The sequence below is a fragment of the Ziziphus jujuba genome, chromosome 2 (genome assembly GCF_031755915.1).
Source record: "Ziziphus jujuba cultivar Dongzao chromosome 2, ASM3175591v1".
NCBI lineage: Eukaryota > Viridiplantae > Streptophyta > Magnoliopsida > Rosales > Rhamnaceae > Ziziphus > Ziziphus jujuba.
In genome coordinates this window covers 10,242,450-10,300,850 of record NC_083380.1, presented here as the reverse complement: position 1 = coordinate 10,300,850, position 58,401 = coordinate 10,242,450, and the positions used below count along the sequence as shown (strand labels likewise).

Here is a 58,401-nt window from a genome sequence, read left to right as displayed (position 1 = left end):
ATGCATGTGGGATCCTTGGTTTGTGTCTACCATTGTCTCTTTCTTCTTCAAATGCTACTTCTCGACTCCAAAAAATTAACTCCCTTCAACATCACCGATTAGTCTTATCATCAGACAGTTCCTACAAGATCATGAAAGTTGATCATGATATCAACTTCTTGACCAGACCCAAAATAAATGTAACTCGTAGACCAGTACGTATGGTTGACCAAGATTCTTATTTGAAATTACTACCCATGTAGCTTTTCGAGCTCATTTATTGTGCTCCTATGGGACCCACCCTTTGTTAGGGGGCAGTTGTACTCCGGCGAGCACTAGTAGATTTTTTCCAGTTTTTGTTAGCAAGTCAAAAGGTTCAAGCTTTTTATTTTTATTTTTATTTTTTTATGTTTTTGGTCTTTGGACCAAAGAGGTTTAGATTGCAAAAAAGAAAGAAAGAATAGTATAATTTCTGTGTTACAACTTGAAAATTTCAATATGGGCATGTAACACTAATCTTTATACAGATGCAGTTATTACAAAATACATTCACTCCTTATGAAGTATATTTCTAATCTGCCTCTTCCTTTTTCTTGGTAGCACGACAGAAAAGCTTATAGATTATTTTTATTTATTTATTTATTTATTTTCTTTTGTGGACATCAAAAAAGTTTATTGATTGATTTGCAAATGTTTCCACAACTTTAGTCATTGTCTCTGTTTTTTTTTTTTCTTTTTTTTGCCTTCTAATAAATAATGTCCATAAAAAAATAGGAAATCACATAAAACTAATAAAACCTCGTATTTGTACTTGTTTGAAACCTTGTCTAGGATGGTAAGCAAGACAAACTTGTCCATTTTTTATATGGGCTTAATGTAAATATGATTGCCGACAACCTCATATGGAAATATGTTTATATATATATATATATATTAGAACAAATGATAAATATTGACAATCTCAGGATTTATCTTCATGTTCGTGTCAATCCTATAAACAATTGTCTTTTTCACAACGATCATCACCTCTTTTGAAAAATCATGGCATTGCTACATGAAGTCCTATTTTATAATAATAATAACAGGAATAAGGAATTATATGCATTTGGCTCTATTTTATTTGAATTTAACAGCCTTTTACCAATATTGCTTGTAATGTTGGTGTTGTTCATTCAATAATCAACAAAGAAAACCATGTGGCATCTTTGTTTTTTCATTCTTTGCAATTCCCTGGCCTAAAATTAAAGTTCTTTTGTTTCGTTTCGTGTTTTTTTTTTTTTTTTTAAATGGTTGCAACAGTAAGATGTTTATTTTTTATCGTCTACATTCCAAAATGATTAAATTAATAAAAATAGTATTAATTTCATATTAGCCTTATATATGTATATATATATATGTTTTACTTTTTCCTTTCAAAAATGCACCTTTACATCTAGGTTTTTAACAAGGGCTAAACCGAAAAAATGAAAAAGGTAAATAAATAAAATGTGAGGGGTTGTTAATGTAATGAAATTCTCTAAAGTAGAGATCAGGCTATTTACGCAAAATAATATTAAAAAAAAAAAAAAAAAAACATAGGGGTCATAAAATATTTAATTGCCCAACCGAAATATTATACATCTTTCCACCTTTCAATTTTCATGTGTCTCTATAACTTAAAAAGATTTCAGTATTATTACGTTACATTATTGCATCGCAATTGGAAATTATTGCAGGTGCATCCTCTCTTTCCTGGATATTTCTAATTCCCATTCAATCTTATGCTTTTCTTTGCTCCTAATCAATCGTCACTGCGTCAGAAAAAGCTTTTGAAAGTCTGATCCACTTCCGTATAATACTTCTCTGTCAATGGTCAAAAATTCTCGCAAAAGGAGTCGTGTTTCGATAATTTGCAAAATGTTTCTGAGCCTTCAACAAACTAAGCAATTGCTTAATCCTGGCCGCAATATATAATCCTAATAATAAAAATATAAGTAAATTAATTATTAAATGTATTTCGCTATTTTTTTTTTTTCCGGAAGCTCACCAAACTTTGTTTGTATTTGTAAACTTAGCCCAATATAATCAAATCACTAAAAAATTATCTTCTAATTCTTCATTTAATAAAATATTAATGAAATATTCTTTTTTTCAATTTAAAGTATATTATAATCTTTTAAAAAATAATACTAATAATAAAACTTCTTATATGGCACGTCCAATCAAAAATTATCTTTATAGGATCCGGATTAAGAGGATGATTTCAGTGATTAACATTTTTATTTATATTATGAAGGTATGAGATTTAGGATAATTTCATAAAAATATATATATATATATATATATAGGATCCGATTGTTATCCCAAATCATGTTTCATTGCCTATCACACAATAAATGGTCACCGCGTGGATTATTTTAGACTGTGCCACGTAGATTTCTTGATCGAAAAACATGGTATACAAAAAATCCATCCTCCTGACTTCCCTATTTGAGGCGGTTGGAGGGATTAAAGGATTTTATACTTACATTGCGTATGAACTTCAAAAATTTTATTCTAAAATAAAATTTTGTCCAGAATAATATGCTTTTATAAGTCCACTAATATAATATAAATATATATATATATATATATATATTTATAATTTTGTTCGGAGTTGGAAAACATCAACAGCTGAAAATGTTAGAGAGGAGTGAAATCTCTTGCTTATTGCAACCCTTTTCCTTCTGCATCATCATCTTTACCATTTTTCTCATATTCCTCATATACAAATGGTACTCCACCTACATGGTAACCTCCAATAACAAAAGCTCACCACCTTCTCCACCAAAGCTCCCCATCATCGGAAATCTTCACCAACTCGGTCTCTGTCCTCATCGTTCACTGCAAACCTTAGCTCGACGCCATGGCCCTCTCATGTTGCTTCACTTTGGCAGCGTTCCCGTCCTCGTCGTGTCGTCCGCCGAACGTGCTAAACAGATAATGAAAACCCATGATCTAACCTTCTCAAACAGACCCAAATTAACAGCCTTCGACAAGCTTCTCTACAATTTCAAAGATATATCAATGGCACCGTACGGTGAGTACTGGAGGCAGGTGAGAAGCATCAGCGTCTTGCATCTTCTTAGCAACAAAAGGGTTCAGTCTTATCTAGCTGTGAGAGAGGAGGAAACCAAATCTATGGTGGAGAATATCGAAAATTGTTGCTTATCCTCTTCTTCAGTGAATTTAAGCCTGGTTTTGATGAAACTTACTAATGATGTGGTGTGTAGGGTGGCTTTGGGGAAGAAATATAATGATGGTGAAGATGGGAAGAAGTTCAAGAAGCTTTTGGGGGATTTTGTGGAGTTGTTAGGGACTTTCTATGTTGGTGATTATATTCCCCAGCTTTCTTGGTTGAGCTTTGTTAATGGTGTGGATGCGAAAATGAAGAAAGTGGCTAAAGAGTTTGATGAGTTTTTAGAAAAAGTTATTGATGAGCATGTGGATGATTATCAAAACAGAGTAAATGGTGGTCATGATTGTGTTGGAAATGAGGACTATAAAGATTTCACTGATATTCTGGTTCACGCTCAAATGGAAAACTTGCTTGGAGTTGCAATTGATAGAGTTTCCATAAAGGCTATTATTTTGGTAAAGTTACTCTCACAATTAAGTGTACATGTATATATTTTCTATAATTAAATTTTATGATATTGGGGGAAAAAAATGTAGCATTTCTTAATTTTCCAGCCTTCTCTGTTTTATGTTCTGATTTTTTAAACCGCACTAATATATATATATTTATATATAAAAAAAAAGATATATAAGTTCATTTATTAAGTTAATTAAAATTAATTATACTCATTTGTTTGTTTGCTTCTTAGGATATGTTTGCTGCTGGATCAGATACAACATCCACAGCCTTAGAGTGGGCACTGACAGAGCTACTAAGACATCCAAAAATCATGCACAAACTCCAAACTGAGATCAGATCAATTGCAGGTTCCAAAACCTTCATCGCAGAGGATGATTTGGAAGCAATGGTTTATTTGAAAGCAGTCATCAAAGAGACTCTTCGTTTACATCCTCCAATTCCATTACTAGTTCCCAGAGCGTCAAGAGCAAAAGTGGAGATCGATGGCTATGAAATCCTACCAGGTTATCAGGTCTATATCAATGCCTGGGCTATTGGAAGAGACCCAATTTCATGGGAAAGACCGGAAGAGTTCGACCCAGATAGGTTCTTGAGAAGTGATGTGGATTATAAAGGCCATGATTTCCAGTTGATTCCTTTTGGAGCTGGAAGGAGAGGTTGTCCTGGAATTTTATTTGCCATGGCTGAAAATGAGATTGCTCTCGCAAATCTCGTTCACAGATTTGATTGGGGATTACCGGGCGGTGCTAGTGTAGAGAATTTGGATATCGCCGAAACTACCGGTCTAACCATACATAGAAAGTTTCCTCTCGTTGCTGTTCCATCTCTGTATAATCCATTGTGCTAATTAATAATTAAGGAGCTATACCCTTTTTCGATATGTTAGGATTATACTAAATAACTAAGCTATTTTAATTTTAAATCTAGCTAGCTTAACCAGTCGTCCTAGATTTTCAATGTGTACTCAAATCCAAATATTGATCAATTTGTCTGTATGTCTTTCTTTCCTAGCTAGGCTGGGCTCAGGATTTATATTCATGTTTTTGTTAATCCTATAAACAATTGTCCTAGTTGTTAAATTGTATATGTTTTCCCCTCAGGATAGTAGAGTTGCTTTTTTATCGGATAATAATTCTGAATTTGAATCTCTTAATTTATATTAAGAGAAATTAATATGGAAATGCTACACTTTTATTGAATGGAAAACCATTTAAATATACAAACGTAACAAGGAGAGAATACAAACTTGAAAAACAAGAAACCTAAATACATCGTGACAAATTCTCTAGGCACATTTAGAGCATAAAATTGGAAAGCATAATTCCTTGACCGATAGATATATTACGTATATAGCCGATACTATGCCTTATTATGCCCCCTCAAAATAGGAAGTCGGTCTCAAACATCTATCTTGGACCGCAAAAGTTGAAGTTAAGCTCGAGGAAATGGCTTAGTGAGAAGGTTGGCAATTAAGCTAATCTGCACTAGACACATGGGAAATAAGAAGAGTGCCAGCTGCATATACGCAGTCATGGACAAATTTAAAATGATCACGAGACACAGAGATAGGTTATCCCAACGTTATCTAGATGATTGGTTCAGTTTGGTATAATTTTTCTGAATGGTTTGGCTCGATTTGCAAAAATTGGGTAAACAACTAATTGATTCCAACCGATCGATATGATTTTAAAATTAATGATAAAAAATTTACATTATAATATCATCAATTTGATATGATATTAACGTGATATATATTATGTATCTGTATATGTGTGTGTGATGGTAATTCAAGATAAGCTTAGCTACAGTAATGTGTGGTGAATCACTTTTATTTTTATGCATTGGAACTGTCTTATACACATATATGTGTGCGTGTGTGTGTGTGTGATGGTAATTCAAGATCAGCTTAGCTACTGTACTGTATGGTGAATAAGCTTTGTAAGGATCTACGGTAGTGGGATTCGAATATAAATTTTTAAAATTTTGAGCTTTGATATCATGATAAATTACTATTGATTTTAAAAATTTAATATAGTAGAATGTTTATTTTGTATATCAAACTTTTTATATCTAACAACCATTTAGTGCAATAAAAAACGATTGTGAAAATATTAACTTCTATATTTTATTTTTATGGTGCTTCTATTCCTCACAGGATGAATTATTGGATGAGTTCTTGAAGGGATATAAATATTTTGTAAGTCAAGATATTAAGCCATATCTTTGGTGGGTGAGTTGGCTTATAATATATTTAATTTCATTTTATTTCCTTTTTATGGTTGAATATATAACTCAAAATTTAAAATCTAAATATGATATGTTGACTATTTTTCTTTTAATTAATCTTCTTTTCATGCATATAAAAATGATACATTATATATATATATATATATATATATACAGAGTCCGGTTATCATCCGGACCAAAAGAAAAAACGATGATTTTTAATAAAACCATCATCTTTTTTCTCACACAGAAAATTAAAAACTATCGTCTTTTCTTTTGATTCGTATGCAGATGGTTCGGATGATAGAATCATCCTATAAACACACACACACACACACATATATTCGTACAATGTTTCTATTTACGAGAATATAGTTTTGCATCTCATATATGCACTAGTAATAGAGCAAATGCTAAAAGTTATCACATACAAAATTAATATTTCAATATTAAAGAATTAATTAAATTAGCATACTTAGCATTTAATATGGCACATGATGCCAACATGTTTGGAACATATCGTTATTATAAGTATATAGTATGATTATTCCGTGAGACATGTTATAAAAATGAAACGGATATGCTCTCATGCTTTGTTTTTAATTAATTGGCTATCGGAGAAGATCAATTATATATATATATATATAGATATATGTTCCTCTTTTTTCTTTTTTCTTTTTTTCTTTTTTCCTTTTTCTTTTTTTTTTTCTTGCTTTCCCTTTTAAGTCTTTGATTTTTCTACATATATATAGTTGTTTTCTTTTCTTTTTCGTGTCTTTTTTTTTTTTTTTTTGGGTTCAATTGGTACGTAGAATCTTTTTTGTGATATAGATTTTTATTTGATTGGATCCCACAGTGACTAATTCATGTTTTATAAAAGTTTTTCTTTTCATTTTATTTTTTTATCATTGTTTTTGTAAGAGTTGGAAGAATTTTAGAAATAGTATTTGTACTATTTGTCACAGTAATGATTACCTTACTAAATGGGATCAATGCTAACACTATTAGAATTCACTGGTTGCCTTTGATAATGTAATGATTTTAAATTCTAAAAAGCTAATTTAGAAAAATATGCCTTTTTAGATAGCCACTTAAATTATCAAATGGTATATAAGTTTTACTATCAATTGTCAAACTGTAGGTGATAAATAATATTTTTCTATTAAAAAGTAGCTTAGTATTTTATTTAGAATTTTAACATATTTACTATAAGAGCATCTTTAATAAGAATAGAAATATCATTTAGGTGACATAGATGTTAATAAACAGTATTCTAAAAAACACAATCAGTACATTTATTTTCTTCCTAAGAAAATAAAATGACTTCGATAAGGTAAATTTTTTATGAGTGGCAGACTTCATAAAAGCAGATTTTCACTTTAACAAGGTCTCTCTTTCTTTTTCTTTCTTTTTTTCTTTTTTTTTTTTTTTCACTGAAACATTAGCTTGACAAACTCAGTTAACAGTTGCATTTGGAGGTACTATTTAGATGTCGGTCAACTTTTATGATATGTCTATATGATTAAGCTTTCATTATAGATGTGTCCTTATGATGCTTAAAAGCAAACTAATAAAATTTATTTTGTTGGGGGAATTATATACAGTCTACTGGATAAAAAGAAAACTGCCCAACGTGAGTTCGAAATATTTCGAGCCCATATCTGGAATACAGACAATAGTTGGGCTTGTATAAGAGAGACAGTTTGTAAAAATCACAATACGATATGGGCTTATCTAATTTGTTATGTTTTTATTGGATTGCTCGCATATTCTTTAATAAAACTGTCATATTGGGATTATTTGGGATTATTTTCAAATATCTCTGTCTACCCTCGTTAGCCATAAATACACTTAGCCATCAAATGTTTGCAATTTCATTAAGAAACGGACATATGAATAAGTAATGATTTTACTTATTTGATCGATGAATTTTCCATCTTACCCTTGATCTTAGTATTAAACATAGAAAATGACTTAATTATCTTTAATTAATAATCAAAACATCTAAAAGAAAAAACAAAGAATAGTATAACGTAACCCAAAAAATAAAAAAATAAAAAAATGTGTATATATAAACTATTAGTCAATAGTAGATTTTCCATCAACACCATGAAGTCTGATTGATCAGATGTTTAATTATGGTTGTGTTGTTTCATGTATTCTCTATGGGTGACTTCTTGTTGATTTTTATGTTAAACTAAATAAATTAACAATGCACCAGGGACTAACCGTGGCAGGGTATTGTTCTACCAAATTAGATCGGTGCTTGTTGGGAAGGTCCCTTTCACCAAATGTTAATGCAAATTATCCTTTATTGACTTTCTTTTCTTCGTTTGCCCGTCTTAAGGCCATTCTGTACATGTCTTCTATACAACTTACGAAAGCAGTAACTTTGTATTTTTATTTATTCATTTATTTTATTTGCAATTAAGCTCCAAATTCATGTGTTATCAATTAAGCCAGACAGTTTTTAAGGAGTGCTTCTAGTAATAGTCTCCTCAATTTTGTTTATTTTTTTTATTTTTTGGGCCAAAAGTGTGAGCTCTTTTGGTAATTTTTAGGCTACAAATAAAAAGTTATCTATATATCATTGCACATTATCCGTATTTGCTTTAGCCAATGATATTTATCATTATTTTATTGACCGAAGAATTAATACAAAGTAAATATGGATAAGGATAAGTGAACCAAAACCAACAGGTCAAAAAGACAATTAAATGTTATTTGTCACGTTTGTTGATTGAATAGAGTTGACCAACATCTTGGTGCATAATTGAAGTTGAATTCCTTTTCCCTATTACTTATTTACCTTTACAAAGTCTCTTTGCGACTAAATTTATTTTGTTCTAATACAAATTTGAATAAGATTAAAATTCTAATGCTCTCATATGACAAGTATGGAATATGTACGAACCCCATTAATCTTACTATATACCTATTACACAACCTTACTGTGATAATACACAATCTTACTAGAAACCATATATATTTGAGCCATTACTCAACCTCAGTAGAAATCTTTGAATCTTGAAGCATGGAGTATCAAAAACAATCTGCAGCCACAATATCAAAACACCTTCTTGAAATCAATCTAATCTCGCCTCAACAATAGAAATTTCCAAGAAAAGAAAAAGATGAGCAGCCAAATGCAGATGTTCGTGGTTGCATGGATTGACCCAGATCATGAGAAGTTGAAGTCAAGGATCAATACAATGGGAAGGGATCAGAATCCGATATGAAATGAATAATTCATATTCATGGTGAATGATGAACTGCTAAACATGACTAATTGCTTAGTGTAGAAATACTATTTGTTCCAAAAGATTAAGCTGATGAAATGTGAACTTTCATTTCATTTATATTTTTTACTAACATTCCCTTTTAAATGTAGACCCTCCCTCTCAAATGCAGGCCGGTCTCTTTTGGGCTTCTCTTTGGATTTTTACATTTGTTTTTTTTAATTTTGGATGGAGTTGTTGAGTTTTGAACTCAGGATCTCTTGGATCTCTGGTTTTTATACCCTATAGAAATATCACTTATTCCAAAAACTTAAGCTGATGAAATGTGGATTTTCATTTCATTTAGATTTTTCTCTAACACTTAGTAATGGAAAATTATTGTGTTAAAAAGTTTAAAATGTACATGAAGGATAAGTTGATCGGGGTACGGCAAGTATTCTGCTCATCAACTTGTATTCTAATAGCAATGACTATTACAAAGGCAGCATGAGAGGCATGTACTCATGTTCATTTTCCATTTTGGTGATTTTCAGGGGATTCTCAACATTAGATGCATGTGGATGGTTCACGAAGAAGATATCTCATACTTTTGACCACCAAAAGCTAATAAACTCTTGTCAGTGGTTTTGGCAAAGATCATCAAGCTAGAGGAGTTCTAAATATATATATATATATATATATATGCAACATGAAGATTGCTTAGTCAAAAAGAAAAGAAAAAAAAAAGTTATTCTTTAAAAGTTCATGGATTATTTGCTTCAAGGGTGATAATAGCAAGATTATTTGTTGGAGCTCAGTATTAAAAAATTGAAAAAAAAAAAAATCTTTGTAATCTGTTGGAGAATATCGGTGAGAAAAAAACAAAGGGTGATTGTATTCAAATTTTATCTTTCATAAAGGAAAATTTTTCTCTCTTCCTACAGTGGATGTACATTGAATTTATATCCCTCGAGCCGCTTAAACCTTGGTGTTATTCTTCTTCTTTTATCTCTTACTTCTGTTTTTTGTGTGTGCTTGTTTTGTGTACAATGTTCTTGTTTAGCTGCTGCAATTTAATAGTTGAGTAAATTTAACAAATGGGCTTGCTTTGTTTCCTCTGTTTTGCAATTCGTTTTCTTCTTTTTTTTTTTAAAAAAATATACTTACATTTTTTTTTGTTTTTCTATTTCATGGGTTTATTAATTTGTTAATTTAGTTATATAAAGAATAATAAATATATTGGATCCTTTATCTCTTCCATTTATTTGCTATTCTATTTTCCACCGTTCAGTTTTTGTTAGCAACTCGTGTCCACAAGTTTCATAGGGCACTGCCTGATGGTGAATAGGCGTTGGCCTTTGCCATCCGCAAATATGTTCCACTTCTTGTTGCTGCAAATCCAAGGTTCTCGTTTAGTTTATTTATTTCTCGTTTTTTTTTTTTTTTTTTTTTTTTTTTTTTTGGGGGGGGCACAGAACGAAAATTCCCAATTAAATTAATAAATAAATTTGTGTAAGTTTTCCGCCTTTCTTGTATATCTAATATCTATTTACAACAATTGTAAATTTCCATACGAGCACGTAACACTTTCCTTTACAAAATGCATTCACTCTTTGGTTATGAACATTTCTGATATTCTTATTATCTCCTAGCCTGCTTTTCTTTGTTTTTTTTTTTTTTTTTTTTTTTGCGTGCACGTCGAGAAAAGCTTACTGATTTGGCTGCAATTTTTTTTTTTAAGAGAATATTTCATCTAGATTCTTTTAAGTTTGTATTAATTTCAATTTAATCTTTTAGATTTTGAAAATTACAATTTGGAACCCTTATAGAAAATATAGATGAAATTATTTTAAAAAATGTGAATGAAATAAGAGAGAAGAAAAATGAAAACTGTTTGAAATCTAAAAAGAGGTAAGTGACATTTTTAAACACTAAAGGAATAAATTTAAATGAACGAAAACTTGAGGATGTCTATATAGAATATTTCCTTTTTCTTATTCACCTGAAAAAAAAAAAACAAAAAAAAAAAAATAGTTAACAGGCTCCAAATCTTGTAATTTTATCTGTTCTTTTCTTTCTAAATCTTTCTATTTCTGTGTAGCATTTGTCATTCATAATATATATACTATTTAGAAGAGTTCAAAATTTTCAATTTTCTTCATGTGAACCAATAATTTAATCAGTAGAATTTTGTACTATTTGCCTTTATTGGCCATCCCAAACATGTTGATAATGACCTTTATTAGAAAGCAATAAAACCAAAAAAAAAAAAAAGAAAAAATCTTATTCACTCTATCTTGACCAGGCAAGATATTCAGCCAAGAATATTTATACATGCGTACTGATCTTAAAAGGAAAGGAAAGCAACGGTAAAATAATTCTAATTCCTATATGATTTCTCTTCATATGAATATAAATAAAGAGCATTCCTTTGGGTGCGGTGTCAGAGTGTGTTTTCATATGTGGTTCAAACGGTTAGCTAGAATTTTGAAACTTTGATTTCTTCCTTGTGCTGTTGATTAGTGCCCTGGCATAAGTTATAATGATCATTGACTTCATCAGCTGAAAGATCAACAAAAATTAGCTAATTATTAATGTCCATAAAAAATAGGGGATCACATAAAATTGATAAAAGCTCGTAGGCGATTTGAAACCATAGGATGGAATGAGGACAAACCTTTTTTTTTTTTTTTTTTTCTTGTTTTGGTAAATGGAATGAGGACAAAAATGATTTTGAATTAGGTTTTGGCAAACATCAACAAGAAAAGAAAAAGAAGAAGTGATTCTTTCAATTTTCAAAGTTCACGGATTTTTGGCTTCTAAGGTGATAAGAAAATGATTATTTGTTGGAGCTCAGTTAAAACTAGTCGAGAAAATATGACAAATGAGCTTGCTCTGTTTACTCTATTTTGCAATTTTTTGTTTTTTACTATATACTAAAGTTTTGTTGCTTTTCTATTTCCAAAGGAAGATGAGCTTGTTAGGATCTATTTGGCTATCTATTTTTAAAATAGTTTTTTATTTTAAAAAATAAAAAATTATTTTTAAAATAAAAGATTATATGTTTAGCCATCAATTTTCAAAAACAGTTATAGAAAAAAAAAATTAAAAAATAATAAAATAATATTTTTATCTGTTTTAAAAATAATAAAATACATATTATTTTAATTTGTTTTCTTCATCATTTTTCTTTAGTCTATATTTTTCTATCTTATAGAGAAAAAATATTACTTTAATTTTTTGAAATATCTTAGAGAGAGAAAGATAAAATATTATGTCTTGATAAATGTATCCAATTAGATTTTTATCTTACTCTTTTTCTCAGTTATTTTTGGACAAATATTTTTTCTATCAATTATTTATTTTGCTATTTTGTTCTTTTTTCTTATTTTCTGTTTTTTTGTTATCAAATATTCTCTCTCTCTCTCTCTCTCTTTCTCTCTCTTTCCTATTTTGTTATTTTTCTTAATTTTTTATTTTTCCTTTATTCCATTATATTTTTTTTATTTTTCATTTCTATCAGTTTTTTTTAATTTTTTAATTTTTACTTTTTTTTTCATTGTTTTTCTATTTTTCTATAAGTTATTCTCTTGTTTTTTTTCTTCTTTATCTCTATTTTTTATTTTTTCTTATCTCTCATTGTATTTATTTTTTTTTCTTTTTATTATTTATTTTGTTTTTATATTTTCAAACATATTTAACAAAATATATTTTTTATTTTTTAATTTTAAAAATTATTTTCAAATATTAATGGTCAAATATTTATTATTTTCATTAAATAGTAAAAAATAATTTTTTATTTTCTATTTTGATAACAATATTTTAAAAATAAAAAATAAAAAATATGACCACCTTAAATTGTTAATTTATTTATTCAAGGAATCTGATATACATATTGGATCCTTGGTTTTTGTCTTCCAATAATTTGCTATTATTTTTCCACCATTCACTAGTTGTCAGCAAATCTTGTCCACAAGTTTTTTGGGCACCACCTGACGTTGAAAAGACACTGGCCTTTACCATCCATATAAATGCTCATCTTGTTGCAAATCCGAAGTTTAATGGGCACTACCTGATGGTGAAAAGGCACTGACCTTTACCATCCACAAAAATGTTCTACCTCTGGTTGTTGCAAATCTAAAGTTACTACTTTAGCTTGATTTTTTCTTCCTTTTTTTTTTTTTTGGGAGGGAGGGGGGGGGGGGGGGGGGGGGGAGGGGAACACGTCAAAAATGTTTATTGATTGGTTTGCAAAATGTTTTTTTTTTTTTTAATTCACCAGACAAAAAATTAACAGGTTCCAAATCTTGTAATTTTATCTGTTCTTTTTTTCCTCCCTCTATAGCATTTGTCATTGAATATATATAGTATTTAGAAGGGTTCAAATTTTTCAATTTTAATCCTTTTGAAATTTGACTCAAATTTTCATGTGAACCAGTAATTTAATTAGTAGAATTTTGTACTATTTGCCTTTATTGGCCACCCCAAGAGTTTTGAGATCAACAACCAAAATAAGCAAATAAATTATGTCCATAATAAATAGGGAATCACATAAAATTGATAAAAGCTTGTATTCGATTTGAGGCCATAGGATGGAATGAGGACAAATTTTATTTTTCTGGAATGAGGACAAACATGATTTAGAATTATTGAGCGCTTGATCTTTTCTGGGCTCCACTCAAACAAAAAAAAACAAATCTTTTCTGGGCTTAGAAATTATATGCATGTTTTGTGTCATTCCTATAAACATTTATCTTTTTTACCATTATTATCTCACCGCATTGCTTTATGAAGTCCTAGTTTCTGCTTTATATATTTGTATCCCCTAGGATAGTTCAGTTATTATTATTATTATTATCGTCGTGGTCATCATCATCATCATGAAAAAATGCATCTCTGATATGATAGGGAGCCAATTAACTGAAAATAAAATAAAATGTGAGTGGTTGTAATGAGATTTTCTAAACGGAGACGCATTTATGCAGAAAAAAATGCAAAATAGACGAGCTATATGAATTTAAATCCCCAAAATAGTAAAATGTCCCAACCTTTCATGTATATCTAAATTTATATATAGAGAGAGAGTTGATGCAGAGACTATCAGTGCGCATGTCTTCGAATGCACCATCAACCACCGTTTTTTTTCTCTGCTGCGTTGGCACTGTTTTTGAGGAAGATAAAAAATAAAGGCAAAACATTTTTTTTATGTTAAATTAATATACCATTTATGTTGATTTTGAAGAAGGTACATATTTTTTTTATCTCCTCGCTTGACAGTTGAGATATTTGTTACTCTCGGCCCTTTTTAAGTTACATATCATGTTAAAAGAGTAAAAAGCGCACTCGAAATAAGCAAGCAATAAACACACTAAAAAATAAAAAAAAATAAAAAAACACATATTACAAACTGAAAAATAAAAAAATTTAAACAGATTAAAATATAGAATAAAAGAAGAAGAAAAAGAATCTGAAAATGCTATATGACTGCGGTGAGCTGCTGGCCGACAAGTGGGTGAGAAAAAGAGAAGTTGAAAGTGGGTGAGAGGAAAGAAAGGAAGAGAAACTGGAGCTGGTTTTGATTTAGGAATTTAGAAAAAAAAAAAAAAACAGAAGAAAAATACTGGACGGAGAGAAGGAGAAAACGTGTTTTTTTTTTCTTTCAAAAAAGGTGGCAACGCACCGTTTAATTGAAATAGTAGAATGATGGGCGGGAGAGAGAGAGAAATTGCTTTTTTTGTTTATTTATTTATTTTTTCTTGAAAATGGACCATGTTTTTAATTTGTGAAGCCCACGTTATTGTGCATATTCAGCAAATATTTTGTCCTTTTTTCTTTTTTCTTTTTTTTTTCCAAAAACGGAGCCAATGCACCTAACAGAGGAAAAAAAAAAACAGTTGATGGTGCACTCTAAGACATGTGCTGGTCCTTTTTGCAGCAACTCTCTCTTTCTCTCTCTCTCTCTCTCTCTCTCTATATATATATATATATATAACACATGTATCATAGTTGCAAATCATTACAGATGCATTTCATACTTCCTGAATAACTCTAACCTTAATCTCACGTATGCTTTATCTTTCTCCTTTGTCAAGACGTCAAAAGATTTTTGAAGCTGATCCCATTACGGATACTATTAAAAAGTAAAAAATAATGCTCGCAAAAATCTTGTTTCAATTGGCAAATTGCTTTAGATCACTATAGCATATGAGTAAACAAATATCAACAGAGCAGACTTATACTAAATGAAGCCTACCTTGACCCAAATTAATTTCTTTTAACACACCAACCACTTTTAAAAAGTAAAATAAATTGGAAAATTGTTGATCATTTTCCCTATTACATATAAGTTAAAGCGAAATATTCTATGAATTATATATAATTAAACATCTATTAGGCAACAAAATATGTCCAACATCATCTAAAAAATATTCATATATATATATATATATATATCTACTAGAGGCTACTTATTAAATTATAAAGTTTTATAAAGCAAATATTATTGTTCCATTCTATGTGAAGTTAAATTTAAATTTAAATGTTAAGTATCATATAATTTAATAGTTAAATATCCACTGCGTAACCATCTCTAAATTAATTTCTCAAATAAGCATCCCTTCCTCATTTAATTAAACAAAGGATTTCCTGATAAGAGTCCAGCAGCTTCTTCTCTCTCTCTTTATATATATTAAGCTTATACCGAGTTGGAAAACCTTAGCTGGTGAAGATTTTAGAGATGAATGAAATCTCCAGCTTGTGGCAACCCTTTTCCTTCATCATCCTCATCATCTCTACAATTTTTCTCATCCTCATATACAAATGGTACTCCAACTCCATGTTAACCGCCATTAACAATAGATCACCACCTTCTCCACCAAAGCTCCCAATCATAGGAAACCTCCACCAACTTGGTCTCTATCCTCACCGCTCACTTCAAACCTTAGCTCGACGCCATGGCCCTCTCATGCTGCTTCACTTGGGCAGCGTTCCAGTCCTCATCGTCTCATCCGCCGAACTCGCTAAACAGATTATGAAAACCCATGACATAACCTTCTCAGACAGACCCAAATTGACAGCCTTCGATAAGCTTCTCTACAATTGCAAAGATCTAGCATCGGCACCGTACGGTGAGTACTGGAGGCAGGCGAAAAGCATCGGCGTTTTACATCTTCTTAGCAGCAAAAGGGTTCAGTCTTTTCGAGTTGTGAGAGAAGAGGAAACCAAATCCATGGTGGAGAATATCGAAAAGTTTTGCTTATCTACTTCATCTGTGAAATTAAGCCAGATTTTCACGAAGCTTACGAACGATGTGGTTTGTAGGGTGGCTTTGGGGAGGAAATACGATGATGGTGAAGATGGGAAGAAGTTCAAGAAGCTTTTGGGGGATTCTGTGGAGTTATTAGGGAGTTTTTTTATTGGTGATTATATTCCTTTGCTTTCTTGGTTGAGCTTTGTCAGTGGTTTGGATGGGAAATTGAAGAAAGTGGCGAAAGAGTTCGATGAGTTTTTGGAAAAAGTGGTTGAAGAGCATGCTTATGTTGGAAATGAGGACAATAAAGATTTCATAGATATTCTGCTTCATGTTCAGAAAGAAAACTTGCCTGGATTTTCTTTAGATAGAGTTTGCATAAAGGCTCTCGTCTTGGTAAGGTTACTCAATTCTCTTAGCCCAGAGAAAGAAAAACTAAAAATGGTTCTCAGAATTCATATGTCTGTATGCTTATTTGGTAATTTCTGTCTCACATTTAGATTATTTATATCCATATATATATATATATATATACACAGTTTTATTATAAAAAATGTCTATGTGCACTTTACAACATGCAATACATTAAGTGATATCTAAATTAAATTTCAATTAATTTACACATTTTATAATATGTTACGGGATATTAAACATGTATAAAATGGTATAATCTATAACAAAATTATATATATGATTTTATTTTTGACGAAAATATATATATAGATTTTTAGAAAAACAAAATTAAGGACATACACTTCTAATATATACAGGCTCATCTGGGGATTATTCTTGAAAAATCATTTTTACTTTAGAAAGTGATTTATGAAGAATCATTTAATTGGTACTTCTTCCGTACTCATAAATAAGTAAGTTTTCTAGAACAAAGTCGTAAAAATTATTTTGAATTTTTTTGTCAATCACTAGGAAGTGAGTTGATCATCTTCATTGTGCTTTTAAAGCCATGGGAATCATTTCCAAACACAACTATAGCTAGCCTTACCAGTCGACAAAGAACCAGGCTAGACACACAATATATTGTAATTTGTAAATTGCACCAATTCTGATCATATTAACCCATTTATGAATTTTGGTTTTCTGTTTCTTATTGAAGCTTTTACTTAAGTCATGTATATGTTGGCGTATTCTTTAGTTGCAATTGTCAAAGTTCCTTAGCTAGCTACAAAGCTTTAAGAAAAGTGAAAAGCAGAAATACTAATACATTGAAAATAATGTCAAACTTTAAAATGAAGTGCAATTTGATAAATATATTTTGTTTTCTTTTAGCCATTATAAATAAGCTATCAAAGTTATTTATCATTTATGTGTATGCTTAATATCGATTACCAAAAAAATGTGTATGCTTGATGAAAGGCATTTAACAAATGAGCTGTTTATAAAAGATCTGTTGGAAAGCCAAATAATCATAAAACATTATTTATGTAAATCATGTTAAATTATCATTGATTTCTAAATCTAAAGCTGTTAGGAAGTGATTTAACATGTATATTTAGGTAGATCTATTAAATGATTTAGTGAGTTAATTATTTATTTGTTTTTCCTTTTTAGGACATGTTTGCTGCGGGTACAGACACTACATCCACAGTACTTGAGTGGACAATGACAGAGCTACTAAGACATCCAGGCATCATGCACAAACTCCAGGATGAGGTGAGATCAATTGCAGGTTCCAAAACCCACATCACAGAGGATGATTTGGAAGCAATGCATTATTTGAAAGCAGTGATCAAAGAGACTCTTCGTTTACATACTCCAGCTCCATTACTACTTCCCAGAGTCTCGAGAACACAAGTGGAGATCAATGGCTATGAAATCCAACCAGGTTCTCATGTCTATATCAATGCCTGGGCTATTGGAAGAGACCCAATTTCATGGGAAAGACCCGAAGAGTTCGACCCAGATAGGTTCTTGAGAAGTGATGTGGATTATAAAGGTCATGATTTCAGGTTGATTCCTTTTGGATCTGGAAGAAGGGGTTGTCCTGGAATTCAATTTGCCATGGCTATCAGTGAGATTGCTTTGGCAAATGTGGTTCACAGGTTTGATTGGGGATTACCGGACGGTGCTAGAGGAGAGGATTTGGATCTCTCTGAATCTAATGGTTTAACCATTCATAGAAAGTTTCCTCTCATTGCTCGTCCAGCTCTATATGATCCGTTATGCTAATTAATAATTAAGTAGCTACACTAAAATTAAGAGCATCTAAGAGTATAATCGTTAAAATAAAAAGCATATTGCAGAATCTTATATAAAATAAAGAGATTGATTTTTTATCCAGCTTTAATTGTGCTCTTTATCACTCTTTAATTTTTCAATAAATAATTAATAGTTACTTTTCTCTATGGTTTTTTCATCAGTCACTTCCCTCTTTATATTATATAGATATATACATATATGAAATCAAAAAAATTATATTAATTGAGTATAGAAAAATATTGATATAATAAATGTAATCATTAAAAATTTTATATAGAAAATAAGTTAGGTTTTCTACATTTAGAGAGTTAAATTCCACTCGTTATTATAATTAATCTATTTAAAGTGTGCTGGAGTTATGAAAAAGAGATTTTACTTATTAAAATAGAAAAAATCAGGCTTTTAATTAGAGATGCTCCAACGATGAGATTGATATATAGAATTAAACATAAAAGCATTTTTAACAGACTTTTTAATTAATAATGTTATCCGCTTTAAAAGAAAGAGTCAACTCTCTTTTGTAAGGTCTCAAACAAGTTTTTTAAATTAAAAAATTAATATGTTGGAGAATATCGGTTGGGGGGAAAAAAAAAAAAAAAAAAGAAGAAAGAATGATTGAATTCAGATTTTATCTTTCTTAGTGGAAAACTTTTGTATCTTCCTATATACAGTAATTCTACATCACTGGAAAATATTTCTTTCTTCATCTGTATTTTGTGTGTGTGCTTGTTTTGTGTACGGTATTCTTGTTTAGCTGCTGCGATTTACTACTTGAGAAAATTTAACTAATGAGCTTGCTCTGTTTCCTCTGTTTTGCAATTTTTTTTTTTCTATATACTAAATTTTTGATGCTTTTCTATTTCCATAGGAAGATGAGCTTGTTAATTTCTCAATTTATTCATATAAAGAATCAAATATACATATTGGATCCTTGGTTTTTCTCTTCCATTAATTTGCTGTTCTATTTTCCACCATTCAGTTTTTGTTAGCAAGTCTTGTCCACAAGTTTCATTGGGCACTACCATGTTGGGAAATCCAGGTATCGGACTCACAATTGACCTGAAATCGAGATTATAAAAATAAAAAATTTACGTGTAGAAATATTCAAATAAAATACACACAAATGTTCAAATAAAATACACACAAATGATTGACAAGAGAAACCTTTTTTAATTTTCTGTCTAATACTCTTATTCTCTCTATTTGTTTATATGTGTATTTCTCTCACTAAAAGATGGCAAACCCATTGTGCAAGGAAGGGAACTACATATATATAGAGGAACAATGGCGGTATGGGAGGCGGTGGTGTTGGTAAATTCAAATTGAATTTTGACTCTTATCATGACAGCTTATTAATTGTTGTCATCTTCACTTCCTGCTTAAAGGATAAGAATGGGTTTAGTACCGCCTTGGTGAAGAGAGGAGGAAAGTGACCACCTGTATGTGAATGCAGTAAATCCCTGCATTGCCAGTTTTGACTTGTCAACATTACTTATGCCAAAAAGTGGCTTTACAGCCACATGCCTGATGTTGAAAAGGCATTGGCCTTTACCATCCACAGAAATGTTCAACTTCTTCTTGTTGCATATCCAAAGTTCTATCAGTTTGGTTTGTTTGTTCCTTTTTTTCCACAGAAATATTTTATCTGAAAGTGTCAGGACCCGTCCAGAATTCCTTTCTCAGAATCCTAGACAAGCCCTGATCCTAGGGAAATACCACCGAATCTTCCAACGAAAAATCCGGCAGCACCTCCCCTAAGGGTAGGACTAACCAAAAATTACCTGCACTGAAAACACACTTCTAAAAACATCCTCTTATTCCTCCCACGTTACTACAGACTGATTCCACAAATTTCAGCACTTCAAAAATAACAGCAGCAACCCAGTGTATAAATAACAACTACACGTCCAATACAGTATACAGAGCATTATACAGATAAATATGGAATTTATAAAATGACAGATAAAGAAGCAATACAAGATAGAGAGGAAAAAGGGAAGAAATACTTCTTGGACTTCGGCAACGAACTGAGACGTTGGGCTCGTCCCGGACAATCAACGTCTTCAATCTGGACCTAGAGGAACGGAATTTAAGAGTGTGAGATGCTAATCATCTCAGTGAATGACCCTATCTACTATACAATATAATACCACGGTAATAAGTAGATAGATAATAATTAATTGAAAATAATAATTTCTCTCAAAACCCTTACAATTCTCTCAGTTGGAAAAGTTCCCTTTTTAAAACCTTTTCACAAAATCCTTTGTTCGTATTCCCCGAAAATCAAGACATCAAATAAATAAATACCAGAAACAGTAATAATTATATTTTTAATTCCAATACATTTTCAAAACATTTTATTTTTAAAACACAGTTTTGAAAATCATTTGATGCACCCACTATATACCAGTGGCGCCAACAGTACCCAGCGTCCCGAGGTACCGCCAGACAGGAGATTATAGAAAGAAACCGGCATACGGTTGCGTGGCGTCCCACTGCGCCGCAGCTAACCTGGTGTCCCGGCCATGGAGGGGTGGCCTACCCTCATCCGATGGCAACCACAGGACAACCTCACAATATCACCTGCGCGCTCCTCACACCCACCTGCGCGCTAATCACAACCGTGTGTACACTAACCATATCACATATAAACAGAACACCAGTACGTGCACGGTGCATCTAAAAATCATAAAATCCACATATTGAATTTATATATCAAAACTCACACTTTTGCATAAACACAGCGGGTATATTCCATCCGCTTGAACCCGGAAAATTCTCCACAATTTCTTTATAATCAATACCATAAATTCCATGATTTTCAAATCCACCAACTCCCAAATCCACCAATTCAAATATTCACATTTTCCCAATAGCATAAATAATTCTCGAAACATAATAATTAAATCTCATAATATTCCATGAGCATATTTTATAAAAATTGAAATCACCAACATAAACAAATATTTTCCTTGAAATATTTGAAAATCAAATCATGCCCGACTTAATGTTAAAACCACAATAATTTCAAAATTCTCAAAACCATAAAATAATTTCACATGGCATAAATTTATATAATGCACATTTCTTTAATCAAAATAAATTCACCAAAAATTCCACAATAAATCACATAAATATTTGGCACATAGAAATTAATTTCCAAATATTCAGACCACACATAATAATCACGGATTTAAATTCCCAAAATTAATTTGAAGGTGGGTCACTCACCTGGAGCACGCAATTAACCTACGATCCACCATGGGATCAATTCCACGATTTACCGGTGCTCCTAGAACACAATTCACAGACAGTCAAATAAATTAATATTTTAATCGGGTAAATAATACCCGGTATCCGGGAGGTCAAACACAAACGTTAACCAAAATAGGCGAATAAAATACCGAATCGAAGCTTGAGCGACGAGGATTACAAATCCGGTCTCCATCGACCCCAATTCCGCCGGAGGTGGCTGAAATTTGGCCGGAAAGCTTCGGCCGGATTTAAACTTGAGGGATCTTTCAAACGGTGGGGATTTTGGGCAATCTAACCCCGAAAATGGACTCAGAGGGGTTGAAAATGGTGGGATAGAGGTATGGGTCGGGCTGGTTTGGTCGAAAACGGCGAGAATCGCCGGAAAAACATAACCGGCCACCGCCGGCTTCACCGGCCCGATCTGGGCGCGTCGCCGGCCGACCGGCAGCCAAATTTGGCTGGTGAGCTCGCCGGCGTGTGGGCTTGGACGGTGGCCGGTGCGTGCGTGGTTCTGGTGGCCGGAAAAAGAAAACACGGTGAGAGAGAGGGACGAGCGGGAGAGAAAGAAAGAAAGAAAGAAGAAGAAGAGGAAGAAGAAGAACAAGACGGGGCTGGGTCCCCTTTTTTCCCAGGTGGGGGAAACAAAAAAAAAGAAAAAGAAAAAGGAAAAGAAAAATAAAATAAAATAAAAGTAATTAAATAATTAAACAAAAATATTATTATTTAAAATAATAATAAAAATAATTTGATTTTTACACATGGTTGACATGTGGCTTCTCAACATGGTGACACATGGTCACCTTCATTAAGTCACACGTGGCACATCATTACGCGTTTAAAAATAATATTAAAATAATACAGTATTTGAAAAACTCTACAGGTCCATAACTTTCAAACCACATGTCCAAATCGGACGTGCCGCTAGTCTACAGACTCGTATCGACGAACACTTCACAACCATGCATGAGTCAAAGCTCAACCTTGCATGAATCAAAAGTCAACTCCGGCACCCCTTGGACAGTTTGGACCCCAACTTGTTTTGCTCATAACTTTCAAACCGTAGCTCCGTTTTCAACGTGCTACCAGTCTACGAACTCGTGCCAGCGTGTACTTCGTAACGGTACCTTAGTCAACCTAGAATTCCAACCGGGTCAAAAAGTCAACTTTTGACCCCTTGGTCAACGGTCAACCTCGGTTAACGTGCAAAAATTCCGACATGGTTTGGGACGGGGTGTTACAGAAAGTGTCTTCAATGTTTGTCAAAATTCCTTTATTGGGAGCACGACAAAAATGCTTCTTGATTGGTTTGCAAATGTTTTTTTTTTTTTTAATTCACCAGAAAAAAATTAATTAACAGGCTCAAAATCTTGTAATTTTATCTGTTCTTTTTTTTATTCTTTTTTTTGCCCCCTAATTCTTCCTATTTCTCTATAGCATTTTTCATTGAATATATATAATATTTAGAAGGGGTCAAATTTTTCAATTTTAATCCTTTTGAAATTTGACTCAAATTTTCAAGTGAACCAGTAATTTAATTAGTAGAATTTTGTATTATTTTCCTTTATTGGCCACCCCAAAAGTTTTGAGAGATCAACAACCAAAATTAGCAAATAAATTATGTCCATAATAAATAGGGACTCACATAAAATTGATAAAAGCTTGTATTCGTTTTCAGGCCATAGGATGGATTGAGGAGAAATTTTATTTTTCTCGAATGAGGACAAACATAATTTCGAATTATTGAGCGCTTGATCTTTTTCTGGGCTCCACTCAAAAAAAACAAAAAAATGTAACACCCTGTCCCAAAGTATACCGAAAGTTTCTAAATTTTGACCAAGGTTGACCGGGTTTGACCGTCGTTGACCGAGAAAGGATCGAATGTTGACTTTTTACTCTTGATGGAATTTCACATTGACCAAGGTACCGTTAAAAAGTATACGTTGTCACGAGTTCATAGACTAGTAGCACGTTGAAAACGGAGCTACGGTTTGAAAGTTAAGAGCAAAACAAGTTAAGGTCCAAACTGTCAGGACCCGTCCAGAATTCCTTCCCCGGAACCCTAGACAGCCCTGATCCCAGGGAAACCCTACCGGACCCTCCAAAGGAAAATCCGACAGAGCCTCCCCTAAGGGATTTACTTACCACAAATTACCTGCACTGAAAACACACTTCTAAAAACATCCCCTTATTCCTCCCACAAACTACAAACTGATTCCACAAATTCCAGCACTTCTCAAAGCAACAACAGTCCAGTGCATAAATAAAACAGAAGTATTCCAATAGTATACAGAGCTTTAAGAAGTGCTAAACAACAGAAATACAACAAGGCTGAACAGAAATAATACACTGAAATGAAGGAGTACAAAGAAATTTCTCGAAACACAACAGCAGCGGAAAACTTGGTTCGCTCCGAAAGAACGTCTACCACCACTTGCACCTAAGGGAACGGAATTTAAGAGTGTGAGATGCTAATCATCTCCGTGAGTAACCCGAACTACTGAACACCTTTTGATAATAATAATAAAATAATAATAATTAAGGAGTGGAACAAATACCAACAATTAATAATAAATAATAATAACCTTTGGAAAATAATGATTTCCCTCAAAACTCTCACCAATCGCTCCGTTTGAAATGTTCCCTTTTTAAAACCTTTTCGCAAAACCCAATGTGCATACCTCCCAAAAACCAAGGGATTAAATAATTTAACAACAACAATTAAATAAATACATACCCCAAATATAGAATAAAAATATAATAAATTATAATAAATAAATTTTGAACACCTTTGGGGTTTAAACCATTATTTGCAATTACACCGACAATTACACCTGACGCACCACACCATATACCGGTGATGCCCTCCGATACCCAGCGTCCCGAGCACCGACTGGCGGGAGGTTAAAGAGAGAAACCTGCAGTGGTCACTTCGGCGTCCCGACAGTACCGACTGCTAAAAACCATCACCCGGCCAAGGAGGGGGGCGGCTGTGCGCAACAATAACCTTGCCTGCCCACGGTCCAATGGCAACTCACGGGTGAAGTAATAACCGCACGCTAAACCATATAATAACCGCGTGCTAAACCACGTGTCCATACACCATACACCAGAACACCAATACTGTATGAGTGCGTCTAAAAATAAACATAAACAACCAACCGTACCGTTTTTCCAAAAACCACCGTGGGAAGTATACCAAAATTTCACAAAACACCATCCCACATATTTTATCCAATCACCCGGTACGAAACAGCGATAACAACAAACCACAATTTTCTCGAAATACAAAATGCAACCATAAAAATACCGCGGGCATAATTTATAAAATGTAACCAAATATTTTCATAAAATATTTAACCTAATTATGCCCGAGAAATCACATTTGAAACCACGTGAAATTAATACCGAAACATACCTTGCTCATGCATAACAAATAATTTAAATTAAACCGCATTAAAATCATAATTAAACCACACCACATGAGCATAATTAAATACTAAATTAAATACCAATTAAATTTAATTAATTGCCCAAAATAATTTTTGAAGGTGGGTCACTCACCTGGAGAGCGCAAATCAACTAAGATCCTCCTCGGGATCCACTCCACTACTCGCGCGTGCACCTAAACAACCACAGTGCACAAACCAAAAATATTAATATTTTATTCGGGTAATTCCCAAATGGATACCCGGGGAGCGAACACCAAGCGACATCTAAGGGTTACGAGTTATATACCGAATCGAAGCTCGCGTGATGAGGATCACGGATTCGGTCTTACTTTCCAGTGATCGAACCCGACGGGGTCGGAATCTCGCCGGAAAGCTTTTCGAGTTTCGGCTCCGCAATTCTCCCAAACCGTCGTGAATTGGTGGAAACGGAAGCCGGATTCGGATTCAGGAGGTCGAACACTGCGGACTGGAGCTGACCGGAATTTTCGGGTACTCGCCGGAACAGTATTTTCCGGCGGGCCGCCACGTCACCGGCAACCGTCACCGGAACAGTATTTTCCGACGGTGGCCGTTTGCTGTGAAATTTTGCAGATTTGTAGATCGTGAGGAGAGCAATCCAACGGGACCGACGGTGAGCAAAACGGAGGTCGGACGGCGGAGAAATCACCGTTTGAAGATTTTCGACCCCTCGCCGGAAAACGCTCCGATCCCGGCGCGTCGGTGGTCCGATGGCCGTGATTTTTGGTGGGTAGGCCGGACTTGAGGAGAGGATCAAGGCTGTCAGGCGCGTGTGGCCGGAAAGTGGCCGGAACAGTGCCGATTCGCGGTGGCCGGCGGTGGAGGGGAAAAATCGCCGCCAAACTTCGGACGTCCGATCCGGGCGCGTCCGGCGGCCGTTCACCGTGAAACTTGGAGGTTTTGCCGGAAATGAGGTGAGCAAGCTTTCTGTCCGGCGCGTGTACAGTAACTCGGCCGGAACAGTGGCAAAATCTGGTGGCCGGCGGTGGCTCTCTCTCTTTCTTTCTCTCTCCTCTCTCTCTTTCTCTCTCTTCTCTCTCTTTCTCTCTCTTCCCCGAGAGTTTTTCAAAATTAAAACCCTGCGTGACACTGTTCATGCCACGTGGACCAATCAGAAACTGACACGTGGCATTTCACTGTTCACCGACCCAAAAAAAACATTAAAATAATACGGTATCCGGTAAACTTCAAACGTCCATAACTTTTTAACCGGATGTCCGTTTTGAGCGTGCCGCTAGTCTGTGAACTCGTATCGACGAGCACTTCACAACCATGCATGAGTCAAAGCTCAATTCCCCATAAACCAAAAGTCAACTCCGACACCCCTTGGACAATTTGGACCGCAACTTGTTTCGTCCATAACTTCCAAACCGTAGCTCCGTTTTCGACGTGCTACCAGTCTACGAACTCGTGGCATCGTGCACTTCGCCACGGTACCCTAGTCAACTCGAAATTCTCACCGAGTCAAAAAGTCAACTTTTGACCCCCTTCGGTCAACGGTCAACCTCGGTCAACGTGCACGGATTCCGGTGCGATTTGGGACGGGGTGTTACACAAACTGTCCAAGGGGTACTAGAGTTGACTTTTTGTTCATGCAAAGTTGAGCTTTGACTCATGCATGGTTGTGAAGTACTTGTCGATGCGAGTTTATAGATTAGCGGCATGCTTAAATTTGACATCTGGTTAAAAAGTTATGGACATGCGAAGTTTTCCAAATACCGTAATATTTTAATATATTTGGCTTAAGTGAACAGTATATACCACGTGTTGCAATTTCAGCCAATCCCGTGAGTGAACAGTGTCACTCACGGGTGGCTTTTATTTTGACAAAACACGGGAGCCGGGGAGAGGAGAGAGAAACCAACCGGCCACCGCCGTTCACCTATTTCCAGCCATCGTAACAGTACACGTGCCACCTTAGCTTGAAGCCCACCTGAAAATCGGCCGGCCAGCCAAAAATCACGGCCAACTGACCGTTGATGAGCTCGGATCGAGGATTTTTCCGGCGGCGGTGCCGATTTCTTCAAACCTAGATTTCTCCCTATTCCGGCCACCGTTTGCCTCACCGCCGGTCCCGTTGAGTTACCCATTACCAGATCAACCTTCCCACCAAAAATCACAGCCAATGGCCACCGGACACGCCTCCGGAGGTGGCGGATTCCAGTGACCACGGCGGCTCGCCGGGAAATCAACTTTCCGGCGAGTTTTCAGCTGCACCGCCCCTCCTTTCCCACTAATTCCAACCCTCCGAACCCAAATCCATTGTCCACTTTCCTCAATTCGTGACGGATTGAGAGAATCGAGGACTTAAAATCCGTGAGCTTTTCGACGAGATTCCGGCCACCACAGGTCCGATCTCCAGGAGGTAAGCCATAATCCTTGATCCTCGTTCCACAAGCTTCAATTCGGTATATTACTCATAAATTTTGGTTAATGTTTGTGTTAAACCCCCGGATACCGGGTATTATTTACCCGAATAAAATATTAATTTATTCGAGTTGTGCAATATTGTTGTTCTAGGAGCACGTGTGCGTCTTGGAATTAATCCCATGGAAGATCTTGGGTTAATTGCGTGCTCGAGGTGAGTGACACACCTTCAAAATTATTTTGGGATGTTAAAATATATATATTTTGTGTTAATTGGTTATTTGAAAAATATGTTTGATGTGTTGAATATTTAGTAAATTTTTATTTGGAATTTGGATGCCAAAATTGAATGGAATTAAATATTTGTGCATTATAAAATATTTTGGTTCTAAGGAATTTGAGATTTTGGTAAATTTTATCAAATTTCATTGTTGGAATATTTCATAATTAAATAATTGATAAATATGTTTTATGTATTTGATATTAAGAGAATTTCCATATAAATTGTATTGCTAATTTATAATGCTTTTAATATATATTTTGGTGCCAAAAGAATATATTTGGGAATTTAAAAAAATTGTGGTTTGATTTATTTTAATTATTGCTATGGTTATTATTCAATTATTGTGCACAATTATATGAATTAATTATATATGGAATTTATATGGGTTTCATACTACTGAATTAAATTGATTTTTGAGAATTTGAAAAAAATATGGATTTAAATTATTATGTTTTGAAAATATTTATGCTGGAAATATTAATGGCTTGATCTTATGCCATTGGAAAATTTGGATATTTAAATTGATGGAATTGAGAGTTGATGGATTTGAAATTTATGGAATTTATGCGATAAATTTATGACGATGATTTATAAAGGAATTGTGAAAAATTTATGGGTTTAATTGGATGGAATAAACCTGATGATATTTATGAAATTTTGAGATTGGAAAATAAATATATTGATTTTATGATTTTTAGATGCACCATATACGTATTGGTGTTCTTTATACATGGATTTGATTAGCGCGCAGGTGGATGTGATGAGTGCGCAGGTAGGTGTGAGTAGCGCATAGGTGATATGGGGTTGTCCTGTGGTTGCCATCGGATGAGGGTAGGTCGCCCCTCCATGGCCGGGACGCTTGTTAGCAGCGGCGCGGTGGGATGCCACGCGACCGTATGCCGGTTTCTCTCTTTAACCTCTTGTCTGACGGTACCTTGGGACGCTGGGTTCCGTTGGTGCCACTGGTATATAGTGGGTGCATCAAGTGATTTTCAGAACTTAGATTTCAAAATAAATATTTTGAAATTTTATTTAAACTAAAAATATATTTAATGTTGTTTTTATTATCTATTTCAAATGGAGGTTTTAATTTGATTTAATTTTTCCTTTGCTTAATTATTTAATAAATTGATTTATTTTAATTATTTAATTATTTCATGAATTGTTTTAATGTGAGTTTTATTAATATTCCAGTATTAATTGTTATGACATGCTTTAACTATTTAATAATTGTTATAAATTATTTTATTTCAATTTATTTCATTATAAATTTGGATTGTTTAAATTTTTATTAAATTAATTATTCCTTGATTTTTGGGACATAAAATATTGGATTTTGCGAAAATATTTTAAAGGAGAACATTTCCAACTAAGTGAATGGTGAGAGTTTTGAGAGAAAATATTATTTTTAACTAATTATTATTTACTTACTTATTTATTCTTAATTAACCAAATGTGTAACACCCCATCCCGAACCATGTCGGAATTTTTGCACGTTGACCAAGGTTGACCGTGACCGTTGACTTTGATGGTTGACCAAAGGGGTCCAAAGTTGATTTTTTAATTCGGATGGAATTCTAGGTTGACTGAGGTACTATTATGAAGTACACGTTGGCATGAGTTCGTAGACTAATAGCACGTTGAAAACGGAGCTACGGTTTGAAAGTTATGAGCAAAACAAGTTGATGTCCAAACTGTCCAAGGGTGCCCGAGTTGACTTTTTATTCATGCAAAGTTGAGCTTTGACTCATGTATGGTTGTAAAGTACTCGTCGATACGAGTCCACAGACTAGCGGCACGTCCGATTTGGACATGTGGTTTGAAAGTTATGGACCTGTAGAGTTTTTCAAATACTGTATTATTTTAATATTATTTTTTAAACGCGTAACGATGTGCCACGTGTGACTTAATAAATGTTACCATGTGTCACCATGTGGAGATGCCACATGTCAACCATGCTTAATACCCTATTATTTTATTATTGTTATTTGATATAATAATATTATTTTTAATATTATTTAATTAAATTATTTTATTTTCTTTCTTTTTCTTTTCTTTTTTCTCTTATTTCTTTTCCCCCACGTGGGAAAAAAGGGGACCCAGCCCCGTTCTTCTTCTTCTTCTTCTTCTTCTTCCTTCTTCTTCTTTTCTTCTTCCTTTCCTTTCCTTTCTCCCTCTCGGGTCTTGCCGTCTTTTTTAATTCCGGCCACCACCTTGCTACACGCGCTAACCAGTGATGAGCGGAGGGAGGACGTGTTTGCTCCAGGCGCGAAGTGAATTTAACATATATATTTAATTAGTATCTATCAAATCATTTAATAAGTTAATTATTTATTTGTTTTTCTTTTTAGGACGTGTTTGCTGCAGGCACAGACACTACATCCACAGTCCTTGATTGGACAATGACAGAGCTACTAAGACATCTAGACATCATGCACAAACTCCAGGATGAGGTGAGATCAATTGCAGGTTCCAAAACCCACATCATAGAGGATGATTTGGAAGCAATGCATTATTTGAAAGCAGTGATCAAAGAGACTCTTCGTTTACATACTCCAGCTCCATTACTAGTTCCCAGAGTCTCGAGAACACAAGTGGAGATCAATGGCTATGAAATCCAACCAGGTTCTCATGTCTATATCAATGCCTGGGCTATTGGAAGAGACCCAATTTCATGGGAAAGACCCGAAGAGTTCGACCCAGATAGGTTCTTGAGAAGTGATGTGGATTATAAAGGCCATGATTTCAGGTTGATTCCTTCTGGATCTGGAAGAAGGGTTTGTCCTGGAATTCAATTTGCCATGGCTATCAATGTCAGGATCTGTCCAAAATTCATCACCGGAATCCTAGACAAGCTCTGATCCCAGGAAAACCCTACCGGACCTTCCAATGGGAAATCCGACAGAACCTCCCCTAAGGGTTGGACTTACCACAAATTTGCTGCACTGAAAACACACTTCTATATGCACCACCTTATTCCTCCTATATTACTATAATTTGTTTCCACAAATTTACAGCACTCCAAAATAATAACAAGGAATTAATGCAGTATTTAATAAAATGTGTCCAATACAGTATACAGAGCATTATAGAAATAAAAATGAAATTAATATAATGTCAGATAAAGAAGCAATACAAGATGAAGAGGAAAACGGGAGGAAATGCTTTTTGAACTTTCAGCAATGAACTGAGACGTCGGGCTCATCCCGGACGATCAACGTCTTCCAACCTGGGCCTAGGAGAACGGAATTTAAAAATATGAGATGCTAATCATCTCAGTGAGTGACTCTATCTACTGTACAATTATAAAGCAACGATAATTATAGTACATTTGGTTAATTAAGAATAAATAAGTAAGTAAATAATAATTAATTAAAAAAAATATTTTCTCTCAAAACCCTCACCATTCACTTAGTTGGAAAGGTTCCCCTTTTAAAATATTTTCGCAAAACCCAATATTTTATGCCCTAAAAATCAAGAAATAATTAGTCAAATAAATTTGAAATAAAATACAAGAATTTAAGGATCCAAATTTATAACAAAATAAAATAGAAATAGAATAAAAATATTTTTGTAACAATTACTAAATGAATGATAAATGTCATAAACAAATAATACAAAAATATTAATGAAACTTACATTAAGATAATTCAGGAAATAATCAAATAATTAAAATAAATCAATTTATTGAATAATTAAGCAAAGGAAAAATTAAATCAAATTAAAATCTCCATTTGAAATAGATAATAAAAACAACATTAAATATATTCTTAATTTAAATACAATTTCAAAATATTTATTTTGAAATCCAAGTTCTGAAAACCACTTGATGCGCCCACTATATACCAGTGGCGCCAACTATACCCAGTGTCCCAAGTACCGCCAGACAGGAGGTTAAAGAGAGAAACCGGCATACGGTCACATGGCATCCCACTGCGCCGCTGCAAACAGGTGTCCCGGCCATGGAGGGACGGCCTACCCTCATCTGATGGCAACCATAGGACAACCCCATAATCACCTGTGCGCTACTCACACCCACCTGCGCACTCACCACATCCACCTGCGTGCTAATCATATCCATGCATAAAGAACACAAGTATGTGTATGGTGCATCTAAAAATCATAAAATCAATGTATTTATTTTCAAATCTCATAAATACTACAGGATTTATTCCATCCAATTAAATCCGTAAATTTTCCACAATTCCTTTATAAATCATCGTCATAAATTCATCGCATAAATTCCATCAATTTCAAATCCATCAACTCTCAATTCCATCAATTTTCCAATCCACTATATTCAAATGCGTAAGCATAATTTTTTTTTTAAATAATATCTTTAAATCCTTAAAATTCAAGATAGGCATAATTTCATTAAAATCCCATAAAATTTTCAAAATTCATAAATCCATATAAATGCATTTTTATTAATCAAAATAAACTCACAAATAAATTCCACAATAAATCAATTAATATTAAAATCACAATTCCTTTAAATATCATATTTCCATAAAATCTAAATTTCCATAATTTGTCAAAAATCATATATGATTTAATGCACATATACATTTCAATTTATTCAAATTGTGCCATCAAAATTTCAAATATAATTTTGCTAAATATTTAACACATAAATATTAGATCCAAACATTTAATTGTCACAAGATAAATATAATTTAATACCCGAAAATAATTTTGAAGGTGGGTCACTCACCTCGAGCACGCAATTAACCCAAGGTCCTCCATGGGATTAATTCCACGACGCACACGTGCTCCTAGAACAACAATATTACACAACTCAAATAAATTAATATTTTACTCGGGTAAATAATATCAGATACCCGGGGGGTTTATATAACACCCTCTACCAAAAAATATACATGATTAAACAAGTTTGACCAAATTGACTAAGTTTGACCAAGTGAATAATATATGGGTTCAAGTTGACTTTTTCAATAGCCAATATTTTTGGTTTGACTGAGGTACCATTGTATAGATCTCGTTGATACGAGTTCACAGACTGGTGGCACGCCAAATTCCAAGTTACGGATAAAAAATTATGGTCCTGAGAGGTTTTAAACATAAGTTTTATATCAGTGTCCAAAGCAGCCCCCAATTTTTGTCTGTTAGTGATTGAGGCTCTATATAAGCCTCGTAAGTGTGCCAAATAGGAAGAAAAGCCCAAAAATACCCATTTCCTCTCCAAAACCTGAGAAAAACACCCCAGACCCACGGGTCCGAATCGACCGTTTTTACCTCCAACTGGGTTTATGCCGTTTGACCCATCTCCGGCCACCACCTTGCTACACGCGCCGGCCAGAGAGGAACGTGGGACGGAGGCGAGCTCGGCTGCAAATTTCACGGCCACCAGTCGCCGGACGCGCCCAGATCGGGCCCGAGAAGGTCGACGGCCGAAAAGTTTTTCTCTCCTCTTTTCTTGTGTTTTCCGGCCAACCCAGCTCGACCCATACCTCTATCCCACCATTTTCGACCCCTCTGAGTCCATTTCCGTGGTTATATTGCCCAAAATCCCCACCATTTGAGAGATCTCTCAAGTTCAAGTTCGGCCGAACCTTTATGTCAATTTTTAGGTCACCGAAGGAGTTACCGGACCAAGGTAAGACCACTGGTGAATTCTTGTCTCTTGGGCTTTCCGCCAATATAAATTTTATGAATTTTGGAGGTCGTTTGATAATTTTTCCATTTTTGGATCAATTAGTTAATTTTCGGATAAGTTGGGGACTGTGTTTGGATAAAATTGGTCAAATTAGTTAAAATTGGAGTTGAATTAGTGAAATTGGATATTATTATAACCCATTAGGTGGTTCAATTTTGAAATATTAGGCTTCGGGTGAAAATCCCCAATTCTGGGTATCGGATCCTAAGGACACGCGGTATAATTGGACTGTCCGGTGTCCAGTTTATGCAATTTTGTAGCACTGTAAATTATTTTGAGACATTTGGATTATACAAGTGTCTCTAGTTTAGTTGTTTGGAGCCTGAGGAATATTTTATTATATTACAGGCATTCGAGTTGAGTCTGGAGGCAATCTTGTAGAGGAGTAGACATGACATCTACAGTACTGTGAATGGTTATATCATTTTTAAATGATTTGGGTATATAGTATAGTATATATGTGGTTTAAATATTTTACATATGTATCATTTGATTGAAATGTTGTTTTATGCATATATAAATATTTGCTTTCACATATATGTGTTATTATTTAATGTGACTTTTGATAATATTTTAAGTGATTTTCAATTTTAATGGGTTCATAAATGGACTTGTGGTATTTAAATATCTTGGTAATTAAATTGAGATTTTAAATCATTTTGGAAACTATTTGGTTTGAGAAACCAGATTGGAAAATCATATAATTTTAAGCACGATCAAATATTTTATAATTTTATAATTTTATGTGCTTAAAATTGGTTTATGGTGAATATATTTCACTGCGGTATTTCTAATTTTCGTATGAAAACATGTTTTGAGATTTTGAAGTATTTAATTAAGCGGTAGAAGTTTAAATATTAAATTATGATTTATGATACAGTATCGTTTGGAAAAGTATATATATAGTCTTACAATATGGTTTCATGTATACTGTATTGGTTATTTTTAAATTGATGTACCATGTAATGTGTAATACCCCGTCCCGAAGTACATCGAAAATTTTCCAACTTTGACCGAGGTTGACCGTTGACCAAAGGGGTCAAAAGTTGACTTTTTGACTCAGATGGAATTCTAGGTTGACTGAGGTAACGTTATGAAGTACACGTTGGCACGAGTTTGTAGACTAGTAGCACGTTATAAACGGAGTTACGGTTTGAAAGATATGAGCAAAACAAGATTGGGGTCCAAATTGTCCAAGGGTGCCGAGTTGACTTTTTATTTATGGGGAAATAAGCTTTGACTCATACATGATTGTGAAATGCTCATTGATACGAGTCCATAGACTAGCGGCACGCTTGATTTGGACATCCCGTTAAAAAGTTATGGACCTGCAAAGTTTTAAAATACCGTATTATTTTAATATTATTTTTAAACGTGTAACAGTGTGCCACGTGCGACTTAATAAAAGGTACCATGTGTTACAATGGTGAGATGCCACATGTCAACTATGGTTAAATACCATATATTTTGTTATTATTTTATACAATAATATTATTTAATTATTTTATTTTATTTTCTTTTAATTTTCTTTTTCTTTTTTTCTTTTTTCTTTTTTATTTTTTTTTTCCTTCCCCCACGTGGGAAAAATGCCCAGCCACCTTGAAGCTTTCTTATTCTTCTTCCTTCTTTCTCCTTCTTTCTTCATTTTCTCCTTCCCGCCGATATATCTCTCTCCCTGCTACACATTTTTCGGCCACTGGACAGCCACACTCGCCGGCCATCGGTGAAGCCCAGTCCCCAACGACCACGATCTCCAAATTTCCCGACCAGACCCCGCTGGACATGCCCAGATCGGGCCAGTGAAGTCGGCGGTAGTGGGTTAAGTTTTTTCGGCAATTCTTGTCGTTTCTGGCTAGTCCAGTCCGAATTGCCACCCTTTTCCCCCTAATTTGGGTCCTCTCAGTTCAAATATGGTCTTCAATCATTTAAATTCGAAGTGGTTTGTGAGTTATGAGGAGGTGAAGTTCGGCCGGTATTTTCCGGGCAAATTCCGGCCACCACCGGCGGAATTGGGGTCAATGGAGGCCGGTAATGCGATCCTCATTCCACAAGCTTCGATTCGGTATATTACTCGTCAATTTTAGTTAACGTTTGTGTTAAACCCCCCAGGTACCGGGTATTATTTATCCGAATAAAATATTATTTTATTTGACTGTGTGTAAATTGTTGTTCTAGGAGCACGTGTACGTCATGGAATTGATACTATGGAGGATCTTGGGTTAATTGCGTGCTCTAGGTGAGTGACCCACCTTCAAATTTATTTTGGGATGTTAAAATATATATATTTTGTGTTAATTGGTTATTTGAAGAATATGTTTTATGTGTTAAATATTTGTACATTATAAAATATTTACGTTTTAAGGAATTTGAGATTTTGGCAATTATTATCAAATTTCATTGTTGGAATATTTCATAATTAAATATTTGATAAATATGTTTTATGTATTTGTTATTGAGAGGAATTGATATTTAAAAGTAATATTATTTGATTTATTGCGGAATTTATTTGTGAATTTATTTTGATTAGTAAAAAATGTATTTATATAAATTATGCATTGTGGAAATTGTTTTATGGTATTGAGGATTTGTGGAATTAAATTATATATGAAATTCATTGGTTTTAATATTGTTCTTGATATGATTTGATTTTAAATATTTCAAGGAAAATATTGGTTTAAGTTGGTGGTTTCAAATTTTATAATTATGCCCGTGGAACATTATTTTATTGATTTTATGATTTGGGAAGAAAATTATTTGTATATTATTATCGGTAGATTTATGCTGGAAATGTTAAAGAAAAATATGGGAGGTTGAGTTTGAAAAATAGTATAATTTCCACAGTGAATTTTGGAAAAGATTGCGTATCTTTTTATAATAAAATTTAGTTATTTATTTTAGACGCACTCATACAGTACCGGTGTTCTGTATTGTATATGTGGATGAGCGCGCAAGTTATAATGTCTCCCGTGAGTTGCCACTAGACCGAGGGTAGGCAAGTTTTATATAGTGCACATAAGCCGCCCCCTTCTATGGCTGGGATGACGGTTTAAGCAACGGCGCTGTCGGGACGCCGAAGCAACCGTATGCAAGTTTCTCTCTTTAACCTCCCGCTGGATGGTGTTCGGGATGCTGGGTATCAGAGGGCATCACTGGTATATAGTGTGGTGTGTCAAGTATAAATTTTCAGATAGAAATTTCAAAACCTAAAGGTTTTAAAATCGTATTAAATTAAGTGCATTTAATTTGTTTTATCATCTATTTATAATTATTTAAATTATATTTTTGATACTGTTTATCTTAATTTATTTAATCAAATTATATGAATTATATATTGAATTCTTCTTTTATGTTATATTTCTTTCATGCAAGTATTCCAAATTTATTTATTATATTTTATTACATTTTATCTATATTTGGATTATTTAGTTATTATTTATTAAATTAATTATTACTTGATTTATGGGGCATTTTAATATTGGGTTTTGCGAAACTGTTTTAAAAGGGGAACTTTTCCAATTGAGTGAATTATAAGGGTTTTAAGAGAAAATATTATTTTCAATTAATTATTATTTACTTACTTATTTATTCTTAATTAAACAACTGTACTATAATTATCGTTGCTTTATAATTGTACAGTAGATAGGGTCACTCACTGAGATGATTAGCATCTCATATTTTTAAATTTCGTTCCCTTAGGTATAAGTATTGGTAGACGTTGATCGTCGGGGGCGAGCCCGACGTCTCAGTTCATTGCCGAAAGTCCAAGAAGCATTTCCTCTTTTTTTTCCTGTTCATCTTGTATTGCTTCCTTATCTGACATTGTATTAATTCCACATTTATTTGTATAATGCTCTGTATACTGTATTGGACATTTAGTTATTAATTATGCACTGATTTACTGTTATTCAATTAGAATGCTGCAAATTTGTGGAATTATATTATAGTAACATGGGAGGAATAAGGGGATGTATATAGAAGTGTGTTTTCAGTGCAGGAAATTTATGGTAAGCCCAACCCTTAGGGGAGGTTCTGCCGGATTTTCCATTGGAGGGTCCGGTAGGGTTTCCCTGGGATCAGGGCTTGTCTAGGGTTCCGGTGAGGAATTTTGGACGGGTCCTGACATAATGCCAATACCTTGGATCAGTATTATATTATATTATATTACTGCGCGCTAGGCTTACCACGGTGCCGTGAGATTGATTTTATCCAACGGTTATCTATTATTACCACGGACTGTGATATCGGGTTTATTCGACGGTTTATTATTATTGCCACGGTGCCGTGAGGTTGGTATCATCCAACGGTTTATTATTGTCACGGACTGTGAGGTTGAGTATGTCTTGACGGTTATTTATTATTTTCACTACACCGTTCATATATTGAGGACCGTGAGGTGGGTGTATCCCACGGTTTGTATATTGGTACATCGTATGGTACATTGTATATGTTTGTATATATTGTTGATTTACAAATATTGGGGTGATTTCCGCATTTTCATATTTATTTGGTGGAACTGTATTTATTATAGTGTATGCTCAAATGTTTATATCTTGATTTGAGATATTTCATAATATTACAATGATCGTTCATTCATACTTTTAAGCATCGGTTTTTATGATATTAATTGGGGTATAAGTTTGGGTTTTGTGAAATAATTTTTAAACGGGGAACTTTTCAACGAGTCGAATGAGAGGTCTTAAGAGAACGATTTTTCAGAGACAAATCATTATTTTTCCATTATAATATGCCACTCACTGAGATTTCTTTATCTCATATTTTATTGTTTTAAATTCGTTCCCCTAGGCCCAGGCAGCTAGTAGCAGTCTACCTCGCGCATAGCTTATTGCTTGTTTCCTTCAACTACAGCAACCGTATTTATCCTTTCTTCACCTATTGTTATCTTCTGGACTTATTTATTACTTATTTGTACTCATAGATTTTTTCGACACTCTTAGAATGCTCTAATTTTAATTATGGGACTCAGTAAAAACCATGGTACTCATGTGTGTAGTTATGGCCTGTAGTACAGTAGGCCGGTTGTAGACTTATTTATATATATATATATATATATATATATATATTGATGTATTAATGTTAATGCTGGTGTTTGATTATCTACGTTTTAAGGTGAGGTTCCATTGGATATTTTCTAGGGATTTGTCCAACGGGACTTCACTAGGCGGGATCATCCGGGAGGTCCTGGGAGGGTCCCCGGGGCGGGTCCTGTTAGTTTAACACAAACGTTAACCAAAATTTATGAATAATATACCGAATCGAAGCTTGTGGAACGATGATCACGGATTGAGGCTTAACTCCCGGAGATCGGACCCATGGTGGCCGAAATCTCACCGGAAAGCTCACAGATTTTAAGCCCTCGATTCTCTCAATCCGTCATGAATTGAGGAAAGTGGACACCAGATTTGGGTTCAGAGGGTCGGAATTAGTGGGAAAGGATGGGCGGTGCAACTGGAAACTCACCGGAAAGTCAATTTCCCGACGAGCCGCCGTGGTCACGGGAATCCGCCACCACCGGCGGCGCGTCCGGTGGCCATTGGCTGTGATTTTTGGTGGGAAGTTTGATGTGGTGATGGATAACTCAACGGGACCGGCAGTGAGGCAAACAGTGGTCGGAATAGGGAGAAATCTGGGTTTGAAGTATTGGCGCTGCTCCGAAAATGCCTCGATCCGGCCGCATCGGCGGTCGGTTGGCCATGATTTCTGGCTGGCCGGCCGGTTTTTAGGTGGGCTTCAAGCTAGGGTGGCGCATGTACTGTTCTGATGGCCAGAAAATGGCTAAGCGGCAGTGGCCGGTCGGTTTATCTCTCTCTCCTCCCCTCTTTCTCTTTCCTCTCTCCGGCTCCCGTGTTTTGCCAAAATAAAAGCCACCCGTGGGTGACACTATTCACTCACAGAATTGACTGAAAATGCGACACGTGGCACACACTGTTCACTCAAGTCAAAATATATTAAAATATTATGGTATTCGGAAAACTTTATATGTCCATAACTTTTTAACCAGCTGTCCAATTTAAGCGTGCCGCTAGTTTATGAACTCGTATCGACGAGTACTTCACAATCATGTATGAGTTAAAGTTCAACTTTGCATGAACAAAAAGTCAACTCCGGCACCTCTTGGACAGTTTGGACTTTAATTTGTTTTGCTTATAACTTTCAAACCGTAGCTCCGTTTTCAACGTGCTACTAGTCTATGGACTCGTGACAACGTGTACTTCAGGTACCTCGGTCAATGTGAAATTCTAATTCCTTAAATCCACACTTTTCCACCTTACAATAAACACCCAAACAAAAGAAAGTTATCACTTTCCTAAGGGAATTAGATTCCCATTGATTTTACCTTTATTCAAATATACCGTAGGGAATTATATGCATGTATATGTCTCTCTCTCCCATAAAGACTGTATGAATATCGATTGAAATATTATGTCGTTAATAAAATTAGCAACAAAGAAAATCATGTTGCATCTTTGGTTTTTCTTGCAATTACTGGCGTTACTATCAACATAAAATTATATATATAGTTTCGAAAATTCTCTAAATAGAAACTCCTTAACTTTATTAACTTACGAATTTTTTTTATGATAAACGTTAATTTAAATACCCAAAATGGAAAAATCTTCAATCTTTCATTAATATATAAATCTATGTAACATATACATCATAGTTGCAAATTATTACATATGCATTTTACACTTCTTGAATAACTCTAATCTTAATCTGTCTTATGCTTTATCTTTCTCCTTTGTCACCATCCATCTTCTAACTTCATATTTGAGTATGTTGGAGGGATTAAGATTTATACATACATTGCATATACATATAAAAAACTTATGGAGTTATTAGGGAGTTTTTGTATTCGTGACTATATTCCTTTGCATTCTTGGTTGATGGTTTGGATGGGAAAATGAAGAACGTGGCTAAAGAGTTTGATGAGTTTTTAGAAAAAAGTGGTTGAAGAGCACATGGACAATTATCATAGCAGAGAAAAAATGGTGGCCATTTTAGTGTTGGCAATGAGGAGGAGGAGTATGATAAAGATTTTACAGATAGGTTTTGCATAAAGGCTCTCATCTTGGTCAAGTTACTCAATACTCTCCTAGCCATATGAGGTTTAGAGAAAGTATGATGCAAAGGCTTAATTCTTATTATTAATCTGTGGCAACTATTTATACAAAATACATTGAAGTGAGTATGGAAATAAATCAACAAATATGGTAAGGACAATATGACAGTATCTTACAATTTACATATGAGTATTTGAGTCCCTTATATGCCCCCGCAAGATGTAGGCGCCATCGAAGACTCCAATCTTGGAGCGAAGAGATATGAATGTAGAGCGAGGTAGTGGTTTGGTGAAGAGATCAACAAGTTGATCCGCAGAAGAGACATGAGATACATGATGTGAACCACCCATAACTTGATCACGAACAAAATGAAAATCAATTTAAATATGCTTCATTTTGGAGTGGAACACCGGATTCGAACACAGATAAGTTGTACCAATATTATTACAATAAATAGTAGGAGATGGAGTGCAAAGTATGCCACGTTCAGAAAGAAGAGATTTCACCCAACATAACTCAGCAGCAGTAGAAGCAACAGATCGATATTCAGCTTGCGTTGAAGATCAGGCAACAGATCGTTGTTTCGTAGATTTCCAGTAAATGGGATTGGAGCCAAGAAAGATAAGATAAGCACTGGTGGAGGTTCGATCATCTTTATTTCCTGCCTAGTCAGCATCAGAGAAGGCATGCAAAGAGAGGGGAGAATTTTTTCAAAGAAACAACCCGTAAGTGATGGTACCTTTTAAATAGCGAAGTACTCGTTTTACGGCACTCCAATGAACAGAGGTAGGCTTGTGCATGAACTGTGATAATTTATTTACAATGAAAGTAATGTCAGGTCGAGTAAAAGATAAGTATTGTAAACTACCAACAACCTGACGGTACTCAGTTGCACTTGGACGATTGGAGCCATCAAGTAGAGACAAACATAAACTAGTGGCAGGAGAAGTGTAGACCAGTTTAGAAGTAAACATGTTGGTGCGGCATAAAAGATCATGAATGTACTGCTATTGGGATAAGAACAAACCATTATGTCTATGAGTGACTTCCACACCAAGAAAATATTGAGGCGCACCAAGATCCTTAAGGGAAAACATTGCACCCAATTGAGAAATAATAGAATCAACCATATGTGAAGAGCTGCCAGTAACAATAAGATCATCCATATAAACCAATATAACCACCAGAGCACCATGATTGGAAAGCAAAAATAAAGAAGCATCAGATTTGGAGTTAACAAATCCAAGAGAGTATAAAAAGGCTTGGAGTTCATGATAAGGTAAATTTTTTATGAGTGGCAGACTTCCTAAAAGCAGATTTTCACTTTAACAAGGTCTCTCTTTCTTTTTCTTTTTTTTCTTTTTTTTTTTTTTTTTTTACTGAAACCTTAGCTTGACAAACTCAGTTAACAGTTGCATTTGGAGGTATTATTTAGATGTCGGTCAACTTTTATGATATGTCTATATAATTAAGCTTTCACTGTAGATGTGTCATTATGATGTTTAAAAGTAAACTAATAAATTTTTTTTTGTGGGGGAAATCATATACAGTCTACTGGATAAAAAGGAAACTGCCCAACGTGAGTTCGAAATATTTGGAGCCCATATCATAGTTGGGCTTGTATAAGAGAGACAGTTTGTAAAAATCACAGTACGATATGGGCTTATCTAATTTGTTATGTTTTTATTGGATTGCTCGCATATTCTTTAATAAAACTGTCATATTGGGATTATTTGGGATTATTTTCAAAAATCTCTGTCTACCCTCGTTAGCCATAAATACACTTAGCCATTTATTTGCTATTCTATTTTCCACCGTTCAGTTTTTGTTAGCAACTCGTGTCCACAAGTTTCATAGGGCACTGCCTGATGGTGAAAAGGCGTTGGCCTTTACCATCCGCAAATATGTTCCACTTCTTGTTGTTGCAAATCCAAGGTTCTCGTTTAGTTTATTTATTTCTTTTTTTTTTCTTTTTTTTTTTTTTGGGGGGGACACAGAACGAAAATTCCCAATTTAATTAATAAATAAATTTGTGTAAGTTTTCCGCCTTTCTTGTATATCTAATATCTATTTACAACAATTGTAAATTTCCATATGAGCACGTAACACTTTCCTTTACAAAATGCATTCACTCTTTGGTTATGAACATTTCTGATATTCTTATTATCTCCTAGCCTGCTTTTCTTTGTTTTTTTTTTTTTTGTTTGCGTGCACGTCGAGAAAAGCTTACTGATTTGGCTGCAAATTTTTTTTTTTTTAAGAGAATATTTCATCTAGATTCTTTTAAATTTGTATTAATTTCAATTTAATCTTTTAGATTTTGAAAATTACAATTTGGAACCCTTATAGAAAATATAGATGAAATTATTTTAAAAAATATGAATGAAATAAGAGAGAAGAAAAATAAAAACTGTTTGAAATCTAAGAAGAGGTAAGTGACATTTTTAAAAACTAAAGGATTAAATTTAAATGAATGAAAACTTGAGGATGTCTATATAGAATATTTCCTTTTTCTTATTCACCTGAAAAAAAAAAACAAAAAAAAAAATAGTTAACAGGCTCCAAATCTTGTAATTTTATCTGTTCTTTTCTTTCTAAATCTTCCTATTTCTGTGTAGCATTTGTCATTCATAATATATATACTACTTAGAAGAGTTCAAAATTTTCAATTTTCTTCATGTGAACCAATAATTTAATCAGTAGAATTTTGTACTATTTGCCTTTATTGGCCATCCCAAACATGTTGATAATGACCTTTATTAGAAAGCAATAAAACCAAAAAAGAAAAAAGAAAAAATCTTATTCACTCTATCTTGACCAGGCAAGATATTCAGCCAAGAATATTTATACATGCGTACTGATCTTAAAAGGAGAGGAAAGCAACGGTAAAATAATTCTAATTCCTGTATGATTTCTCTTCATATAAACATAAAGAAAGAGCATTCCTTTGGGTGCGGTGTCAGAGTGTGTTTTCATATGTGGTTCAAACGGTTAGCTAGAATTTTGAAACTTTGATTTCTTCCTTGTGCTGTTGATTAGTGCCCTGGCATAAGTTATAATGATCATTGACTTCATCAGCTGAAAGATCAACAAAAATTAGCTAACTATTAATGTCCATAAAAAATAGGGGATCACATAAAATTGATAAAAGCTCGTAGGCGATTTGAAACCATAGGATGGAATGAGGACAAACCTTTTTTTCTTTTTTTTTTCTTGTTTTGGTAAATGGAATGAGGACAAAAATGATTTTGAATTATTGGTTTTGGCAAACATCATCAAGCTAGAGAAAAGTTCTGTGCCTGACGTGTGTGTATATATATATATGCGCAACATGAAGACTGCTAAGTCAACAAGAAAAGAAAAAGAAGAAGTGATTCTTTCAATTTTCAAAGTTCACGGATTTTTGGCTTCTAAGGTGATAAGAAAAAGATTATTTGTTGGAGCTCAGTTAAAACTACTCGAGAAAATTGACTAATGAGCTTGCTCTGTTTCCTCTATTTTGCAATTTTTTGTTTTTTTTTGTTTTTTACTATATACTAAATTTTTGTTGCTTTTCTATTTCCAAAGGAAGATGAGCTTGTTAATTTGTTAATTATTTTATATAAAGAATCAGATTTACATATTGGAGCCTTGGTTTTTGTCTTCCAATAATTTGCTATTATATTTTCCACCACCATTCACTTTTTGTCAGCAAATCTTGTCCACAAGTTTTTTGGGCACCACCTGACGTTGAAAAGACACTGGCCTTTACCATCCATATAAATGCTCATCTTGTTGCAAATCCGAAGTTTAATGGGCACTACCTGATGGTGAAAAGGCACTGACCTTTACCATCCACAAAAATGTTCTACCTCTGGTTGTTGCAAATCTAAAGTTACTGCTTTAGCTTGATTTTTTCTTCCTTTTTTTTTTTTTTTTTTTTTTTTTGGGCACAGAAATATTTTGTCTGAAAGTGTCTTTTGTGTTTGTCAAAAATTTTTTTTGGGAACACGTCAAAAAAGCTTGTTGATTGGTTTACAAATGTTTTTTTTTTTTTTTAATTCACCAGAAAAAAAAATTAATTAACAGGCTCCAAATCTTGTAATTTTATCTGTTCTTTTCTTACTAAATCTTCCTATTTCTCTGTAGCAGTTGTCATTGAATATATATACTATTTAGAAGGGTTCAAAATTTTCAATTTTAATCCTTTTGAAATTTGACTCAAATTCTCATGTGAACCAGTAATTTAATTGGTAGAACTTTGTACCATTTGCCTTTATTGGCCACCCCAAAAGTTTTGAAAATTCAACAACAAAAATGAGCTAATAAATAATGTCCATACTAACCACCCCAAAAGTTTTGAAAAATCAACAACAAAAATGAGCTAATAAATAATGTCCATACTAACCACCCCAAAAGTTTTGAAAAATTAACAACAAAAATGAGCTAATAAATAATGTCCATAACAAATAGGGAATCACATAAAATTGATAAAAGCTTGTAGGAGACTTCAAACCATAGTTTGGAATGAGGACAAACATAATTTTGTGGAATGAGGACAAAATTATTGGGGGATTGATCTTTTTCTGGGCTTAGAATTTATATGCAGGTTTTGTATCATTCCCGTGAACAATCGTCTTTTTCACAAAAATTTTTACAAATACTTTTTAATTCATTAAATGATTTTCTTTAGCCTTGCATGAGCCAGCTGGCTCCATCAAACTTTTTATTTGGTCCAATTAAAAGTTCTCATATTAAACAGTTAAATATATGTAGAAATCATGGTCCATGTCGTTTTGTAACAGGTTAAATATAGGTGTTCATGTCTTTCTATGGAGGATCTTCAATAATAAATATGGATTATTGTTTATGGAACATAGAAAATTGATATCATTTATATTTCAATGGCATAAATGTATAGTTAATTTTAAAATTGTTATACAATTATAATGTGCAAAAAGCTTTAAAATTGACTTTTAAAAGAAAATATTACTATTAATAAAATTTTACAAAGTCAGAGCTTCTAAAAATAGTCACTTTGATAAATATCTAATAGTTTTTTTCTTGCCAAATGATCTTGATAGGGTTTTTAAACAAACCCATTAATAATAAGTTTTTTTTTTTTAATGACACCTTTTTTTTTAATATGGCAAAAAAAAAAAAATTCTATCAATAAACAAAGCCGTTATAGATATTATTATGTATGATATACGCATATTCCACCTTCTTACTTAATATTTGAGGTGGTTGGAGCGATTAAGATTTCTATACATACATTGCATACATACATATAAAAAAAAATTATTTTACTCACTAGCTACATGTAATTTGAAATAATAATTTATATAGTAATTTTTCACGAGGCATCCTCATGCTTAGCGCCCATTACATATTATCTATATGATATTTCATCCCAATTATAGATAATCCAAAGTATGTTTGATGCTAATACCTAATAGAATAAAATTATCAATATTTTATTGGATGATGTATTTAATGTCTAATTACATATAATTTAAGATGAAATATTTAATAAATTATATACAATTAGGTATCTATCAAGCAACATAAAAATGTCTCGCCCAAAAAAATATTGATATCTATATATATATATATATATATTAATATTTAGTAGGGGAATACCTGACTTTATGGATTTGGAATTTTTATAAAAAGTGTTAAGGATTGTAACATCCCATCTCGAGTTAAATTTGAAATCAAATATTAATTATTGTTTTATCCAATAATTAAACATTTGTAACCTAAGCATCCCTAATTTAGTTTTAAACATTTGTGACCTAAGAATCCCTGATTTAGTTTTGCCACATAGGCATCTCTCATTTTAATTAAATGAAAGATTTCCTAACAGGGCTCTAGCAGTTTCTTCTCTCTATCTCTCTATGTATGTAATCTTATAAGGAGTTGGAAAACCTCAGCCGGTGAAGATCTTAGAGATGAATGAAATCTCCAGCTTGTGGCAACCCTTTTCCTTCATCGTCCTAATCATCTCTACCATTTTTCTCATCCTCATCTACAAATGGTACTCCACCGCCATTAATAAAAGCTCACCACCTTCTCCAACAAAGCTCCCAATCATAGGAAACTTACACCAACTCGGTCTCCATCCTCATCGTTCACTGCAAACCTTAGCCCGACGCCATGGACCTCTCATGCTGCTTCACTTCGGCAGCATTCCGGTCCTCGTCGTCTCATCCGCCGAACTCGCTAAGCAGATAATGAAAACCCATGACATAACCTTCTCAGACAGACCCAAGTTGATAGCCTTCGATAAGCTTCTCTACAATTGCAAAGATGTAGGATTGGCCCCGTACGGAGAGTACTGGAGGCAGGCTAAAAGCGTCAGCGTTTTACATCTTCTTAGCAACAAAAGGGTTCAGTCTTTTAGAGTTGTGAGAGAAGAAGAAACCACATCCATGTTGGAGAAGATCGAAAAGTGTTGCTCATCTTCTTCGTCTCTGAATTTAAGTCAGGTTTTCACGAAGCTTACGAACGATGTTGTTTGTAGGGTGGCTTTGGGGAGGAAATACAATGATGGTGAAGATGGGAAGAAGTTCAAGAAGCTTTTGGGGGATTTCGCGGAGTTATTAGGGACTTTTTTTATTGGTGATTATATTCCTTTGCTTTCTTGGTTGAGCTTTGTCAGTGGTTTGGATGGGAAATTGAAGAAAGTGGCTAAAGAGTTCGATGAGTTTTTGGAAAATGTGATTGAAGAGCATGTTCATGTTGGAAATGAGGACTATAAGGATTTCACAGACATTCTGCTTCATCTTCAGAAAGAAAACGTGCCTGGATTTTCTTTAGATAGAGTTTGCATAAAGGCTCTTGTCTTGGTAAGGTTAATTCTCTTAGCTAAAAAAATAAAGAAACTAAATAGTTCTCAGAATTCATTGTCTGTGGTAATTTTTGTCTCACACGTAACCTATTTATTATCCATCAATATATATATATATATAGGATAATTGTCCAATCATGATATCGCTGCAAAAAATTAAGTTGAAATAAAAATGATCAACTTTCAAAATGAGGATATCCTGATTATATCAAGACTGTACATATATGTACACTTCTATCATTTATGTGTATGCTTACTCTTGGTTACCAAAAAATTGTGTATGCTTAATGAAAAACATTTAACAAATGAGTTGTTTATAAAAGATCACTTGGAAAGCCGAATAATTGTAAAACATTATTTATATAAATCATATCAAATTACCACTAATTTCAAAATCTAAAGCTGTCAGTAAGTGCGTTTAATATGCATATTTAGTTTTTGTCTATCAAATCATTTGGTGAGTTAATTATTTATTTGTTTACCTTTTTAGGATATGTTTGTTGGAGGTACACACACTACATCCACAGCCTTAGAGTGGGCAGTGACAGAGCTACTAAGACATCCAAAAATCATGCACAAACTCCAAACTGAGATCAGATCAGTTGCAGGTTCCAAAACCTTCATCACAGAGGATGATTTGGAAGCAATGGTTTATCTGAAAGCAGTCATCAAAGAGACTCTTCGTTTACATCCTCCACTTCCATTACTAGTTCCCAGAGCGTCAAGAACAAAAGTGGAGATCAATGGCTATGAAATCCAACCAGGTTATCAGGTCTATATCAATGCCTGGGCTATTGGAAGAGACCCAATTTCATGGGAAAGACCCGAAGAGTTCGACCCGGATAGGTTCTTGAGAAGTGATGTGGACTATAAAGGCCATGATTTCCAGTTGATTCCTTTTGGAGCTGGAAGGAGAGGTTGTCCTGGAATTCATTTTGCCATGGCTATCAAGGAGCTTGCTTTGGCAAATTTGGTTCACAGGTTTGACTGGGGATTACCGGGAGGTGCTAGACGTGAGGATTTGGATCTCTCTGAAGCTAATGGTATGTCCATTCATCGAAAGTTTCCTCTCATTGCTCTTCCAGCTCTATATGATCCATTATGCTAATTAATAATTAAGGAGCTACACTAAAAATAAAAGCATCTAAGATTACATCGTTAAAATAAAAAGCATATTAGAGAATCTTATAAAAAATAAAGTGGTTGATTTTTTATCCAACTCTAATGGTACTCTTTATCACTCTTTAATTTTTCATCTCTCAATAAATAATTAATATTTACTTTGCTCTATAGTTTTTTTCATTAATGACTCCTCTTTGTATACATTCATATATATATATATATATATATATATGAATGAAATCAAATAAATTATATTAATTGTGCGTAGAAAAATGTTGTTCTAATAAGTCTATGCCTTAAAAACTTCATAAAAAGAATGAGTTTGATTTTCTATATTTGGAGTTTGGCTTTCTATTTTTGGAGCGTCTCCAAATTCCACTTTTATTGTAATTTTTCTATTTAAAGAGTGCATTGGAGTTATGAAAATGAGGTTTTAACTCATTAAGATAGAAAAAAAAAAAAAAAAACATGAGGCTTTTAAATAATCTATTGGAGATACTCAAACTATGAGTGATATGCAGAATTAAACAGATAAAAGCATCTCCAATATGCTCTTTAATTAATAGCGTCATCCTCTTTAAAATAAAGAGTCAACTATCTTTTGTAAGGTCTCAAACAATTTTTTTTAAATTCAAAAATTAATATGTTGAAGAATATCGGTGGGAAAATAAAAAGAAAAAGAAAGAAAGAGTGATTGAATTCAGATTTTATCTTTCTTAGTGAAAAACATTTCTCTCTTCCTATATACAGTGATTCTACATCACTGGGAAATTTTTCTTTCTTCATCTGTTTTTTGGGTGTGCTTGTTTTGTGTACAATATTCTTGTTTGGCTGCTGCGATTTACTACTTGAGAAAACTTAACTAATGAGCTTGCTCTGTTTCCTCTGTTTTGCAATTTTTTTTTTTTCTATATAATAAATTTTTGTTGCTTTTCTATTTCCATAGGAAGATGAGCTTGTTAATTTGTCAATTTATTTATATAAAGAATCCGATATACATATTGGATCCTTGATTTTTCTCTTCCAATAATTTGCTATTGTATTTTCCACCATTCAGTTTTTGTTAGCAAGTCTTGTCCACAAGTTTCATTGGGCACTGCCTGATGTTGAAAAGGCACTGGCCTTTACCATCCACAGATATGTTCAACTTCTTCTAGTTGCATATTCAAAGTCCTACTAGTTTGGTTTGTTTGTTCCTTTTTTCAACAGAAATATTTTGTTTGAAAGTGTCTTTGATGTTTGTCAAAATCCCATTATTGGGAGCAGGTCAAAAAAGCTTCTTGATTGGTTTGCCCTTTTTTTTTTTTTTTTTTTTTTTGGTGGTTTTCAATTCATCAGAAAAAAAAAATTAATTAACAGGCTCCAAATCTTGTAATTTTAGCAGTTCTTTTTTTTTTTTTTTTCCCCCTAATTCTTCCTATTTCTCTATAGCATTTGTCATTGAATATATATAGTATTTAGAAGGGTTCAAATTTTTCAATTTTCATCCTTTTGAAATTTGACTCAAATTTTCATGTGAACCAGTAATTTAATTAGTAGAATTTTGTACTATTTTCCTTTATTGGCCACCCCAAATGTTTTGAGAGATCAACAACCAAAATTAGGAAATAAATTATGTCCATAATAAATAGGGAATCACATAAAATTGATAAAAGCTTGTATTCGATTTGAGGCCATAGGATGGATTGAGGAGATATTTTATTTTTCTGGAATGAGGACAAACATAATTTTGAATTATTGAGCGCTTGATCTTTTTTCTGGGCTCCACTCAAAAAAAAAAAACAAAAACAAAAACTTTTTCTGGGCTTAGAATTTATATGCTTGTTTTGTGTCATTCCTATAAACATTTGTCTTTTTCACCATTATTATCTCACCGCATTGCTTTACGAAGTCCTAGTTTCTGCTTTATATATTTTTATCCCTTAGGATAGTTCAGTTATTTTTATTATTATTATTATCATGAAAAAATGCATCTCTGATATGATAGGGAGCTAATTAACTGAAAAAAAAAAAAATGTGAGTGGTTGTAACGAGATTTTCTAAACAGAGACGCATTTATGCAGAAAAAATGTAAATATAGGAGCTGTATGAATTTAAATCCCCAAAATGGTAAAATGTCCCGACCTTTCATGTATATCTAAATTTATATATATATATATATATATAACACATGTATCACAGTTGCAAATTATTACAGATGCATTTCACACTTCCTGAATAAGTCTAACCTTAATCTCACTCATGCTTTATCTTTCTCCTTTGTCACCACCACGTCAAAAGATTTTTGAAGCTGATCCATTACGGATACTATTAAAAAGTAAAAAATAATGCTCGCAAAAATATTGTTTCAATTTGCAAATTGCTTTAAATCACTATAGCATTTGAGTAAACAAATATCAACAGAGCAAACTTATACTAAATGAAGCCCACCTTGACCCAAATTAAGTTCTTTTAACACACCAACCACTTTTAAAAGTAAAATAAATTTGGAAAATTGTTGATCAATTGTCCGATTACATATAATTTAAAATGAAATATTCCATGAATTATATATAATTATGCATCTATTAGGCAAACAAAATATGTCCAATATCATCTAAAAAAATATTAACATATATATATATATATATATATGTATATGTATCTACTAGAGACTACTTATTAAATTATAAACTTTTATAAAGCAAATGTTATTGTTCTATTCTATCTGAAATTAAATTTAAATTTAAATATTAATTATCATTTAATTTAATAGTTAAATATCAGCCACGTAACCATCTCCAAATTAATTTTGCAAATAAGCATCTCTCCCTCATTTAATTAAGCAAAGGATTTCCTGATAAGAGTCCAGCAGGTTCTTCTCTCTCTCCTTATATATATTAAGCTTATGCGGAGTTGGAAAGCCTCAGCTGGTGAAGATCTTAGAGATGAATGAAATCTCCAGCTTGTGGCAACCCTTTTCCTTCATCATCCTCACCATCTCTACCATTTTTCTCATCCTCATATACAAATGGTACTCCAACTCCATGTTAACCGCCATTAACAAAAGATCACCACCTTCTCCACCAAAGCTCCCAATCATAGGAAACCTTCACCAACTCGGTCTCTATCCTCACCGCTCACTGCAAACCTTAGCTCGACGCCATGGCCCTCTCATGCTGCTTCACTTGGGCAGCGTTCCAGTCCTTGTCGTCTCATCTGCAGAACTCGCTAAACAGATTATGAAAACCCATGACATAACCTTCTCAGACAGACCCAAGTTGACAGCCTTCGATAAGCTTGCCTACAATTGCAAAGATGTAGCAGCAGCACCGTACGGTGAGTACTGGAGGCAGGCGAAAAGCATCGGCGTTTTACATCTTCTTAGCAGCAAAAGGGTTCAGTCTTTTCGAGTTGTGAGAGAAGAGGAAACCAAATTCATGGTGGAGAATATCGAAGAGTTTTGCTTATCTTCTTCATCTGTGAATTTAAGCCAGATTTTCACGAAGCTTACGAACGATGTTGTTTGTAGGGTGGCTTTGGGGAGGAAATACGATGATGGTGAAGATGGGAAGAAGTTCAAGAAGCTTTTGGGGGATTTTGTGGAGTTATTAGGGACTTTTTTCATTGGTGATTATATTCCTCTACTTTCTTGGTTGAGCTTTGTCAGTGGTTTGGATGGGAAATTGAAGAAAGTGGCTAAAGAGTTCGATGACTTTTTGGAAAAAGTGGTTGAAGAGCATGTTTATGTTGGGAATGAGGACAATAAAGATTTCATAGATATTCTGCTTCATGTTCAGAAAGAAAACTTGCCTGGATTTTCTTTAGATAGAGTTTGCATAAAGGCTTTCGTGTTGGTAGGGTTACTCAATTCTCTTAGCCCAAAAAAAGAAAAACTAAAAATGGTTCTCAGAATTCATATGTCTGTATGCTTATTTGGTAATTTCTGTCTCACATTTAACTTATTTATTATCCATATATATATATATATATATATATCCAGTTTTGTTATAGAAAATGTCTATGCGCACTTTTCAACTTATAACATATTAAGGGATACCTAAATTAAATTTTAATTAATTTACACATTTCATAATATGTTACGGGATATTAAACATGTATAAAATGATGTTATCTATAACAAAATTATATATATATATATATATATATATGTATATGTATATGTGTGTATATATATGATTTTATTTTTGACGAAAATATATATATAGATTTTTAGAAAAATAAAATTAAGGATATACACGTCAAATATATATAGGTTCATTTGGGGATGATTCTTGAAAAATTATTTTTACTTTAGAAAGTGATTTATGAAGAATCATTTAATTGGTACTTCTTCCGTACTCATAAATACGTAAGTTTTCTAAAACAAAATCACTAAAAATTATTTTGAATTTTTTTGTTAAACATTAGGAAGTGAGTTGATCATCTTCATTGTGCTTTTAAAGCCAAGGGAATCATTTCCAAACACAACTATAGCCTTACTGGTCGACAAAGAATCTAGCTAGACACACAATATATTGTAATTTGTAAATTGCACCAAATCTGATTATATTAACCCATTTATGAATTTTGGTTTTCTGTTTCTTGTGGAAGCTTTTACTTAAGTATATATTGGCGTATGCTTTAATTGCAGTAGCTAAAGTTCCTCAGCTAGCTACAAAGCTTTAGAAAAAGTTAAAAACAGAAATAATAATACATTGAAAATAATGTCAAAACTTTAAAATGAAGTGCATTTTGATAAATATATTTTATTTTCTTTTAGCCATTATAAATAATCTATCAAAGTTATTTATGTGTGTGCTTAATATCGATTACCAAAAAAATGTGTATGCTTGATGAAAGGCATTTAACATATGAGCTGTTTATAAAAGATCTGTTGGAAAGCCAAATAATCATAAAACATTATTTATGTAAATCATGTTAAATTATCATTGGTTTCTAAATCTAAAGCTGTTAGGAAGTGATTTAACATGTATATTTAGTTAGATTTATTAAATCATTTAGTGAGTTAATTATTTATTTGTTTTTCCTTTTTAGGACATGTTTGCTGCGGGTACAGACACTACATCCACAGTACTTGAGTGGACAATGACAGAGCTACTAAGACATCCAGGCATCATGCACAAACTCCAGGATGAGGTGAGATCAATTGCAGGTTCCAAAACCCACATCACAGAGGATGATTTGGAAGCAATGCATTATTTGAAAGCAGTGATCAAAGAGACTCTTCGTTTACATACTCCAGCTCCATTACTAGTTCCCAGAGTCTCGAGAACACAAGTGGAGATCAATGGCTATGAAATCCAACCAGGTTCTCATGTCTATATCAATGCCTGGGCTATTGGAAGAGACCCAATTTCATGGGAAAGACCCGAAGAGTTCGACCCAGATAGGTTCTTGAGAAGTGATGTGGATTATAAAGGTCATGATTTCAGGTTGATTCCTTTTGGATCTGGAAGAAGGGTTTGTCCTGGAATTCAATTTGCCATGGCTATCAATGAGATTGCTTTGGCAAATGTGGTTCACAGGTTTGATTGGGGATTACCGGACGGTGCTAGAGGAGAGGATTTGGATCTCTCTGAATCTAATGGTATGACCATTCATAGAAAGTTTCCTCTCATTGCTCTTCCAGTTCTATATAATCCATTATGCTAATTAATAATTAAGGAGCTAGCTACACCAAAAGTTAACAATGAGCGATATGCAGAATTAAGCCGGATAAAAGCATCTCCAATAAGCTCTTTTATTAGCCAAATCCTCTTTAAAATAGAGAGTCAACCCTCTATCGTGAGGTATTGAACAAGCTTTTTAAATTCAGAAATGAATCTTAAATTGGTTCTTCAACTATAGAAAGCCATATCCATTATTATCTCTAAATTCAATTTGTCAATGCTTTTATTGTTTTACTTTATGTTTTCCCTAGCTATCTTCGTTGTTCATTTATCATTTTACAATGTTTTCTATGCACCATAATCATTATATATTAATTTAAAGAATGTTGTTGTAATGGTTTTATATGTGTCACTTTCTAATTTGAAAAATCTTTAAAATAAAAAGCATTGCTAGAGATGCTCTTAAACTAAACTAGTTTAATGTATTTATATATTTAAAAATATATGTAAAAAATCTTTATATATTATCTTTATATATTACATATATATAAATTATTCGTTCAGTTTGGTTAACCGTCAATTTTCCAAAATTAACACCTATACCAATTGATTTTGTCAACAAGCGAATCAAGGTTCCGTAATTTTTTTAAATTTTCGATCGGTTTTCAACTTAGTAGGTCGGTTTCCAATTAAAATACGCAACCCTCTAAGATATTGCCTTATGCTATGACAAATAGCTCATCTAGATTTTGAAAATATCAACCATGCCACCATTAGTTAACTTTCATCCACCAAGGGGTTTTTTTTTTTTTCCCCTATATATTTAGGATATTAAATTTGACAATTAAATCACTATAACATAACATTTAAATTATAATTTTGTGTACATTATAAATGGCTACATACGATACTATTTAAGATATTAAAAAAATAATTCTAAGTTAAAAATAATTAATCTATTTTTCAAGTAAAAATTTTGATGGAAAGATATAAATTATTTCAACTCAATAAGAGTACCAAAGTATTTTGGGTACTCAATATTTTTCGTATAAAAAATCTACAAATATTTATAGTTAACAATTCACTGTAATAAAAGTTAATAAAACTACATTTAAAAGACAAAGCAACCTCGAATGAAAGCCCTACCGTTACTTATTCTAAAAAAAATTAAAAAAAAAAAGAAAAACAAAGAAAAAAGAAGCAGCTTAAGAGAAAGCTCAAGCAGTGTGCGTAAGAAATTTTTTCTTTTAATGAAACACTATATTTTTCATTAAAATATTAAAAAATGAGATATTAATTAATAGTTAAACAATAGTTCAGTATAATATTACTAAAGTTAATAGAAAGCTTACAAGCATAAAATTAAAGATTAATGAAAAACACAAGCAGATTTTTTTTTTCTTGGTAATAAAAAACACAAGCAGATTAATAAACGAAACCAATAAAAAAAAAACTGTGAAAAAAGAAAGTTACAAATATTTTATAATTGGTAATTGTGATCTCTTTTTTTTTTTTTGGTGAATAGGTAATTTTGATCTAGTAAACAGCGAGGAAGAGAAAGAAATCTTTCTAAATAAATTTTACACAATGCCCGATGGACATCACGTCTTTTTGATTGAGGTTTGGAAATTTGTAATTGGAAATTTACACAAAGCCAACGGTTGGGGGTTTTTTTTGTTTGACTTTCTTAAAATCCAAGAAAGCTACTTTTTTTTTTTTTTTTCGGGGGTTCTAAAATCCACCCAAGAAAGCTACTTGAAATCTTATAAAACTCTAAGGAATATAAATGATATTAACTCAATGGTATTTTTACCCAAAAAAAAAAAAAGATATTAACTCTACGATATAATGTTGTTTTGATTTATCAAACTAGTGAATAATTATCATAATGAAATTTTTGAATGAATTGGTTATATGGCGAAATTAATTAAGATAATTAGAAAGCTGTTTTTGCTCAATTGATTTTGGCGAAGATCATCAAGTTAGAGAAGGCACATGGTGAGGGGGCACTGGCCTTTACCATCCACAGAAAAGTTCGTCTTTCTTGTTGTTTTTTTTTTTTTTTTTTTTTTTTTGGGTCTCCAGAAAGGTTTGGTGTGAATTTTTTTTTTTTTTTTCGTGTGTAAAATTTTCAAATTAAATTAATAAAAAATAATGTATGCTTTCCACCTTTTATGTGGGTCTAATATCTATATATCTACACCTTGAAATTTTCATATATAGCACGTAACATCCTCTCGTTTACAAATGCATTCACTCTTCTTGAGTAATATTTAAAAAGGGTTGGAAATTTTCAATTTGAATCCTTTTGAATTTGATTCAAATCTTCATGAGAACAAATAATTAAGTAAACTTTCGTACTATTTAGCTTTAGAGGCCACCCAAAAGTGTTGGGAGATCAAAAACAAAAATTAGCTGATCAATAAACAATGTCTATCAAAAAAATAGGGAATCAAATAAAATAAAAAGTCATGTACATGTTTGCAACCATAGCTAGGATTTTTTTTTTTTTTTTTTTTGGGGTAATTGCAACAATAGCCTCTTTTTTTCTTTTTTATTTATTGTGGGTAGCGAACATCATAGCTAGCTAGGACGGTAAGTAAGACAAACTTAACATTTGATATATTTTTCTCTTTTTGGTAACTATGACTTTTGATTATAAGGAAGGCTTATTAACCATATGTGTGTGTGTGTGTGTGTTGTGGAGTAATGATAACCTCACATAAAAAATTATTTTATAAATGTTCAAACAAAGTATTACTTGACTGTACGTTTGTCGTCTTTCCTAGGCTCTGAATTTTTTTTGACGTTTGTGTTTTTTTGGGGAAAATTTTTGACGTTTGTGTTAAATCCTATAAGGAATTGTCTTTTTCATTCTCATCACCTCTCTTTGAAAATCAAGGCATTGCCGTGTGAAGTCCTGGTTTCTAATTTATATGCAATTATCTTGTCGGGATTATCCTTCTTTTTCCCCCTTTCGTTTTGTTTTCTTTTGTTTTGTTTTGTTTTTTACTTTTATTTGTACAATAATCCCAAGCTTAAATGCCCTCATTGACCATGACCCAAAAAAACAAAAAAAACAAAAAAGAAAAAAAAAATACTAAAGCTATTTGGGAAGTGTCAAAGTTTAGAGAAAAAATTATTTTCGAAATTTAGTTTTCTGAGATTCAGTTTTCTGAGAATTAATTTTTCTCTTGGTTTGTTTGGTAAGTAATAGAAAACTTAGGATTTATAAGTAATTAAATTTAAGATTGTATAATAAATTAAGAGTAAATATGTATTTTAAAAAAATTTCAAAACTAATTTTTTTGGAATTCTTAAAATGACATCTATATATGTGGGAGCAACTTTTTCACATATTTTCCTATATTGGTGGGAATCTAATTCCTTGAATCCATACTTTTCCACCTTACAATAAACATCCAAACAAAAAAAAGTTATCAATTTCCTAAGAAAATTAGATTCCTATTGATTTTATCTTTATTCAAACATGCCGTAAGGAATTATATGCATTTATATCATATTATTTTATTATTATTTTAAATAATAATATTATTATTAATATTCTTTAATTAATTTTAATTTATTTCTTTTTTATTTTCCTTTTTCTTTTCTTTTTTCTTTTCTTTTCCCCATGTGGGAAAACACCTCCTTTCTCTTTTCTTTTCTTTTCCTTCCCTTCTTCTTCCCCAAGCCCGACAGAGACAAAAAAAAAAAAAAAAAAAAAAATAGAGACTTCTCTCTCTTCTCTCTCTCCTTTGACTCTCTCCCCCGCTCTCTTTGACCGGCCTTTTGGCCGGATTTCAGTCGCCGGAAAGCCACACGCGCCGGCCACCAGTGAAGCCCAGCTCGTCGCGACCTCAGCCTCCAAATTTCCCGGCCAGTCGCCGCCGGACGCGCCCAGATCGGGCCGGTGAAGTCGGCGGCGGCCGGTTATGTTTTTCCTGCGATTCTCGCCGTTTCCGACCAACCCAGCCCGATCCATACCTCTATTCCATCATTTTCGACCCCTCTGAGTCCAAATATGGCCTCCGATCTCAAAACTTCGAAGCGGTTTGCGAGATACGAGGAATTGAAAACCGGCCGAAGCTTTCCGGCCACCTCCGGCGGAATTGGGGTCGATGGAGACCGGATTTGTAATCCTCGTCACTCAAGCTTCGATTCGGTATATTATTCGACTATTTTGGATAACATTTGTGTTT

The 58,401-nt window shown here is 33.3% G+C and overlaps 5 protein-coding genes across 5 annotated transcripts; all 5 read left to right on the top strand.

Moving 5' to 3' along the window:
* Positions 1–2,508: 2,508 nt before the first annotated feature.
* Positions 2,509–4,475, top strand: LOC107418343 (cytochrome P450 736A117). The gene is made up of 2 exons (XM_016027027.4): positions 2,509–3,591; positions 3,825–4,475. The coding sequence occupies exons 1-2, from the start codon at positions 2,638–2,640 to the stop codon at positions 4,440–4,442; spliced, it is 1,572 nt and encodes a 523-aa protein (XP_015882513.4). The 5' UTR covers positions 2,509–2,637; the 3' UTR covers positions 4,443–4,475.
* An 11,163-nt stretch (positions 4,476–15,638) lies between these two features.
* Positions 15,639–18,644, top strand: LOC107418342 (cytochrome P450 736A117). Its single transcript, XM_048473385.2, has 2 exons — positions 15,639–16,684; positions 17,855–18,644. The coding sequence occupies exons 1-2, from the start codon at positions 15,776–15,778 to the stop codon at positions 18,470–18,472; spliced, it is 1,527 nt and encodes a 508-aa protein (XP_048329342.2). The 5' UTR covers positions 15,639–15,775; the 3' UTR covers positions 18,473–18,644.
* An 11,609-nt stretch (positions 18,645–30,253) lies between these two features.
* Positions 30,254–30,735, top strand: LOC125422593 (cytochrome P450 736A117). The gene has a single exon (XM_048474661.2). It carries the CDS (start codon positions 30,277–30,279, stop codon positions 30,733–30,735), a length of 459 nt encoding a protein of 152 aa, XP_048330618.1. The 5' UTR covers positions 30,254–30,276.
* Positions 30,736–46,392: 15,657 nt separating this feature from the next.
* LOC107418333 (cytochrome P450 736A117) lies at positions 46,393–48,755 on the top strand. Its single transcript, XM_016027016.4, has 2 exons — positions 46,393–47,463; positions 47,956–48,755. Exons 1-2 carry the CDS (start codon positions 46,567–46,569, stop codon positions 48,571–48,573), a joined length of 1,515 nt encoding a protein of 504 aa, XP_015882502.2. The 5' UTR covers positions 46,393–46,566; the 3' UTR covers positions 48,574–48,755.
* Positions 48,756–51,400: 2,645 nt separating this feature from the next.
* LOC125422321 (cytochrome P450 736A117) lies at positions 51,401–54,464 on the top strand. The gene is made up of 2 exons (XM_060814479.1): positions 51,401–52,423; positions 53,625–54,464. Exons 1-2 carry the CDS (start codon positions 51,515–51,517, stop codon positions 54,240–54,242), a joined length of 1,527 nt encoding a protein of 508 aa, XP_060670462.1. The 5' UTR covers positions 51,401–51,514; the 3' UTR covers positions 54,243–54,464.
* Positions 54,465–58,401: the final 3,937 nt, after the last annotated feature.

Bases quoted from the DNA above. Each gene is read 5' to 3' on its own strand.
- LOC107418343 (XM_016027027.4), top strand. From the start codon at position 2,638: ATGTTAGAGAGGAGTGAAATCTCTTGCTTATTGCAACCCTTTTCCTTC. The intron at 3,592-3,824 runs GTAAAGTTACTC...TTTGCTTCTTAG, and splicing joins CCATAAAGGCTATTATTTTG to GATATGTTTGCTGCTGGATC.
- LOC107418342 (XM_048473385.2), top strand. From the start codon at position 15,776: ATGAATGAAATCTCCAGCTTGTGGCAACCCTTTTCCTTCATCATCCTC. The intron at 16,685-17,854 runs GTAAGGTTACTC...TTTCCTTTTTAG, and splicing joins GCATAAAGGCTCTCGTCTTG to GACATGTTTGCTGCGGGTAC.
- LOC125422593 (XM_048474661.2), top strand. From the start codon at position 30,277: ATGACAGAGCTACTAAGACATCTAGACATCATGCACAAACTCCAGGAT.
- LOC107418333 (XM_016027016.4), top strand. From the start codon at position 46,567: ATGAATGAAATCTCCAGCTTGTGGCAACCCTTTTCCTTCATCGTCCTA. The intron at 47,464-47,955 runs GTAAGGTTAATT...TTACCTTTTTAG, and splicing joins GCATAAAGGCTCTTGTCTTG to GATATGTTTGTTGGAGGTAC.
- LOC125422321 (XM_060814479.1), top strand. From the start codon at position 51,515: ATGAATGAAATCTCCAGCTTGTGGCAACCCTTTTCCTTCATCATCCTC. The intron at 52,424-53,624 runs GTAGGGTTACTC...TTTCCTTTTTAG, and splicing joins GCATAAAGGCTTTCGTGTTG to GACATGTTTGCTGCGGGTAC.